This window comes from Nicotiana sylvestris, chromosome 6, assembly GCF_000393655.2.
Source record: "Nicotiana sylvestris chromosome 6, ASM39365v2, whole genome shotgun sequence".
Taxonomy (NCBI): domain Eukaryota; kingdom Viridiplantae; phylum Streptophyta; class Magnoliopsida; order Solanales; family Solanaceae; genus Nicotiana; species Nicotiana sylvestris.
The window spans coordinates 205,962,836-206,034,924 of NC_091062.1; the positions used below are offsets into that span (position 1 = coordinate 205,962,836).

The 72,089-nt window shown below is 37.6% G+C and overlaps 1 protein-coding gene and 1 long non-coding RNA gene across 3 annotated transcripts; both read right to left on the minus strand.

Annotated features, from left to right (window-relative positions):
- Positions 1-29,658: 29,658 nt before the first annotated feature.
- On the minus strand, positions 29,659-32,491 carry LOC104222870 (vacuolar protein sorting-associated protein IST1-like). Of its 2 annotated transcripts, none has more exons than XM_070150238.1 (6): positions 32,477-32,491; positions 31,948-32,095; positions 31,698-31,830; positions 31,395-31,498; positions 30,495-30,639; positions 29,659-30,411 (listed from the first exon to the last, which is right to left on the minus strand). In XM_070150238.1, the coding sequence occupies exons 2-6, from the start codon at positions 31,986-31,988 to the stop codon at positions 29,779-29,781; spliced, it is 1,056 nt and encodes a 351-aa protein (XP_070006339.1). In that variant the 5' UTR covers positions 31,989-32,095; positions 32,477-32,491; the 3' UTR covers positions 29,659-29,778. The 2 variants fall into 2 exon arrangements, with proteins under 2 accessions (XP_070006339.1, XP_009772496.1); XM_009774194.2 differs by lacking the exon at positions 32,477-32,491 and adding an exon at positions 32,208-32,390.
- A 7,037-nt stretch (positions 32,492-39,528) lies between these two features.
- Positions 39,529-40,750, minus strand: LOC104222871 (uncharacterized). The gene is made up of 2 exons (XR_710012.2): positions 40,486-40,750; positions 39,529-39,947 (listed from the first exon to the last, which is right to left on the minus strand). It is a non-coding gene; the product is annotated as an uncharacterized lncRNA (long non-coding RNA).
- Positions 40,751-72,089: the final 31,339 nt, after the last annotated feature.

Genomic DNA, 72,089 nt, shown 5'->3' on the forward strand with positions numbered 1-72,089 from the left:
TTACCCTATCTGATATGATAACTATTTATTATCCCAACTAGCAATGAACCCTGAACCCTATTTTTAAATTATATTTTTGTAGTTTCTTCCAAAGAGCATCTGCGAATATCTTCCTCCTATTTCGGTTAAAATAATTTTTCTATGTAAATGGAAGGAGTGGACTTCATCTCTCACAGTTGGTGTTCAGAGAAGTCTCATTAAGGGGTGAAAACAATTTGTTGTCGACAATAATTTGAAGAAAAGAGAGTGTTCTTCTCTTTGAACTAGTGGAGGTTACATCAGGGACTGTGATCTTCTTTATTGAAGTGCAAGGAACACCTAATACTTAACTCATCAGATGTGCTTTTAGTTATATGTAGTGACTGTGTTCTACCCTTTCATTCAAATGGATCAAAGTATTATTGTAAGAACATATTTCTGGATTAATATAATTGTTTCTTATAATATTGTCTGTGTTTTGTCCTTGGATTATTTTTGTATTTATTTATTTTAAGAAGACTACTCGATAAAAAAAAAGCTATTTAAGCTGGAAATCATTTTATAGATTTAGTGCAAAAAATACTAAACTGAAACTAAATAGTTTTTTTAATAGTTTTAGGCCAAGTCCCCCTCTTCTTTTTTGTCCTTTTACAGCCAAAAACAAAACTGAAAATATTATCTTTAAAAAAAATTGAAAATCAACATTAATTGCTTATAGATAAGTGAAAAAATCAACACGAAAAATCACAAATTATATTTACCAATACAAAATTTTGGAGACCGATATGTTATTAATTAGAATTCAACCACCAAAACCTAAACCTAAACCTAAACGAACCTAAACCTAAACCTAAACAAGAGTCAAATAAGTATCCTTTACATGACTTACTCAAATCTGATAAATCTAAGATTAAGATTATGAGATAAAATCTATGAAGGACACTGTCACTATACAGCGGAAGATAATTTTTTTTTATCCAAAATTTGTATAGACGGATGGATAAATACATGCTTTGATAATTAATTGTAATCATGGAGGAAAGAGATGGTTGCATGGAGGAGTGGAACTGACTATTGGGAAGTGTAATGTTTCATGGAGGAGTGAAAGGGGCTATTCTAAAGTGTAATGGATGCATGAGAGAGTGGAAGTGGCTACTGGAAAGTGTAATGTTCGCATGGAGGAGTGGAAGTGGCTACCGGTGTAACGACCCGACCGGTCATTTTAAGCTTTAACGCGTTCTTTGGCGGTTTGAGGCCATGAGCAGCTTCACTTCAGGCATTATGACTTGTACGCATGGTCGAAATTGAATTTCGGGAAGTTCGGATTTGATTTGGAAAGAAAATTCTCAATTCGGAAGCTTTAAGGTGAAAGAATGGAGTAAGATTAGATTTTTGAGTAAACGACCCCAGAATCGGGATTCGAAGGTTCCAACAGGTTCGTATGATGATTTTGGACTTGGGCGTATGTCCGAATCGGGTTTGGAAGACCCGAGAACGTTTCGGCGCTCATTGTGGAAGTTGGCATTTCTGAAAGAATTTCATAAGTTTGGGTTGAAGTGCATTTCAGTGTTATCGATGTCCGTTTGGGATTCCGAGTCTGGGAATAGCTCGGTATGGTAATTCTGGTATTGGGAGCACGATCGGAAGTGAATTCGGAGGTCCGTAGGTCATTTTGGAGTCATTTGGCTAAAGATAGAAATTTGAAGGTTTTTGAGGAGTTTGACCGGAAGTGGACTTTTTGATATCGGGGTCAGATTCCGATTCCGGAAGTTGGAGTAGGTTTGTAATGTCGAATAACTTGTGTACAAAATTTGAGGTCAATCGGACGTGATTTGATAGGTTTCGGCATCAAATATAGAAGTTTGAAATTCTAAAGTTCATTATGCTTGGATTGGAGTGCGATTCATGGTTTTAGCGTTGTTTGATATGATTTGAGGCCTCAACTAAGTCCGTGATACGTTTTGAGACTTGTTGGTATGTTCGGACGGGGTCTTGAGGGGCTCGACTGAGTTTCGGGGTGGTTTCGGACCATTTCTAGACCATTTTTAGCTACTGGTTTTTGGCTACAGCAGTGTGCTACGCGATCGTGGGGAACTGGTCGCGATCGCGATGAGTAAAATGGGAGAAAATGGCCAGTGATTCGTGATTGCGGAAGGGCTTTCGCGATCGCGTAGAGGAATGTTTCTGCTGCACTAACCCGACTTTGGAAGCTTGTATCGCGCAATCTATAAGGAATTTGAAGATGATCCAAAAACTAAAGTTTTAGCTCTTTGTGTCTAGTTTTAAGAAAATTAAACCATTTGGAATTTGGAGTTGTGTACAAAATGTTATGAGTGGTACACTATAGCCTATCCGGGAAGAGTTTGGAAATCACGAAGAAGAAATTTGTGTTGCACATGGCTGACATTGGAAGCTTATATATTGTAATATATAAGGAACTGGTAGATGACAAAGCCTTGAAGACTTTAGTAATTGGAGTCTAGTTTTCAAAAAGTTAAACCATTTGTAATTTGGAATTTTGTACAAAAAGTTATGGCCATTATACTAGAGACTGTCTGGAAGAGATGGGCATTTGTTCTTCGCGATCGTGAAGCATTTTCCGCGATCGCGAAAGGAAAATTCTGGGCTGAGAAATGTTGTGCTTCGCGATTGCAAAGCATTTTCCACGATCGCGAAGAGTAAATACCTGGGCAAAAGCTATATTTCGAGGTTTTGACTATTTTTATCATATCTGGAGCAAAGGACCTCGGATTGAAGCGATTTTTGAGGCGATTTTCATTGGGATAAGTGTTCTATATCCGAAAGTAATTATACTTCATGATTCTATGGTTATATTCATCATTTATTTTGGATTTAAATGGAAGAAATCAAGATTTTTGTAAAACTTTTCAGGAACAAAAATTCAAGATTTGGAGGTCAAGTTGTTATCGGAATTTGATAAAATTGGTATGGTTGAACTCGTATCAGAATGGGTTGTCAGATTTTGTGATTTTTTTTGAAATCCAGGCATGTGGGCCCGAGGGCAATTTTGTCAACTTTTCGAAAGGAGTTAGGAATTTATCTAAATTGAATTATTGTGAGTATTAGAGCATATATTTATGGATTTGCATAATTATTGGCTAGTTTTGGAGCATTGTGCATCGATTCGAGTCTTCAGAAGGGCGTGGAAAGCCGGTTATGGATCTTCGAAGCGAGGTGAGTCTCCTTTCTAACCTTGTAAGAGGGAATTGTCCCCATAGGTGAATTAATTGAATATGTGCTCCTAATTGTGGGGGCTACGTATGCACGAGGTTACTAGAGCCCGTGCGTAGCTACTATTATGCTTATGTCCGGGTAGTTTATGACCCAAAAAACATGCTTTACTTGTAATAATGGTAACCTTATTGACAGTTTAAATTGATTTACTTGCATCAAAGTGGTAAATGATTTTCTAAAAGAGTTAAACTTCGTTTTCTCGGCTTGTAAAAGAGAAAGTGACACTTCCTTGAATAATTGTCTCCCTGATGAAGTTTTGATTGACTGTTTGAATGTGTATTTCTACGTGTACCTGCGTCGCATGTATGATTCGCGAGCGGGGTGATTGTTTATTTATATTTGACCGCGTCGCATGTATGATTTGCAAGCAGGGTAATAGATGCATCTATGGTTCGCGTTGTTCGACCCTCGGTAATGCACATTTTACATTTATGTTGGATCGGGCCGTACGACATCAGCATGATATACGTATGCTTATATTGCTTACCTGAGAATTATAAATGTTGATACTTGCCTTTCCTGGCTAGAGACAAAAAGATAAAGATAATGAAAAGTAAATCTTTGGAAATCCTTTATTATTTGAGAAGTTGTTTACCTGTTTTCCGGCTTTATGAGTTTATTCTTGCTTTATGAAATCCATGATTATCTCACATTTTTACTATATATTATTGGACCACTAGCAAGTATCGAAGTCGACCTCTCGTCTCTACTTCTTCAAGATTAGACGAGATACTCCTGGGTACGCGTTGTTTTCGTACTCATACTACACTTGTGTGCATTTTTGTTGCACAGGTTCACATGTGGCTAGTGGCTTAGTGGCATAGCGGTATGGTTGATACGGAGACTTAGGTGAGGTGCATTATTCGAGACGACCCACAACCAGCAGATTCTCCTTCAGAGTATTGTACTGTATTTATATTTCTGTCCACTTTGTATTTCGGACAGTTACTATATTTTATTTCATTCCCTAGTAAATGATCATGCACTCGTGATACCGGGTTCTGGGATGATTATGGGATATCTTGTATTTACTTCTTAACATTATATTTAATTTGAAATGACTACCTTTTACTAGTAAAATTGAACGAAAAATCATAGTTTTCAAATTATTAAAATGAGAATTTAATTAAGTATTTATGGTTGGCTTGCCTAACAGCGGTGCCCGATGCCATCACGACTCTTAGTGGATTTCGGTTGTGACAACTGGGAAGTGTAATGTCTGCATAGGGTCTCTAAAAAGAAACTTTAAGTCCTACTAGGAAGTGCAATAGCTATTATAGCTCTCCCTATATATTTTTCTCATATGCTAACCCTACATAAAACAAACAAACTGAAACTACTACTGCATCTAAGCATACGATCGATAGGAGTCCGATCAAGAAAGTTGTTGAATAAGAAAGCAGGAAGTGATTCCGAGCTACTAAGATAATTTGGAACAAATTTGAACAGAGATTTAAAGTCTGAGTAAAAGCTCAAGAAATTAAGTCAGGGTCACGTTTGGAAGTTGAGGACCAAGTCGGAATATCAAAAAGTGAGCAAAAAAATATTACTCTGAGAAAATGCACTACCCTACTGCAGGGCCCAATGCGTTAGTGAAAAATTCCTGCAAAGTGAAGAAAATCAACTCTTTGAAGATCCTCACTAATGTGGTGCATGGGGTTCTGCATAGGGCGCGGCGCTAGGGTATTTTTGCGGTTCAATTGTCCCACTTCGGTTTGAAAAGGGTAGTTTCATTCAGGACCATTCCTACATGGTATAAATACACCAAAATATAATTTTTAGAGTACTTTTGACCTAGGAAGCTTTGAGAGAGCATTGAAGGCTACAAGACACATGATTTCATCATCTTTCAACCAATTCAATACAGGAGTTTGCAGCGTAAAGTTAGATTGATGCTTTCTTACTCTTTAATTATAATTGTAATGACTTCCTCCATGATTATGAAGTAGTTTACCTTAAGGTTTGACGAATATAGTATTTTGATAAATATTTGTGGATTTTAACTCTAGTTCTTGCTTAAATTCATTTCTTGGAGTTTTGAATTGTTGCAATTTTATTTACCGGTTTATTTAATCGAAAGAGGAATATTTTGGTGATTATCTTTGCATTATTTTATTTGATTTAATTCAGTAATTCTCTTAAGTGATCGGAAGATCTTGTTGAGTTGTTGATTAAATCAAGTTAGAAGAATATTCGAGAGACGTTTTCCTAAAGACTAATCCATTAATGCATGCTTGCATATTTTCGCAGTGCTTATATTTTTCACCTCATAGAGTTAAGATTTAACCGAGAGAGAATCTTGACTACATATTTGAACTAATCATCGAGTGAATTCGTGAGAATCATTAGAACATTAGAGTGAATTAAACTAGAGTTAAATCCCAAATAGCTATTTTGCACCAATCATGTCATGACCCTTATTTATCACATTGATAAGAAATCGACTATGCTAATCTCTAGTTTGTTGTAGTCAATAGTCAATTGCTTTACTTTAGTTATTAATCGTAGTTTATAGTCATTCCAAATCAAGTTTTGATCCTCCTGAATAACAGTTAAACCAGGAATTACTAGAGCATTGTTTCAATCCAATCCCTGTGGAGAAGATAATCATACTATACTATCTTTGGCTAGTGAGCATTAATTTTGTGTTGTGTTTTACGCTCGTCAGTGCAACTGTTCGCTTGATGCCTAATGCAATGAAAGAACTACGAGTAGCATTTGTACAGATTAATTAAGTCCTCTAAATGTGGTCAATTTTTTGTCAAGTTAAGAAAGTATATTGAACTTTTGACACCAACCTTGTACAATAGGAAAATTTATTGTCAAGAAATATGTAAAAATTTGAAGATAGTTGAGAAGAGAAGAAGTACTTATGAAGAAAACTTCCCAAGTTCTTGTCAAAAGAAGGAATTTTTGAGAGATGGATCAAATAATGTCCAAAATCTGATATTACTATATTTTTTTAGAATCAAACAAATGTAGAAAGTTCATCTAACATTCGAGACAGTGTCCAAAATCTGATGAATATCACAGATCAATGTAGTAAGATTTAAAACAGGTGCAAAATGAATCTAACGCTTATAACTACTTAAATTTAGTTAGTAGATTATAACACTTTGACACTTAGAACTAAACTTTTCAATTAAGATCCAAGAATATAGACAAAATATTTAGTTCATAGGAAAAAAATAGTTTTATTAATAATCAAACTGAAGAATTTTTGATATCTTCATCCCTAGAAACATTCCAGCTAACAACACATATGAAATAACACTTGCTCCATTGTCACCTTCAACCCGTATACTATTTTCATCTACAAATGAACTTGAAGATGATTCTTTACTGTCAGCATTTTCTACTTGGAATTCATTGAACACTGCTATGGCTTCATCGTAAGATTTGAAAGATTGGAAGATGTTTCCTTCCAAACCTATAACCATAGAAGCATACTTACACCAAGAGTTGTATAATCCAGGACTTTTATTACAAAATACCACATACACCTTCGATGCCGATATATTCTCAACTTGACAACTTTTTCTGAACTCATTGAACGCTACTATGGCTTCATCATATGATTTGAAAGCCTGAAAGATGCAACCCTTGACACCAGAAATCATAGGAGCACGCTGACGCCAAGAGTTGTATAATCCTCTTACCACGAAATAATATATAGACTTTCGAACATTATTCCTCTTCCCGTCCTACATTCCTTAATCTAACAATTAACACTAAAAGAAAGATAAGAGATGAAGAAGGAGAAAATAAAGATAGGAACAAAATGGGGGCTGGAAAAGCTTCTTAGGTAAAACACTATATATTTAAGAGTTTAGGGTTAGAAAGTGACCAATGCAAGATGAGTATAATAGTTTAAATGTATACGTATTTCCTCTGGTATATTATGTGTATATTTTAATGTATTTCGTTTGGTATAGTATATATGTATATGTGCATTGAGTACAACAACAACAACAACAACAACCCAGTATAATCCCACTTAGTGTGGTCTGGGGAGGGTAGTGCGTACGCAGACCTTACCCCTACCATAGGGTAGAGAGACTGTTTCCAAATAGACCCCCGACATCCTTCCCTCCAAGAACTTCCCACCTTGCTCTTGGGGAGACTCGAACTCACAACCTCTCGGTTGGAAGTGGGGATTGCTTACCATCAGAGCAACCCCTCTTGTCTCATTGAGTGCATTGAGTGTTTTATGGAAAATGATGTAATTATGCATGTGTATATATGAAAAAGGAAGGGAAGGTAATACAATTAAAATAATAAGAGAGAGTTGTTTGAAAAAATTGAATTGAAATAAAAATCTGCTAAAGAGTAGAGATGGAAAACGAAAATGTCAAATTATTCATTATACCATCAAAAGCCATGCTAAGTTACCTCAATGCCCCATTCTGGACATTTGGGCCATTATTAATGTGATCAAATATATTTTTCGTTAATTAATTACGTTTGAGTTAATGATTAAGGCGTCAACGTTGCTGTTGAAAGGTAAATTAAGTTGGATGATCATATAACTAAATGACTGCCTTGACTCTACATATTTACAAGCGAATTGGATTACTAGCTGGGAAGCTGAGATACAGTGACACCCCTTAGTCCGGAAAATTACACTTTGTAATTCAGTAATTTTTGTTTCTTTATATTTTGACACTCCTTAGTGAAAATTCTGGCTTCGCCACTACTGAGATGGGATAGAGGCGAATTTTAAATGTGTTCAATTAAAACTGTTATTTTTAACCGAACTATGAATACTCATGCAAAAAGAAGAAAGCAGTACATATCATAAGATCATTTCCATTCTAAACCTAACCACCGAGTCCATATTACAAATTCGTCTTTGAATTTGTGGCATGATATGAATTGTTAACTTCATCTGCCAAGGGGCTGAAATATCTAAATATGGTAAAATTTGATCACATATAGTGCTTATCGCAGTATGAATTTAGCACTCGTGTTATTGACCTTTACTAAAATTATATTTTTACTTATAAAGTCGGCTCGTTCGTTATTTATACGTATCTGACCATAATAGGCTCTCCTTCTGTACCTTGAATTTAGCCGTTAATCTTCACCCTTTTGCAATACCAAGGGTACATCTCATTTAATGGCCTTTCTGATTAAGCAAAGATTGATGTTCATTAAATTAAATTAAGGTGCCGTTTGGCCATACAAAATCTTTTAATTTTTTTTTTTTAAAAAGATCACTTTTTCAAGAAATTAGTGTTTGACTACAAAATTTTTAATTTTCATTTGAAAATATATTTCAGAATTTTTCGATAATTTGAAAACTCCAAAAGGTTAATTTTCAAAATTTTCACTTCAAATCACTCACAAAAATTTTAAAAACAACATAAAATTATATTCATGTCCAAACACAATTCTAACTTTCAATTACCATTTTCACTTAGAAAAAAATTCATTTTTTCCCAAAATTTTACATTTTTTTTTTGTCCAAACGCCCACTAAAATTCCCAAAAGTGCCATTTATGAAATGCACGCATATCGAAATACTGTTAAGTCAAAATCTTATCCTTGTCAACTCTATACCTTGTAGATAGATAAACAATTATAAACAATTAAAGAAATTAAAGTTTTCGACATCAAACAGCAATAATCGTGCCCAAATAGTAAATACCTAATGAATTATAGGAAACTCCAAGTTCACTGAACGTGGATGCACAGGCGAATACAATCTTTCAGCTACAGGTTCAATTAAACCTATAATCTCTTAAAATTTATTTAAATTTTAATAAATATTAAATTTAAACTCATATTTTAAAAATTTTAAAAACTAAACCCATTAAATTTAAATAATGACGAGATGTTGGGTCAATACCAAAATCTTATCCCTTCATGAATTAATATAGTTTTTCTTTTGAGAAATGTGCCATTTTCGAAAATTTCTTAATGTTAACTATCTTTGGATTTTGACATCTCAACTTAAAGAAACCAAACTAATGGAGTGGTTGCAGAAGGCAGGAGCACGCCACAAAATGAGTCTATTTTGTAACGTTTGTACATATTCGCATCTTTTGGGTGAAAATCAACGAACTTCTTTACTTATAAAAATTAATATATAAACACATAAGTATATTTTAAAATATATCTTTTTTCATTTTAAATTCATTGACTTTATTAGTTCTTCTAGGTTATATTAGTCACTTCATCGGGACGAATCTTCATATATAGTTGAAAGCAAGTGCTATTAAATACCAATTTTTATGGTACTAGCAGTTCATTGTCAACGATGATTGCACAATTCATTCTGCCTCACCTAATTCCTACAAATTTATTAATTTGAGCTCCAAGTTCTGAAATAGTACAACCCCCCCCCCCCCGAAAGAATTTAAAGAAAAATATTAATAATTGATCGCTCTGGAATGGAATATGAATTTAATGGCATTGACTCTTGGACGAATGATTGAGTCACCTAATTAATCTCGTTGATTTCTTGATTTAGGCAAGAAACCATCGTTAATTTGCAGTGGATTGCTAATAATTTGTTTTTGTTAGACTTGAGTTAAGCAATTGAAAAGTAAAAAAGAAGATTCTCATTGCCGTTACTATTTAGTACAGTCAAACCTGTTTGTTTTGATATATTTTGGCCGTTACTGTTGTTATAGATGACATATATTATAACGTAACATAAAAATTAATTTCGAGAAAAACTTGGCCTTTTATAATGAATAGATTTTATATAGAGATGATGTTATATATCATAGCTAATTTTTTTTAAAAAAAAAACTTGACAAAGATTTATTTTTAAAGCAGTGGCGGAGCCCCATTCAACTAAGGGGGCCCTTCACTGGAAAATTATATTATATTGCTAGATAAATTTTTATTATGTATATTTACTATAGGTTTGACTACCCTAAACTTTTCGAGGTATATATAATTTTATATTTTAATATTTCTTAATGAAAATTCTGGTTCCACTGCTACCTTAAATTAAAGCATCTACCTTTGCTTGTGAATGAAAAAGTTAATACAGGATAAACAAGATTCAGAGCGTCAAGCCGTCAACGCATATCTAAATTTTATCATTAATAGCAGATAAAAGAAGAATTACAATTAAAATTGTATCATGATAATTGTAATAGTGACACCAATACTGGGTTCGAATTCGCTTTAGCGGGAAGCATTTGTATGAACTTTATCCTCCACGTGGAACTTTCCGGCACGAATCCTAATTAGTTAGCTCCAAAGCCATGACCGGACACGGGCTGGTAATTTAAAAAAGAAAAGACACCAACATGAATCTTTTTTTTCCCTCCATTAGATCATTAATTCATTCTGAGTGAAGATTCTGGAAGGAACAGCAAAACGAGCTGAGAAAGATCTTGAGAGGTCATCAGCATCGGACAAAAATGAACCTTGATCAAAATTCTGTGAATAAGAATGAGGATCATATGAAAACCGCATTGATGAGTTGGAGCAATCGAAAATATATTTCTTCTGTTTCTTTATCTTCCTCCATAGCAGTCTCCAGATTGGTGTTTTGCTTGATGATCTGCTCACCGGCAAATTATAGGATACGAAACGGTCGTACTCTAAACCGGAGTAACACCGCCGCGAGCAGACGTAGCCGTCGTCTGAATCACACCATGCTCCGGCGTCCATTGTGGTTGACAAAATAGTGTGTGCTAGATTGTGATCTGAAAGTGTTTGACTTTTGTGACTCAGTTTTGTAGCATAGAGAGTGGAAACGCATGAAACAAAGTGGTGCTACTGCGTACTTATATTGTAAAATTGAATGAATAGCCCGTTTGGCCGAGATGCAAAAATCAGCTTATTTTGAGAAGTGTTTTTTTTCAAAAGTTTTTTTCTCAAAAGTACTTTTGGTGAGAAGCAGTTTGTGTTTGGCTAATTAGTTTGAAAAACACTTCTGAGTAGCAATTAGTGTTTAGCCAAGCTTTAAATAACTGCTTCTAATGTATTTTTCTCAAAAGTGCTTCTCAAAAAAGTGTTTTTGGAGAGAAGCTATTTTTTTCTGCTTCTCCAAAACTGCTTCTGCTTCTCCTCAAAAACATTTTTTTTCCTCCCAGAAGCTTGGCCAAACACCTCAAATTGAGACCAAAAATATTTTTAGAAAAAAAAAAAAACGCTTTTGGCCAAAAATAAGCTAGAAGTCTAATGTACGTACTGTTTGGTCTGGTGTAAAATGGTTCAACAGGTGAAACGGCACGTGACATGTTCAAGGATAAATTAGTCATTTACAGTAGGGTTGTATTGCTTCTTTGTATTTTTTCATTTCTTTTTACATTAATAACTGAGAAATAGAGAACCCAAAGATCTAATAATCATTCAAAGTAAATTTAAATTTGTGACATTACATTGGAATTTTAGAATTATAATTAGCAAGCTTTAAATCCGTGACACTTGAAAAAAGAAGATTAAAAAGATAAATTCAAGCAGCACTCATGGCTGAATTAACCTGAGCATATATATATCGACAACCAGGACTATCTTTACCTTGATATCCGTTCAATGCTTGAGTTTGAGACCACCATTTAACATATTTACTTAGTTTGTTTGGAGGCCATAATCATGGAGTTCGAAACTAATGGCAAGTTTTTAGTCTTTTTAAACTATTGAGTTCCAAATTAATAATTTATATGTATTAAATGATTTTTATAGATAAATATGTAGTTGGGACGAAAGTTATAAGGTTCTATCGAAAGCGGGGGCACACGTAAGAATTTTTGTAAGCAGTGTTGAAATTGGTAGAAGAAAGGAAATATTAATTTTAATTATTATACTAATAAACAAAAAATAGACTTGGTATGTTGGGTTTGTCGAGTCATAAGTTAGAAAAGATCGAGTTCAATTCTACTTCATCACAATTTTAGGCTCTCTCAATTTTTTGCAAAAACAAAAGTGCTAGTTGAGGTTTGAACCTCTACACTTTTAGAGCAAAATTCAACCACATAACCAAGATATTAAGAGATAATTTATGTCAAGTTATTTTATTTTTTCTACTTATCCCGTTTCTCGTAGTATTAATACATATATAATAAATTTTCCGACAAAGCGATATGGCGTGACACCGCTTCGATAAATGGTCATCCGCCCTGATAACCGGCATGTTAGCTCCGCCTCTGTATAGAGGTAGAGCTGAAATGGTCGTTGCCTTTTACCTAGAGTGCTCGTCCCTTTATTTTTTAATTTTGAAAAAATTCAAAAAAAGCTAAATAAATATAGAAGATTTGTAAAGCAAATCCTACTAGTTAATTTTGAGATTTGATTCAAAGAGAATGTGGTTATAGTATTATTTACACAAGATGTTGGACACCCAAAACGGTACTCTATCATCCTTCAATTGTCTCGATATTCATGCTATAGAGGAACTATCTAACTTGAAGAAAGTTGTGGAAAAAACTTATTGTTGTTATGAAATATTACTCAAAATAACAATATGAAACAAGGAAAGAAAAGCAATTTAGTAAAATATGAACAAGAAATGGAGATAGAGAGAAGGAAGAGATTTTCTTCTTCAATTGTGTGTATTTTCCTATCTATTACAAGGCCTTTATATAGGCATGAAAAGTGAAAAAAATATGTCATGGAATATGTCATTGAACATAGAAAATATGTCATTGAATATGTCATTAAGCATTTGACATGAAAATCATGGAGGAAGACATCCACCATAATATGATATTTATCATAACACTCCCCCTTGGATGTCCATAAATAATGTGCCTCATTAAAATCTTATTAGGAAAAAACCCTATGGGAAAAAAAATCCTAATGAAGGAAAAAGAGTACATATATTTAGAAATACGCCTTTTGGTTGCCTCGTTAAAAACTTTGCAAGGAAAACCCAGTGGGACAAAACCTTGTAAGGAAAAAAGAGTACAATGCGTATTAACTCCCCCTGATGAGAGCATCAATTCACATTCCAATCTTGCACACTAGTTTTGAAGGTTGACGTCGGTAGAGATTTGGTGAACAAATCAGCCATATTATCACTTGAAAGAATCTGTTGCACATTGATATCACCATTCTTTTGAAGATCATGTATGGAAAATAGCTTTGGTGAAATGCGATTTGTCCTAACTCCTTTTATGAATCCTCCCTTCAATTGGGCTATTCATGATGTATTGTCTTCATACAAAATTGTGGGTAGTTTGTAACACTTCAAATTATTTTTGGCTCGAATAAGATGTATTATAGACCTCAACCATACACATTCTCGACTTTCTTCATGAATAGCAATTATCTTAGCATGATTAGATGAAGTAGTCACGATTGATTTCTTAGTCGATCGCCAAGATATGACAATACCTCCACATGTAAACACATAGCATGTTTGAGATCAAGTCTTGTGTGTGTCAGATAAATACTCTACATCGGCATAACCAACAAGATCGGGATTGCAATCATTGCCATAAAATAAGCCCACATTGGTAGTCCTTTTTAGATAACACAATATGTGTTTGATTTCACTCCAATGTCTCCTTGTAGGAGCAGAGCTATATCTTGTTAAGATATTAACTGAAAATGTTATGTCACGCCTTTTAGTGTTAGCAAGATACATTAGTGCATCAATTGCACTAAGATATAGTACTTCAGGACCAACAAGTTCTTCATTATTTTCATGAGGTCGGAATGGATCTTTATTTATATCCAGTGATCTCACAACGGGGTACTAAATGGATGTACTTTATCCATATAAAATCGCTTTAAAATCTTTTTAGTGTATGTTGATTGATTGATAAAAATTTCATCTTTCATATACTCAATTTGTAGACCAAGACAAAATTTTGTCTTTCCAAGATCTTTCATTTCAAATTCTTTCTTTAAACAGTTTTACTGCTTTAGGAAGTTGCCTGGGAGTTGTAATGATATTTGAATCAACATACACAAAGATTATAACAAATTCAAATTCAGATCTTTTTATAAAGATACAAGGACAAATTGAATCATTCTTGTACCCTTCTTTCAATAGGTACTCACACAGGCGATTATACCACATGCGCCTTGATTGTTTCAATCCGTATAAGGATTTTTGAAGCTTTATTTAATAGATTTCTTGGAAACATTAATATGCTTCAGAACAATTTTAATCCTTCAATGATTTTCATTATACGCATATCAAGTTTTCATGTATTGCCAGATTAAAACTTGAAATAATTATATCCACCATAAGAGAACATGTATCCATATAATCAATGTGAAGATATTTACTAATTTTCTTGTGTCACAAGTCGTATTTATGTCTATCTGACATGAAATTTTTGCACAAGAACATATTTATACCTCCATTGGCTTTATACTTGCAGGTGTTGGGACTATCCACCCAACTTCACATTTTTTCAAGTGAAGTCAATTTTCATTGCGCATTTTTCATTTGGCCAATCATTTATCTGTCCAAATTTCATGACAGATTTGAGTTCAAGATCCTCGTCAATATTAATAATATTGAGCGCTACATTATGTTAACAATATTGTCGACGATCATTTTATATCGGTTCAATTATTACACAATAAAGACATAACTTATTGAGATCTCTTTATCTCATTATTTTCAGGTACCTGAGCCTCTCACATGAGGTCTTACGAAGTGTTATGTCGTGGTGCTCTTCTAGAGCACTTGCCTCCTTATTATGACCATTTTGCCCCTCTTCTTCTTCAAGGAGTTTTATCTTTGGAACCGATTGGTCTGTTATGCTTCATGCGTGCCATAGACTCTGTCCCTCATGGACTTTACTCTATTTGGAGCATTAACAGCTGAAATATGACATTTAGCTTTGGGTCAGCAAATGCGTCTGGCAGTAATTTATAAATTAATTATCACTTGAACTTCAAGTTCATATTTTCTTGTACGATGATCTATATGTATTCATAATAATTCATTTCACGTATCACTTTCTCAGCTATCCATTTTTCCCTCTAATGTTGGGATCACCAACACATTTCCCAACCTTCTTTGGGAACCCATCTTTGTGCATTGTAGTGGCATAATTAAATCATATAGCACATTCATATTTCTATATAGAAATTCTTTGGTTCCTGACCCTGAACCGATTGTGATAGGGAGAAATTTTAATAACTTGGCTAGATGCGTACAAGTGCTGGTGTATATTAAAAAATACATCTCATACCAAATTATATTTTTGGGAGTTTTGTTCTCATAACCAATAATTTAGCTATAATTGGAGGCATACAATTTTCGCTAAACCAACTTGAATTTAAACCAGTATTATCAAGATAAATCATCATAATTTACATTCTGGAATTGTGCTCTAATAATTTGAGCAAGCAATCTTGCAAAAACCAAACTGCAAGTTGATAACAAATGCACATGTGACCATAAAATAGATGCATCTATTAAAATCATATAATAGTAAACGATCCACATGGCAGGTGACTGAGCCTATATATATATATATATAATCAAGGGATTCAATCCCAACCTTTAACTGGTATATCATGAGAATAAGCAACACAAGAGAATTCTTGAAGAATCTTCTATTCTTCAATATATTTCAATGTAATTCTTAATTAATTTTTCGCATCATAATTGAACCGAGATGGTCAACTGGTCATGCCAATTAATATTTGTTTTAGTAAACCTCTAGTTTACTTGTGGCATATGATTCCAGCATCATGCTTATATTTGTGTAGTACAAATAGAAAGAAGATCGGGTAACCTTTTATATTTACCCGGTATGATTATAGAAATATGAAGATATTCAATCTTCCTTTCATTTATAGTCTCAATATGCCAATCACTTTGACTTATATATTTGAAACTCAAAAAGTTTCTTTTGAGACTTTACAATATCAATGTCATGAATAAGTTTATTCATCCGGGTAGTAACAAATTAGTTTTTCCGGAGTTCTTAACAACTTTTGTACTACAAGATCTTTTATCGTACCATTCATATGGTAAATGTCTCCTTCATGGATAAAATTATATCATAATAAATTGTCATGGTCAAAATCATCATAAGCAAAATCATTTCTTGCTTTAACTTTGCCTTTAATAACTTTTATAAGGCATGACAAAATAATATTTGGCGTACCACATGTACGCAACCAATGACATATTCATGTAACCACACAATAATATTTATTCTCTTTATTTTACTCAAACCTCCCTTAGAGGTGAGTTGTGTGGTGTTCATATAATCATGAATTGCATGTCTTTATTCATTGTTTTTATCACATATTATCACATTCAACTTTAGGAATGAGTTTGCATTCTCAATGCTTATCACAAGTCACATTCTCTTCAAGGAATGGATCATAATCAGTGATGTGCTTTATTATTTTCATACCAATTTGATGGTAAGCATTGTCTTCACATTTTGAAGGACTATTTTGAGAACCCTTATTGTTCTCCTTTTATAATCATAGTGATGATTATTATTATTTTGATATTTGGAACACTCACGTTCATTGTTCAACCACTTGTCTTCATTGAAACTTATTATGCACTGCTATCACATTCACTTCAAGAATGGAGCAAATCAAGTGGGACAATTTTCATGCCTTTTCATGATAAATATATTATTTTTCTTTAGTCATCATTATATCATCAATATGGTACAGTGAGACTCAAATCCAATGTCTTACTAAAATAAAAGCATGTTAGGCCATGACAAATTGGGACTCAAACCCAACTCTTATCATTATGGAGCATCAGGACTTGATCCCGATGTCTTAATCAATAGCATAATAGGCTAAACAATATTGAGATTCATTCTCAAGCCTTAATTTCAATCACATGCCAAGAAAGTTGTACACAACTAATTTGTAACTTAGCAAATCAAATTTGTTTTCTTAAATAAGTGTACAAATTTCAAATCAGTGTAAAACTTTATCAATTATTTGTAGCATCTATATGAAATACAACTTTTTGTAATCAGAATATTTCTTCTAATTTGTATTAGAATTTAAATGGATCATAAAATAATTGTCATAATATTTATTGGGTCTCTCTAAAAAATATTGTTGTTTTCGGGATATACCCTAACAATTGGATTTGATTTAATGTCATGACTTTCCTTCACTCAATTTAACCAAGCAATTAGTGAATAAATTTATCAAAAGTACAACATATAGGTAACAACACATATATAGTACTAATACATAAATTCAGCATTTATATTACCTGAAAAGTGTTATTATAGGTAACAACTTACCAGTTGTAGCTTATGCGTCATTCATATAAAATACTTGAAAATGGTAAGCCAATAGCAAACATCAAGTAGATCATGGATACTCGAAAATACCTCCTCTAGTAGTCATACTAATCGTTGTTTCTTTCAAATGATACGATCATAAATTATGAAGTATACTTTCTCAATAGCTGGTTTGTTTTCCAAATTTCAAAGAAGTAATTAATCAACCTAGATAAAGATGTGAAGTATTTCTTGTTTTCTTCAAGATGATTTATGCTTCTAATCAGTATGACCTAATTTTTTATTATTCTTTTTTTTTAACTATATGCAAGTGTAAAAATCCAAAATAGAAAATATTCATCAAAGTAAAAGAAAATGTTAAAAGCGACAAGACATATTGAAGATAGTTAACACACAAATATATATAAGACAGCTTATGTAACATATCCTTGGTTACCATGACATGCATCATATTAACAATTAACTAGTACTATGATTTTCACTTATAAAACTTCAAAAATTTTGATTCCATTCATATGATATAAAAAATGTAATATTAATATGTGCTTATGCAATACAGGTGTTAGTACGAAGTTGTGTGCATATGAGATATTAAAGAAATAACAAGTAAAAGATAATTATACCTTTGTACGTTTCATTACTTACCATATGTAGTTTCTTTTTACATCTAACCATGAGATGATATGTATGACTTCTAATTGCAATCTTTTCGGATGTAGGCAAAATTTTGTAGATATATATAAAATTGGTGAGAGACTCGTGCTGATAACGTGTTATGAAATATTACTCAAAATAACAATATGGAACAAGGAAATAAAAGCAATTTAGTAAAACATGAACAAGAAATGGAGATAGAGAGAAGGAAGAGATTTTCTTCTTCAATTGTGTGTATTTTCCTATCTATTACAAGGCCTTTATATAGGCATGAAAAGTGAAGAAAATATGTCATAGAATATGTCATTGAACATAGAAAATATGTCATTGAATATGTCATTAAGCATTTGACATGAAGATCATGGAGGAAGAGTAGACATCCACCATAATATGATATTTATCATAACAATTGTCAAGTTTTCGATGCGCTTTTATTTTCCATTACAGTGCGTACAAACTCTTTTACAGTAATTTCAGCAAGTACAATCCACAGAAACTTGTGGCCAGGGCCAATGAAACTGAAAGGCAAAGAACAAGTTAAATGTCATGACCCATTTTTTGAACAAGCCGGGACCGGCACTCGATTACTAAACATGACCGAGCAAACCATCACTGCTTATCAAATCTATTATAACTCCAACCTTTATATGCAACACGACAATACTCTAACCAAATACTTTTGATTAATTTAAACATTTACATAAATCAACTCCAAAACTTTATTCATAGTAACCAATGAAATACTGCTAAGTTATTATCAAAAACATCTGAATCTTAACCCAACGATTATGTCTATGAAGTCTCTACTGATAAACTGACGCACTGCTCAGGACATGAGATTTCCTGGCCAGTTCTCTAAGTAAACAAAGAAATAGCTAAATAAAAATGACTCTAAGGAATACTCCACGAACAAAAGCGGAGCTCACCAATAGCACTGGAAGGGAAGGAAGTCCTACCTCGTAGCCTGCTCGCCTGCAAATCCGGTTCCTACGTTGTACCGCAGACCAACGTAGGTTCCCAAAAGAGAACGTCAGTACCATCCATTGTACTCACTGAGTCTCAACAACAGGGGGCGAAACTTTAAGAACATATACATTATGAGCAAAGGTTCTAAATGCATGTAAAACATAAAGCTTATAAGAATAATTCTAAATAATTGCATAATAGCAGTTTTTGAATATTCTAAAAGAAATTCTTTTCTTTTTCTTTCTTGAAAAATATACTTCACTTTATACTTTGGGAGTTCCAACTATCCTGACTTAATTCTATCTCAGTCACTGTGTGATCGGCATGGGTTCGATACCAACCTGATCGAATAGGCCCAATCCACGAGGTGCCACTCGCTTTATGGTTCTCAGCGCTCATGTCTCATACCTTAGCATGGCTAAGTAAATTCTCAGCAACGAGACCCTCGGCTCGTATGCTCCCTACTTTGGCACAAGTAGTTTCAGGAAGTCAACGCCTTGGTCAGGACCCTAGGCCTGGACGATGACCCCTTCTCAGAATAAAGGATACTCCCAAAAATCTTTTCTTTCTAAAACTTCTTCTTGTGACTTTGCAAGTCTAAATCTTTTATACATACTCACATTGGTATCCTTAAATGTAAGGCATGACATAAGAATGGAATAAACATTCAAAAGTATTTATAAAGATTCTTGCTCCTTCATGAATTTTCAATATGAAGATGGCATATAAGAATAACATAAAAATCTAAAATTTATGCACATAAATCCAAATAATCATCTAAACTTTAACTAGAAAATAATTCTAAGCTGATAGGCACTTACTACTCCAATTAAGTATATATTAACTCTTTTATGCAATTCATCAAACACCTTGTGTGCGTGCTTTTTGTGAGTTAAACCACTTCAGTAAAGGGTTATATCAACTCACCTCAAAACTCTTTGAGCCAATACGTAGACCCCAATCCAATTTATACCCATCAAAAAAGTGATTCTACAACAGCCAGTGCATTTTAATCAATTTTAAAGTTTCACACCTAAACATGAAATTTACTATTGATATAGAGGAAGAAGGAAATTAACTATTTAATTTTTACTTGTTACTACTTTAGGATAATTGACAATAGAAAATTTTATATACCTAAGTTCAAGAATAAGTGAGTTATAATGAACCGTAGATTTTTTCCGTACGTGAGCAATTCCTGGCTGCCTCTGTTCGTAAGGCTTTAAACGTTTTCTATGCCTGGCGTGAATAAACAGAACATTAGTTCTGTATTGCTTTAAGGCTTTAAGCCTTTGCTTTTTGAGTGACACACGTTTCTTACCCTTTCCAAGGCTTTAAGCCCTTTTTTTGTTTTATTATTTTTGTCTTTTTGTTTTGTTTCACCTTAACTAATAATTAATGATATCCACTTTTAAATATTATTGATATTTAAATTATTAATATTCCCCTAATTGTATATCCAATTATTTAAGTGTACACACACACACACACACACACATATATATATATATATATTACTATATGCAAGATAAAATAATAGTAATAATAATAATTCAGTTCTATAATAAGCGTATCTTGAAACATTTATAAATTTGAGGAGTGTTACAATCTTCCCTCCTTAAAAACATTCGTCCTCGAATGTTGCTAGGGCCTTATTCTTAAGCTAACAATCATTCCTTAGGTCCTTGAACCTCTTAAGTTTTCCTAGCACTACTCATTTTTCCAAGGGACTCAAAATTTTGGCTAACTCCCTAAATTTTTAAAAATTTCGGCAGAGTTTCCCTTGTAAATTGGACTATCCAAAAAATATCCTTGTCACAAATACCACAACTACACCACCAACAACCAAATATACCATAACAGGGCATTCATAGGCACCATACACAACTCATAAATTAATTACTCACACTTCGGCAAGGAGGTACCACAATAACCAACAAGAATCTAAAGCACAACACTTTCGCAAAAGTAAATCACTTTAATGAATTAAATATACTCTGGCATAAACTAAATCATTACAACAACTAAATATAATCTAGGAAGGACATAAACGCTTGCTAACTTGTATTTAATAAATGAAATATAAATGTCAAGCCAAACCTAGGTTTACATACCTTGTTACTCAAATAAATAAGGATATTTCTTCCTCATATCTTCCTCGACCTCCTACGTAGCTTCTTTTGAATCATGATTACACCACAAAATTTTTACCGATGCTATATCTTTTGTTCTCAACTTCCTTACTTGTCTATCGAGAATTTCTATTGGTACCTCTTCATAAGTCAAACCTTCTTTAATTTTTATGGTATCGGCAGGTATTATATGCGACTTATCATGAATGTACTTTCTAAGCATAGACACATGAAAGACAACATGAACAGAGGACAACTCAACGGGTAGCGCTAGCTTATAAGCCACGTTTCCTTTCCTTTCTAGAATTTCATAAGGTCCGATAAATCTAGGGCTAAGTTTCCCTTTCTTACCAAATCTCATAACTCCTTTCATTGGTGAAACTTTCAAAAACACACCTTATCACCAACCATGAACTCTAACTCACGATGCCTCTTGTCAGAATAAGACTTTTGACGACTCTGAGCCGCTTTAAGTCTTTCTCTAATTAGCTGAACTTTCTCCAAGGCCTCACAAACTAACTCTGGACTAATCAACGGCACCTTTGCTGGTTCAAACCAACCCACTGGAGACCTACATCTCTGCCCATACAACGCTTCATAAGGAGCCATACCAATGCTGGCCTGATAGCTGTTATTGTAAGCAAATTCTATAAGTGGCAAGTGATCATCCCAATTACCTCCAAAATCTATAACACACGTACGCAGCATATCTTCGAGAGTCTAAATGGTCCTTTCTGCCTGGCCATCGGTCTGTGGATGAAAAGCGGCGCTTAAATTGACCTTGGTACCTAATCTTTTCTGAAATGCCTGCCAAAAATACGCCATGAACTGAGGGCCTCTGTCAGATATGATTGAAACTGGAGTACCATGCAATCGGACTATTTCTTTGACGTACAACTGCGCATACTACCCTGCGGAGTCTGTCGTCTTTACTAGTAGGAAATGCACGGACTTTGTTAGTCGGTCTACAATAACCCAAATTGAATCATGTTTACGGTATGTGCGAGGTAGACTTACTACAAAATCCATATTAATCATCTCCCACTTCCACTGTGGTATCTCTATATCTTGAGCTAAGCCACCAGGCCTCTGATGCTCGGCTTTGACTTGTTGGCAATTTAAACATTTAGCCACATGATCTGCTACTTGTTTCTTCATGCCTTTCCACCAGTACAACTCTTTCAAATCTAGATACATTTTGGTAGCACCTGGGTGGATAGAGTACCTCGAACTGTGAGCTTCCTCCATTATGGCCTTCCTAAGACCATCTACATCAGGCACACATAACCGATCATTCAACTTCAAAACTCTGTCACTTCCTAGAGTGAAAGCAGTGATTTCTTTGGTTCTGACTCCTTCTTTTAATTTCACTAAGTACAGATCTTCGTCTTGTTTAGCCTTAACATGCGCAACAAGGGAGGATTGTGCTAAGGCATAGGCAGTTATATCTCCTTCTTCGGTCTCATCCAATATAATTCCATCATTGGCTAGTTTTTGAATTTCTCGACCCAAAAATCGCCTTTGTACACCAAGATGGGCCAAGACACCCATTAACTTCCTACTAAGTGCATCTGCTAGTACATTAGCTTTGCCCGGGTGATAGAGGATATTGATGTCATAATCTTTCAATAGCTCGAGCCACCTTCTTTGTCTCAAATTTAGTTCTTTTTGCTTGAAAATATACTAGAGGCTTTTGTGATCTGTAAACACTTCAGAATGCTCGCCATAAAGGTAGTGTCGCCATATTTTTAATGCAAACACCATTGCTTCAAGCTCCAAGTCGTGTGTGGGGTAGTTCTTTTCATGATTCTTTAACTGTCTGGAAGCATAAGCAATAACTTTTCCATTTTACATAAGAACACAACCAAGGCCCACTCTGGAGGCATCACAATACACTGTGAACCCACCCGAACCTGCCGGCAAGGTTAACACAAGTGTAGTGGTCAACCTCTTCTTTAACTCTTGAAAACTCTGCTCACAAGCGTCTGACCATTGGAACTTAACTGCTTTCTGAGTCAACTTAGTTAATGGAGCTGCAAGTGAGGAAAACCCCTCTACAAACCTTCTATAGTATCCAGCTAATCCCAAGAAACTCCTGATTTCGGTTGGCGTTGTCGACCTAGGCCAGTTCTTGACTGCTTCAGTCTTTTGAGGGTCTACTTTTATTCCTTCACTAGATACCATGTGGCCTAAGAATTCTACTGACTGCAACCAGAACTCACATTTTGAAACTTGGCATAAAGCTCATTCTCCTTCAAGGTGTGCAAGGCTATTCTAAGGTGTTCTGCATGTTCTTCCTTGCTCTTAGAGTATACCAAAATATCGTCTATAAACACGATAATAAAGGTATCCAGGAATGGCTTGAATACTCTGTTCATGAGGTCCATGAATGCAGCTGGAGCATTTGTCAACCCGAAGGACATTACTAGAAATTCATAGTGTCTGTAGCGAGTCCTAAAGGCTGTTTTAGATATATCTTCTTCTCTGATTCTCAACTGATGGTACCCCGACCTCAAGTCTATTTTTGAAAAGTACTTGGCACCTTGAAGTTGATCAAATAAATCATCAATTCTTGGCAGTGGGTACTTGTTCTTAATGGTAACTTTATTCAACTACCGATAGTCGACACACATTCTGAGAGACCCATCTTTCTTCTTGACAAACAGGACCGGGACACCCCACGGTGAAACACTCGGTCTGATGAAACCCTTTTCAAGAAGGTTTTTCAATTGTTCTCTCAACTTATTAAGTTCTGCTAGAGCCATCCTATAAGGAGGTATAGATATGGGTTGAGTGCTTGGAATGAGATCAATGTCGAAGTCTATGATTCTTTCGGGAGGAAGGCCCGGAAGGTCATCTGGGAAAACTTCTGGAAATTCTCCAACAACTAGCACAGACTGAAGATTTGGTTGTTCTGATTCTGGATTAATGATGTGAGCCAAATAGGCGAGACACCCCTTACCGATCATTCGTTGTGCCTTAAGATAAGAAATAAACTTACCTACAAGTAATGCTGAACTGCCCTTCCACTCTAAGACTTCTTCATTTCGAAATTGGAACCTGACTATCTTGGCATGACAATCTAACATGGCTTAGCAGGAAGAAAACTAGTCCATACCCATGATCACATCAAAATCCACCATTTCTAACTCTATGAGATCGGCTTTGGTGTTGCGACCTTGGACCGAAACTATACAACCTCTATAGAATCTGGTGACTTTCACTGACTCGCCAACTAGAGTAGATACGAGGAATGGCTCACTAAGTTATTCAGGTTCTAGTCCAAGGTTAATTGCAAAGTATGGAGTCACCTATGAAAACATTGAACCTGGATCCATTACGGCATAAGTATTATGTGAGCAGACTAAAAGTATACCTGTAATAACTTCTGCAGATACTTCTGCACTTTGACGATCAAGTGTAGCAAACAAACGGAGTTGTCCCCCTCCCTGAGTAACTCGGTCTGCACCTCTGCCTACTCCATGCCCGGTCTGATTATGAGAACCACGAGCCTGAGGGGGTGAAACTGCAGTAGCTGAGGAACTAGAAGGACGAGTTGATCCACCACTGAAATTACGTCGCAACTTTGGACAGTTGGCCTTTATATGACGAATGTCTCCACAATGGCAGCAACCATGAAACCCGAGCTTGCATTGACCTGAATGTTGCCACTTACATGTTCCACAAAGACTTTGCTGGTATGAATGTTGCTCAACATGACTCTGGCTATGTGAGGATGATGTCCAAAAATTCTGATTCTGGTGAGACTGATTTTCATAACTCTGAGTACGTCTGAATGAAGGACCACCACTTGACTGATGACTAGACTGAGCTGGTGCTAATGACTCCTTATTAGAGGAATCCCTTCCACCTCCGCTGGATGTACCATTAAACTTGCCCATTGTCCGGGCTTTCTTGTTATGCTCTTTTTCTTCTCTCCTTAGTTGCCTGTCTTTCTCTAAGTGCTTGGCAAATCCCACAACAGAGGAGAAGGCTTCCATCCCTACTGCTGCAGCTGATGTCGTATCCTTAATGTGGTAAGCTAAACCGCCAACAAACCTGCGGATCTTTGCTTTTTCAGTCTTCACCGTGTGAGGAGCATGCTTATCTAACCTTATGAATTCCATGTAGTACTCTTGCACACTTTTATTCCCTTGCTTGAGCTATTCGAACTCTGTAGCCTTAGCTTCCCTATCCTCTTATGGGATAAATTTAGCCATGAAGGCCTCTTCAAATTCTTCCCAAGTAGGCGGACCATCATCTTCATCTCTTTTCTTTTCCCACATCTCAAACCAAGCACCGGCCACATCTCTAAGCTGGTAAGCAGCTAGCTCCACAGCTTCATCATCAAATGCTTTCATCACTCGGAGGGCTCTCTTGATACCCTCCAGCCACAATATCAGATCTTCATCAACTATAGAACCATGGAACACTGGAGGACTCAACTTTAAAAATTCATTCACTCTTGAGGACTCAGAATTGCTCTGTCTATTTGATTGAAGTGGAATCTCATCTCTTCTCTCGTTCTGGTTGGCCATAAAGGCTTTAAACATCTCCATAGCACTGTTGACAACATTAAACATCTGACCCACCTCGGGAGATATAGTTGCCTGAGCCGGGGCTGTTGTTGGGGGCGGTACTGGATCCTGAGGTACTGGATCATCATGCTCCACCCCTTCTTCTCGTTCAACCTGGGGTATTTGGACTCCCTTTGTGAATTTTCCCCTCCTTTTCTGAATCGAAGCCTTCTTAGCTCTACCTTGAGCCACAATAGTAGCGATAGTTTCTTGAATAGCATCCTGAGTATCGGTGTCAGAGTTGCGAGTACAAGCCATTTCTGCGAGTTTTGGAGAAACGAATAAATTAGATAATTTCTTAGAAGTAGACTCTATTGCACGATCTAAAGTATGAAAAAAAGACTTTTCCTAAATGTTTGTAGCCCCATGTTTATAAGTATGGCGCGCTTCATATACATAAACAAGACTCTACTAACACGGCTTCATAGACCCCTAGGACTCCATAAACCTGGCTGATACCAAGTTTGTCATGACCCATTTTCTGAACAAGCCGGGACTGGCACTCGATTACTAAACATGACCGAGCGAACCATCTTTGCTTATCAAATCTATTATAACTCCAACCTTTATATGCAACAAGGCAATGCTCTAACCAAATACTTTTGATTAATTTAAACATTTACATAAATCAACTCCAAAACTTTATTCATAGTAACCAATGAAATACTGCTAAGTTATTATCAAAAACATCTGAATCTTAACCCAACGACTATGTCTATGAAGCCTCTACTGATAAACTGACGCACTGCTCAGGACATGAGATTTCCTGGCCAGTTCTCTAAGTAAACAAAGAAATAGCTAAATAAAAATGACTCTAAGGAATACTCCACGAACAAAAGCGGAGCTCACCAATAGCACTGGAAGGGAAGGAAGTCCTAACTCGTAGCCTGCTCGCCTGCAAATCCGGTTCCTACGTTGTACCGCAGACCAACGTAGGTTCCCAAAAGAGAACGTCAGTACCATCCATTGTACTCAGTGAGTCTCAACAACAGGGGACGAAACTTTAATAACATATACATTATGAGCAAAGGTTCTAAATGCATGTAAAACATAAAGCTTATAAGAATAATTCTAAATAATTGCATAATAGCAGTTTTTGAAAATTCTAAAAGAAATTCTTTTCTTTTTCTTTCTTGAAAAATATACTTCACTTTATACTTTGGGAGTTCCAACTATCCTGGCTTAATTCTGTCTCAGTCACCGTGTGATCGGCACGGGTTAGACCCCAACCTGATCGAATAGGCCCAATCCACGAGGTGTCACTCGCTTTATGGTTCTCAGCGCTCATGTCTCATACCTTAGCATGGCTAAGTAAATTCTCAGCAACGAGACCCTCGGCTCGTGTGCTCCCTACTTTGGCACAAGTAGCTTCAGGAAGTCAACTCCTTGGTCAGGACCCTAGGCCTGGACGATGACCCCTTCTCAGAATAAAGGATACTCCCAAAAATCTTTTCTTTCTAAAACTTCTTCTTGTGACTTTGCAAGTCTAAATCTTTTATACATACTCATATTGGTATCCTTAAATGTAAGGCATGGCATAAGAATGGAATAAATATTCAAAAGTATTTATAAAAATTCTTGCTCCTTCATGAATTTTCAACATGAAGATGGCATATAAGAATAACATAAAAATCTAAAATTTATGCACATAAATCCAAATAATCATTAAACTTTAGCTAGAAAATAATTCTAAGCTGATAGGCACTTACTACTCCAATTAAGTATATATTAACTCTGTTATGCAATTCATCAAACACCTTGTATGCGTGCTTTTTGTGAGTTAAACCACTTTAGTAAAGGGTTATATCAACTCACCTCAAAACTCCTTGAGCCAATACGTAGACCCCAGTCCAATTTATACCCGTCAAACAATCGATTCTATAACAACCAATGCATTTTGATCAATTTTAAAGTTTCACACCTAAATATGGAATCAATTTTAATCGATTCTATAACAACCAGTGCATTTTAATCAATTTTAAAGTTTCACACCTAAACATGGAATTTACTGTTGATATAGAGGAAGAAGGGAATTAACTATTCAATTCTTACCTGTTACTACTTTAGGATAATTGACAATAGAAAATTTTATATACCTGAGTTCAAGAATAAGTGAGTTATAATGAACCCTAGAATTTTTCCGTGCGGGAGCTATTCCTGGCTGCCTCTGTTCATAAGGCTTTAAACGTTTTCTATGCCTGGCGTGAATAAACAGAACATTAGTTCTGTATTGCTTTAAGGCTTTAAGCCTTTGCTTTTTGAATGACACACGTTTCTTATCCTTTCCAAGGCTTTAAGCCCTTTTTTTTGTTTTATTATTTTTGTCTTTTTGTTTTGTTTTGCCTTAACTAATAATTAATGATACCCACTTTTAAATATTACTGATATTAAAATTATTAATATTTTCTTAATTGTATATCCAATTATTTAAGTGTATACACACACATACACACATATATATATATTTCACTATAGGCAAGATAAAATAATAGTAATAATAATAATTCAGTTCTATAATTAGCGTATCCTAAAACTTTTATAAATTCGAGGAGTGTTACATTAAACAGCACTTGTACATCAAGTTTTTCGTCTGTATTTCACTTTGAAACTTAGCTGAACACAGCTAAACGAATACTGAACAAGTGGTTGGAATCTTATAGACTTTAAGAGGTCCAGATTAGCAGACAAGTCTCAAATTTCAAAAGCCACTGATTCCACGGCCTTTGTTTATCTTCAATTCTTCATCCATACTTCTCCAACGCCTAATATGCACAAAACCAAGACACTATCACTCATTAGCCACTAGAATACCTAAAGAGCAAAAGACAATCCTAGTCGTCACCAGTCCCTATCTGTTATAACTGTCAATCATTATGTACAATTTAAGTTTCTTTTTTAATAGATGCAGTTTTCCACTTTTATTCTCCTCCTTACCTTCCACTCAATATTCCCGTATATAAAATATACTGTAGGCTAGAGGTTGATACACAGTATTCTCCAGTATCCAATGTGTTACCCGAGCGGTGCTCATTGTGTTAGTGTTCATGACAAGCTGGGAGAACGCCGTGGACGATTTGTTCATCCTGATACAAGGGAAGATGTGCAGATACAAGTAAGCAGAGTATCAACTGAAAATGAAGCTGCAGTTGGAAAGATGAAGCAGTGTGTTTGTTCCCCAACACATCATCGGGGCTCGTTCAGGTGTAGGCACCATCATTCTGATTACAAATGGGTTGCTCAACATGGGAACCAAACCAGTCACTAGACACTGGTGTTGCTACTTTTGCTCCCAAGTCCTTGTAAGAAACTCAGCTGTAAAAATTCTTTACATCTGTCCAATATTATTTTGTGCTCTTTCAATAAGATGTGCATAGTTCTGTTGACACCATCTGAAGATCGTTTTTTTTTTTTGGCTGCCTGATTATATCAAGATTCGGAATTTCATCATGAACTGAGTCACTTTCAACAAATAGTCTGCAAATTTTGATAAGTCCATGAATGAATCCGACAGGGAGCAAGTTCTTGATTCACTAAAGGGACATTTACCTATTTGATGATTCCCAGGCCAATGGTTTGGTTGGTGACTATATTGATAGAAGTTGATACACAATTAGTGGGAAAAAAGGGAATTGAGAAATTTCCCAAGAGTTAAAGAACTATAGTAAGAAAAACGTCAGCCATAAAATAGATGTTTTAACTATCTTACAGTAACTACATTGATAATGGCAACAAAAATTTTATATGAAACTTTTCCCTGCAAAAAGACTAGTAAAATGTTAACAAAATCTTCTGTATACGACGTTGCTGCTAGAAACTTGTGATGGACTAAGATTATGACTCATGAATAGAGAGTCAAATACTCTGTCACTACTCAACATATAGGCTTTATCTAATGAGCCTATTTACAATGAAATGGTTTAATAACTGTTAAAGAGTAATATACACTGTATCAACTCTTAACATGTATACAAAGAGTAAGATAAAACCAAAATTTAATAAGATTGGCTGTGGAATGGAACAGTAATCCAGCTTGTCCTAACTAAAAGGTCATTCTTTTGATTTCCCACTGAGATCCGCCAGGCGAGCAACTACCTCATCGTAGTTTGGTACCTTAGGATGGAGCCCATTTGGACCAAACATATCAGGCTGACAAGAATTTGCTCGAGTGTGCCCTTTCATTAGCTCAGCTGGACTTATTTGTTCCAATTCAACTGGAAGGGATGCTGTTCTTCCTGAAGGACCATCTCGAGTTCTCTGCCTCGAGACTTCACCATTTGAAATTCTTGTGCCATGGTTTTCTTGTCCTGAATCTTTGTCACCAGATTGTGGCTCCAGATGTTTCCTTCTAACCGATTTTGGTTTTGGATTAGCCTTTTCAGCTGCATTGTCGTCGCCATTATATTCTACTTTGTCCACATGAGCGCAATCAAGACCAGAATCTGAACTTCTTTCTGTTGTGTTCACTCTTGATTTGGTATGATGATGCCTCACATTCTCATGATTGAATGTAGCAGCGTCAGATTCTTTATCATGACCTGATTCAGACATGTGTTCTTGTTCATATAGCTTCTGTTGTAAAGCTTTTGAATTCCATTCTGTACCAGATTCTGTTGCTATATCTTGCATCAACTGTAGCTTCATATCCTTTTTATGTGGTACTGGCTTTAATTTTTCAGTAAACTATCAAGAAAAAGGAGGAAATATAAATCATATGAGAAAGTTTATGGATGAATGTTATCTGCATGTGAAAAAATGAGTATTACCTGTTTACTAACATAAAATTCAAGGGAATTTCCATATCTCTCAGAAAATATCGTTCTGAGTTGACGTAATTCAGGCAAGTCCGCTAGTCTCGCTGCTGCAAACATCAAAGATGCCACAGCTTCCCTGCAATCCTCAGAGCATTCCCTAAAAATAAGAATTGCTCAGACATGAGGAGGCAGTTTGACTCATAGGAAATCAGGTTGAAAAACTACCAGGAACACTATTTTTACTAAGGGAAAAGGGCCAAAAATAGCTCTCTACTACGTGAAAAGGATCAGTTATGCCCTCCGTTATACTTTCGGTCAATTATTGGCCCCGATGTTACAAAACTGGTGCAGAAATACCCTTTCGCTGTTAGGCCACCATCCCATATGGTCCTTTATTTTACTGAGGTGGCCGCCACATGGCATGCTACTGCCACCTCATTGCCCCAACCCCATTTTACTGAGATGGGAGCATCCTCAGTAAGATAAAGGGCCATATGGGATGGTGGCCTAACGGCGGAGGGTATTTTTACACCAGTTTTATAACGTCGGGGGCAATAATATATCGAAAGTATAACAAAGGGTATGACTGATTCTTTTCAGGTAGGTAGCAGAGGGGTAATTTTGGCCCTTTTCCCTTTTACTAATAGTTGACACACATTAAACATCCAATCATCTGAGAACTGAGATGTTTTATGTTTATGATGATGCTACAGATCCACTAAACAACAAATTGTCAGAAGATGGATAAGCTGTCTACATCACACCCTCTTGGGTGCAGCCCTTCCCCAGACCCTGAACCCGGGATGCCTTGTGCGCCGAGCTACCCTTTTTTTTAGTGCACGCAATATTTTTACTAACAATTTACGTCTTCTATTCTTATGAAACACCAAATAAAATAATGTCAGAAGTTACCTCTGTTGAATCATGGTTTCAAGGTGACAAAAAATATGGTCACAATATTGCTCCAAGAAATCGTAACAGCTCAAGAGATTCAGTTCAACTAGAAGGCCTTCAGTCTGTTGCAGTAAACAAAATCAGTAGAGCTTTCCAGGGAGAAAGAAAGTAATATACAACTACGCCTCAGTCCCAAACGGATGAAACTAGTACTGAGATCTACAGTACATATTATCATGCAACAAGGAGTATTATTGACAAGTTTTTAAACAATTTCCAAATTCAGACCTATAGGAGTTTTATTGAATATTTGGGAATTACCCTGTCGTAGGCATTGACATCCAATCCAGATTTAAGAAGGTCAGCTATATCATTCTTCAAGTATTTCTGCATTGCATTTCTCTTCTTCCTCACCATTTCGATTCGAGTTTTCATCTGCTTGATTGTAGACTTGCTGTACCAGAGATCATCCCCATAAGAACATGAGAACAATTAATAAACAAAGAAAAAGTATCTTTTTTAAATTGAAAATCAAACAAAGAATTAAACCCTGCAAACTTGTCACTATTACCATTTTGAGCAAAACTTGTTTCTCTTCCATGAGTCCAACATTTTGATTTTCTTCTATCGGCTAAGTTCACGAGTTGGAGATAAGCAGAGTCGAACCACTGACATCCGCCGTAGGGTAAACCACCGCCTCTTAGGTCCCCAGTGCGCACCTAGGAAGTTACAATAGTATAATTAAAAAGATAAAATTATTACGATCCAAATGCATCTCAATCGCGCAAGAATCAACATGGAAACCTGATCATAAGGAAAGAAAAAAGAAACCTTTATATATGAAGGAGACAAGAACGTAATCTCGAGTTTAGGAGAAGCTCATATATTTAGGAATTACTATAATCTAGAATCTAAATCGCCATAAAAGAAGTTGAAGAAAGATATAAGTCCAGCTATATTCTGTCGGATAACGGACAATGCGATGGTTTTACTGTAATGCCCTTGTTATTCCACGTGTGTGTTATGGGTTGTGGGTGAAGGGGAAGGGTAGTATGGTAAGTACACACAGGCTCAATGAAATACGAAGTTGGCGGGTTTACATGGGATTTGATAGACTGGGAGTGCAAACCGCGGGAGATGAACCGTTGAGGATCACCTCCTCTTTCACCTTCTATCCTTAAATGTTCTTTTTTTAATTTATTTTTTCTATATTTTTCTTTTTTTTTCTTCTTCTTTTACACTGCAACTTTATGTCGATATTTAGAGACTCATCTAAGATTTTAATTTGATGGGTTCGATCTTTATATTTTACTACTGAATTTATTGCACGTTAAAAATTATAGGTTCACAATGTACTATTTTCTCTGGTCCATAATAAGTGACCAATTTACTTTAGGCACACGCATTAAGGAAATACTAAATTCTAGACAAAAATAATTAATGTGACTAAACTACCCTTCATTAAATGTTACACCACAGTTTAGTAACACTTACTTCTCTTCTCAAATGTGAGGAGTAAATGATTTTCTAGGGAAACGTATGTAAGGGTAATTTTGGAAAAACAAATTGAAATTTTTCTTGATTATATAAATGGACACTTATTTTGGACAAAAAAATAAATTGGTCACTTATTGTAGACCGGAGGGAGTAATTATATTTATTAAGATTTTGATGATCTTTTATATATATATATATATATATATATATATATATATATAAGCAACGTATGGATGGAATTATGGGTTGAACTCGTAGCCCTGAGCTATATCTGCCTCTGGCGATCTTATCATTCCAAAACCTCGAACAGTTACGTTGAGCCCTTAACTCATACTTTTAGCCTGTTGCGATCAAACGCACACGTAAGTATACGCGGTCGTCAAGTAATAAAGTGACTAAAAGTCGGATGTCGAACCCATGAGGACTTGTAATTAACTATTAACTAAATTAGACTATTCTAATTATCTAAACAAGAATTAAACCTAGAAATATTTGATTCTAAACTAACTAAAATAAAGAAAACAAATAATGAACTCTGAACAAAAGGATAACAGATTTTTATGTTATCAATGCGATGAAAACGATCTAGGGCCATGGGCTTCCTATTGTATTCTTCAATTGAATTGACTAACTAATTTGTCTAGTTTATTGGTTAACGGAGTTAATATTGCTCATAAGGATCTGTCGAGTTCTTACTCGTCTATTCAAGCTAACCTAACACCTATATATCTCTAGAGTTAGAATCAACAATAATGCATTTATAATTCCTGTAAATCAACCAAGCAAGATAATTAGGTATATGTCTATCCTAACCGCGAATCCATTCCCTGATGTTCAGGCTCAAGAACTTGCTCAACTCAATCCTATATGCAATCTAGAATTCCCACTTTCGAGTTCAACTCTAGATTTGTAGATACTAGATAGTATTCAATTGGTGATCAAGCAATCAAATAATTAAGCACAAGATTGAATAAATAAACCAATATGATAAATCAAGAAATCAAAATCAATATTCGAATAACAATAGTCATGAAAGAACCACAACCCTAGAACGTGAAGTTTAGCTCCACATAGACATGGTAGCAAAATGACAAATCATACGAAGAAACATAAAAATTACTAAGTTTGGTGGAAGAAAGATGGAACTTGATGAATTTCGGCCTCCATGGCGCTCTGTGCTTGTGTTTCCTCTCCAAAACGTTCTTCCCTCTCAAAATAGGTTTAGGTTGGCTTTTATATGAGTTGGGAGCGTCTTAGAGTCGAAATAACTGAGTCCTAGTCGAATTAGGACATGTTTGCGTTTTGAGCGTCCAAGGCAGCGTGGGGCGCTGGCCCTGGCCCTCAACTTTTCAACATTTTGTAAATAGCGCCACAACCAGCGCGCCACGCTGGCTGTGACCCTCAAATTTCACTTTTTGTTTTCTTTCCAATTTCGCTCCAATTCGCGCTATTTCGTCTCAAATTGCATCTGAATGATTCCTACACGTAGAAATACCACAATTTAGCACAAATCATCATATTAAACATCTCAAATCTATGAGACATAAATAAAATGTGAGGAAATATACATCAAAATATGCATACATTAAGCCAAACATCATAGCCCGTTTGGATTGACTTACAAAAAGTGGTTTTTCAGCAAAAATAGTTTTTAAGCGAAAAAAGCAATAAATTGAGTTTGCCTTACCAAACTTATTGCTTTTGGTTTGTTTTAAGTAGTTTTAAATTCATTTTAAACATTTTTTAACTTTGTCAAGTACTAAAAAGGTTAAAAAGAACTTAAAAGTTCATGATTTGACCAGCTTAAATGTCAATCCAAACACTATTAGTTTCATTATCGCTCTTTATCAATTTATCAGCAGAAAATAAACTGGGATATAGGGGTCAAAGGTGTTTGATATGACGAAAGCTTTTTTCGGGGAAATATTTCCTAGAAAATATTTTTCTGTGTTTGAATGGGAGGTGAAAATATTTTTTGGATAAATAATTAAAGATTAGTGAGATAATATTAACAAACTGTCCCTTCGATTTCAACTGAAAACTGGTTTCTTGGCTACAATAAAGGCCAGGCGATATGAGATTGAACTTATGTTGTTCAAAGGGATGATGGTCACTCTGAGAATAACACTTAACAAATGATTGGATATGTTGACATGGGTTTTTGACCCATTTAAACTCATTCATTTATATCTTCTGTCAGCTCTCATCAGATTCCCAAGAAAAAAATAAAAAATATTCAAGTAATCCATATATTGAGTATTACTACCTCTATTTTAAAAGGCAGAATTGGGACTCGCCTTGGGCTCGTCCTGGGGTGGAGCACTCGTAAAATGCTCCTGGACTTATGTGTGGGGCTTAGTTCCGTGAGACTTACGCCTCAACCATCGGAGCTTATGCCCCGGACACGCCCTGCGTACTAGACTCGCCTAATAAAACTTTATGCAATTGTGTGTAACTAACCTTGTAAATCCTCAATTTTCTTAATAAATTGTTGACTATTCAAAATTACTGTTTTCTCAATCATAAATCATTAAGTTGAGAGTATTTTATGTCATAATTAAAATAAAAATTATTACACGTTATCTACTAAAACTGCTATGATAGTAAATTTTAAATAAATCTTTAATCTAAAAGAATTTATTTATTAACTTTTGTTATGTCTTTATTATATAATAGTACATAAATTTTTTATAATTATTTTCCTAAATATTATTTTTACGTTTACAAAATACAATACTTATTAATGTAATAGGTCAGTATTAGCTAGTAACTATTTATAAATACTTAGTTATCATGGTATAGTATGGTGCACTATGTGTCACTTAATAACTTGTTAAAACTTAAAAATAAATGATTCTAGAGGATCGCATTTTAATTGTGAATTATGTTTTTATATAAATTCTCTTTCAAATAGAAAGCATACTAAATAAAAGGAGTATTTTAAAAAAATATTAAATTATAATATCGAAATTCTTTCAAGATTCATTACTCCTTAAAAGATACGTATAAGATTTCGCATCAAACACATTACTTTTGATGTTTGAGTTGTAATGATATTGCAGCTAATTTGATTATTTTGTTATATGTTATACTTTTCGTATTATTCATATTTGAATTATAATTTATAAATATTTTAAATAGATTATTTATTATAATGTTGTGATTTTAATGTAATTTTTATAGTTATATTTATTTTATACTATCTTAAAATTTTTGAAACTAGTAAAATTTAAAGATCCGTGGGACTTACGCCTCATGTCTCAGGACTTACGCCTTGCCTTGCCTCACGCCCCCGCCTTTTAAAACATTGATTACAACTCCATATGATAAGGTATTAGTTAAGTTATGAGATCTTTATACAAGTAGTATGCCGGTTTCACTATTTACTTTTTCTAACTATTATATATACATAGATTATATGCTGATTATACATACATTACATATATTATACTCCCTTTGTTTCAGTTGATATGAACCTATTTCTTTTTGGTCCGTTCCAGGAAGAATGATCGTTTTCTAAATTTGGTAACAATTTAACTTAAACTTACAATTCTACCCTTATTGAGAAGCTTTTATAACCACACAAATACTCTGGGCCACTTTTTAACTTGTTTTGGACCACAAATTCTAAAAGTCTTCATTTTTTCTTAAACTTCGTGCCCAATCAAACAGGTTCACATAAATTGGAATGGAGGTAGTACATATATTATGCTAGATATAGCTTGTATATGTGGGTGGTTCCCACATAGGTGGCTGAAAGCCACTTTTGAGGCCTTAAAAGGCTAAGCCCACTAAGTCATATTGAATGAGTATCTGACATGGGATTTTTACCTAGCTATACTCTATTAGAAACTTATTAACCACTTTTCTTTTGGTTCCTTAAGAATTACATTGTGTATCTATATTTACTATTTATGTAAAAAATATGATAAAAGAAGGATCCCTTAAATATAGGAATTAATTTGTAACGTATCTCTCATCCCCATCTATCAGCTTTAGCCTCCTACAATCACGATTTTCTTCCCAATTTAAAAAGCTTTTAAAGTCATTCTCTCTTTCATACAAATCCACCAATATCTCTCTCTCTTTCTCATACAAATCAAACTATTATCTCTCTAAAATTATAGTATCATATATTTTTCTGAATCAATTCTACTAACAACCATTAAAAAGGTTCAACTATTGACAAATCCATCGACATTATCTTAGAAATTGCAAGTAGAGAGGTCTGTCATTGACATACCATTAAAAAGATTCGAAACTTTGAATTAGATATTCAGATTTTATGAATTTGTGATTTCTTTGGATTGGGTGTTCTTGAAAATTATTGAAAATATCCTTTAGAGTTTATATCTCAATTTGAAGGGAGATTGGTTAAGTTTAAAGTTGGTTTTAGGTTGAATTTCATATTGAAACTCGAGGAAAAAGAAGTTTCGGAATTGTATTACGATTGTATGATAAATGTATCATAATTGTATCTGAGTTGTATTTGATTCATCAATACCTAAGACAATTCTGATACAATACTAATACTATTAAAATATAATATTTTATCATAATTTAAGTTTAAAGTTGGTTCTAGGTGGATGTTTAAATTGAAACTTGAAAAAATGAAGATCAAAAGTTGTATCATAATTTAGAATTGTATCACGATTGTATCAAAATTGTATCATAATTTGTACCCAAAGCAATACATGATACAAAACTAATACAAGTATAATACGATATTGTATCAATTTAAGTTTGGAGTCGGTTTTAAGTTGTATCAGAATTGCGTAAGAATTCTTTCAGGATTATATAAAATTTGTATCTTAGTTATGAGCAGTTGTGAGTTCACGACGAATTTCACAGTTTGTATCACAAATATATGATAATTATATACTCCCTCTGTTTCAATTTATGTGAACCCATTTGACTGGGCACGGAGTTTAAGAAAAGAGAGAAGACTTTTGAACTTGTGGTGTAAAATGAGGCACATATATTTTGTGTGGCTATAAATCATTGCATAAAAGTAAATTATTTCCAAATAAAGAAAGGGGTCATTCTTTTTGCCACAGACCAAAAAGGAAATAGGTTCATATAAATTGAAACAGGGTAGTATTAATTTATTAGTACTATATCAGGTATTATTTTGGATATTAATGTACCATCTACAAGTTAGATACAATTGTAATACAAGTATGATACAATTATGTTTTACGTATTGATGTATCTGATACAATTCAAATACAATTATGATATAATTATCATAAAATTGCTGAATATTTTTTTATTTTCAGTGTTGTCCGATCTCCCAGCAGAAGAACGATGCAATTGATGATTTAATAATATGAAGCTATCGGCAATGGTAGGAAGAGAAAAGGTGGAGCTTCTGAGTGTAGATTATGGGATTTGGTTGTAAAAAAAGAAGGAGAGGGGAAAAAGAGGAAAGGATATAATTAGATACCTTAATTGAAGGCACTAATAATGAGGTGAGAGCCTTTTAAGGAACAATCTACACAATTTGTAAGAAAAACCTAGATACTTATTAAAACTACAAAACATAGAGAATATTGGTAAATAAATTTCTAATAAAGTATAGCTAGGTAAAAATCCCGTTTGACATACTTCTAAATTTGAATTGCGTGTAATCCTCTAAAGAATATACGGGCAATATCTCGATGGTTATCTTTCACGCCTCAAAGCTATACTTCTCATTTTAGTCTTCTCCATTTTTTCTAACATATTATAACTCAGTCGTCTAGTTTTAATTTAAGCGTTTTAATCTTCTCCATTTTTTCTAACATATTATAACTCAGTCGGCTAGTTTTAATTTAAGCGGGTGAGTGGGCTATTTAAGTTAATTCTTCCATTATTTGCTAAAAATCATACTGTTGGAATGTGATTTCAAATAAAAAGCCCAACAATGCTCGAGTGATAAGGCTAGCAAAGTTGTGTTTTTTGGCTGGCCCGAAACCACAAATCCATTGGATACAAGTTACAATTGCGTACAGTCTTACCAATTACACCGGGAGAAATTCAGAAATAGCCAGATTTATAAGTGGTCATTCAAAAATAGTCACAGTTTCAAAAGTAATCGAAATTTAGCCACTTTTCATATAAAGATAAATCTGAACGAAAATACTGTTTAAAATCCGGAAAAAAGCTCCAACATAATATACTGGAGTTCCAGTATAATATACCGATCCAGCATAATATACTGGAGTTTGGAGCACCGGTGCTCCAGTCTCCAGTATATTATACTGGAGCCAGCAAAGTATATCGGTCCAGCATAATATGCTGGAAGTTCATACAGAGGTGCACTGAATTCCAGTATATTATGCTGGACCGGTCTCTATTACAGCAAAATAATGACTATTTTTCATTGACTTGGTAAACGCTGACTATTTTTGAATGAACAATCCGAAAACTAGCTATATCGTACTATTTTAACAATTACACCCGATAACCTTGAAAATTGATGATCTTAATTTTTAGAAACACGCTTGCCCTGTGGACAAACTTTTAAGGTCAAAATTCAAAAGTATTACACGTGAGGCAAGTGAGGAGCAATTCTTGTTAATTAAACTTAAAGTTCTGCCCATTTGGACAAGCAGAGTCAACAATTTAATAGATGTTTGTTTTTTAGTTATGTAAAAAAGAATTCCAAGAGGAGTCCTTCGAACCATGAAATTTCCATTAATACTATAGAGGAGGAGTACTCCACTATTGGAGAATTTCCATTCAAGAACAATATGTATAGAGTTCCGAGAGACGATATAATTTTATTTTCAATCATCTTACACCGAACTGAAGGTCTCAAAACAAAGAGAAAGACATACCAGAAAAAAGAAAAGGCTAGAAATGAAATTAGTTATATGAAAATGACTACCAAAAACATCTCAAAAAGTGGATGAGAAAATGAAAAATATAGTTTCCACCATCAACTAAGTCCCTACGAACCAACCGGTCCAAATTCAGGTTGCTGGGGAGGAGATCACTGTAGTACAACAATGTTGTTAAGGTGGAAGCTGGCTGAACCATCAATGCACTCATCGTTCTTGCTACTGACCCAAACATCATTGCCGTGACACACTGCAATACAACAATTTTCTAGTTAAAAATAAAAGCAAACAAACATATAAAGCTTTAAAAAAATGAAAATAAAAAAATTCACACTATCGATGTATTTTAATAATTTTAAATATCAATAATTAAGTAGCAAATAATTCTTTTTGTCTTATTGAGTCGAGGGTCTTTCGAAAACAGTCTTTCTTCTCCTTCGGGGTAAGGGTAAAGTCCGCGTACACACTACCCTTCACAGACCACACTAGTGGGATTTCACTGGGCCGTTGTTGTTGTTTCACTGTATAAGAGTTAACTCAAAACAAAAACCCCAACTCCAGACCGGTGCGAAGTTAGAAATTTCGCTAAGGGCATTTGTTCGAGATATAACATATATATATATATATATGAATAAAAGATATATTTAACGTAAATGCAACAAAAGGTGTTCAACTGATCATCTTTGAGCCTATGTGGCCGCAGTACTTCAGACAACGGTAACATCACATAGAATTAAGACTAATTAATCTTCAAGAAGAATAAGGATCGGAGAAGAAGAATAGCATACCATTATTGGCATATAAAAACTCATACAGGAAGCTCTCAGGGTAAAAAAAAAAAAAGAGTTGTTCAAAACTGATCGAAGGTAAATGCCTTGTGGGGCGAAATGGGGGTTTTGATTGGGTTTATAGTAAAAGACACAGCCAACTAATCTTGGTAAAAGTGAAACTTAAACGTAGTTTGTTGCATGTGACAAGTTGATTAACGTGAATCTGCCAAAAGGGAAGCAACTGATATCGAGAAAAACAAGTGAAACAAAGAGCTAGCTAGCTGAAGAGTGGTTTTTCTAGTCCAAGTAAATACTATGGTGAAAAAACTTAGGGCGTTTACTTTGGTGATATCGACAATAAGATCCCTTCCACGTGTCATGCATTAATAGCAGACTGGCCTAGAGCCTAATATGCAGAGAAAAATTTATGTCGGGCAATTGATTTTATTTGGCAAGAAATATACTTATTTTACAAGGCAGGCCACCTTAACAAAATTCTTGCCTTTGCCTTGCTGTTCAAGCGTCGATCAACTTGATCTGTACGTTTTCTTAACATTCTTTTTAAAAAAAAAAACAGAATATTGTGAGCATATAATATTCAATCATATGCTGATTACATGAAATTAGACCACTAATATAATTTGCTTTACTTGTTGAAGACAACTTATCAAAACTTCTCTTGTTGATCCAACGATATGCAATTTCTTTTTAAAAGAATTACATTTCTAAATTGGACAACTGTAGAATAACATTGGTAGTAATTAGAGGTGGCAAAATAGTTAAAAGAAAATAGTTATCCACCTATATTATCCACTTAGAAAATGGTTAACCAAATGTATAACCAATGGATAACTAATGTGTTTAATTTTTACATTTGTAAAGACTCAAATTGGAGTTACTCAAGTTTGGAAGACTAGGAATTCTCTAATAAGTGATCATATTTAAGAAGTCATGGATAATATGGATATCCATATTATTCGCCGGATAAACCCATTTTTCATCCGTCTCAAATATGGGTCGGGTCGGATTATTCATTTTTTAACTTACGTTTTGACCCCGCTCATATCCGACCCGCATGTTTGCCACCCCTAATAGTAATTATGTGAATACTAGAAGAGACATAACCAAACTAAAAGGAGTTTAACTTGTGTATTGTATACATTGATTGAATAACTCATTAAAGAAAATAAAATAAAATAACTAGCTATAACAAGTTAAAATGCCCTGGTAATTTTAAAATCAATTACTCTATTAGTGTATAAATTAAGAGATATACAAGAGTTACACAGTCATGCAGCTAATTCATGTCGTAGATGTTCGCACCGTAATAATGTATGTGTCTCTCAGACTAATAAATGTACTTTAAAATTCTTTATAGATTATATATTAACCCGCTTTTAGCACACCAAACCTCAATATTTAGAATAGCGCATGCACAGGCCACAGCCCGCAGAAATTATTAGATAATTCTACCAACCGTATTATTAATTATTGTCGATTTTTTTTATTAATAAAGAATATAATATATATATATATATACATATATATATATATATATATATATAATATGATAATCAGCACTATAACATTATGAAAATACGAATATTAGAGCAATCAGTAATGTGATCTTGGTGTATAACTCTACTCTAGATCTAGAGCGAAGCTCTAAATATATCACAGTTTTCCTCGCAGTACCATTATAATCAACTACCGCATTACGGCATTAGTAAGAAAAGAGAGACGACGACGACAACAACAACGACTCAGTATAATCCCACAAGTGGAGTCTGGGAAGGGTAATATGTACGCAGACCTTATCCCTATCCCGAAGGGTAGAGAGGAGTAAGAAAAGAGAGAAGATTATTTAATTTGATTTTGGTTGTTATCTTCGTTCTCTTACTCTTTTGTTTATCTTTTATATTAGTTCTCGGACACGTGCGTTGCACGTGTATTCTATGCTAATTAATATAAATATTTAAAAAAATTTATAATAACTGTGTGATAAATTGCATAAAAGGTGAAGAGAGAAAATACAAGCTCTCAAATTGATAAATAGTGAGCCTATTCCACCGATATTTATTATCATTGCAAGGCACATCATATTGAAAAATTGCTATCAAATGGACTTCAAAAGTAACATTCGAACGACTTCAATTATGCAATTCTTATAATGTATCAAAGTACTTAATTTGACCGTAATTTCTTCTATTTATATGGCAACAATATATTATTCAAGTGTTGGTTGTGGTTGCAAATATTTCACATTTTAATTTTTTTTGTTTTTTGAAAAAAAAAAAAACTGTAATCTCCATCATTATCGCATACATATCAAAAAGTTATTGTCGAATGAGAGAAATATTTTGTAAAAGTTATAAAACTTTGATCAATATATGTCTTCTTTAGGATGGGTAGTAGATTATAGTCAGCTTCGTGGTGTATACCTACACAGAAGTAGAAATTATTTGTGATAGAGATAGTTGATGAAATAATTAATTGATTATATAAATCATGATTACACGTACATATATCCTTTATCTCCTTTGTTTATTTGATTCTAAATTGTTAGTCCTTTCATCTATGAATTTAACACAAAATTGTATAAATATAATAGTGTTATAAAATACAACACAATCATTAGATGTTGGTTGTTTGATATTATTGTACTTCATGAAAAATATAACACTTGATTAGTAGTTCCAATATCGAATAAACCAGAGTATACAGTTTCATGAAACTCATAAAAACTAACAAAGAAAAATAAACTTATATGATATATATATATATATATATATATATATATATATATATATATATATATATATATGATTTCTCTATCCAAGTTGGGGTGAACAGACTGTTGCGGAAGCCAAATGTATATAGTGTGAATAAGTCACAACTACTATACCAAAAATTATGACAGCCACCAAATAATAAATAAGACAATAAAACAACAATAAAGGAAACACCAGAATTTACGAGGTTCGGCTAATTTTGCCTACTCCTCGGACACAACCAATATTTTATTCCACTCCAAAAATACAAGTGAAATAATACTAAAGAGAGAAGATACAAATGCCTTAAACAGATGAGAAGGCAAATGAGAGGTGTGTTTCAATCCTAAACATTAGGCCTTCTTTTATAGGGGAAAAATCCCCTCCAAACTTAACTCCCAACCAATGTGGGACTTTGGCATTTTGCCAAACTTCAACAAATCTCCACCTTGGCAAAATTCCACATTTTCAATTCTCTCTCAATAACAAATTTTGGTTGTGTCTTCATCTTCAATCTTCAGTGTTCAACAATGTTGATCAAATCCAAACAATGTTGAAACTTGACCGCAGTCACCACCTTTGTCAGCATATCAGCAGGATTCTCTGTAGTATGAATTTTCTTCACCGTGACTCCACCTTCTTCTATGATTTCTCGTACGAAATGATACCGAACATCAATGTGCTTCGTCCTTGCATGATAAACTTGGTTCTTCGCTAATTGAATAGCACTTTGACTATCACAAAAAATTGTGATACCCTTTTGTTCAACACCAAGCTCCTTTAGCAATCCTTGAAGCCAAATTGCCTCTTTCACAGCATCTGTAATAGCCATGTACTCTGCCTCTGTTGTAGACAAAGCAACTGTTGACTGCAAAGTAGACTTCCAACTAACTGGTGCCTTTGCAAAAGTAAACACATAACCAGTAGTTGATCTTCGTTTGTCCATATCACCCGCAAAATCTGAGTCACAATATCCAACTACAGACTGATTGTCTTCCTGCTCAAAAACTAACCCGACATCTACAGTATTATGAATATACCGTAGAATCCACTTCACAGCTTGCCAATGCTCCTTCCCTGGATTGTGCATATATCTGCTAATAACTCCAACAGCTTGTGAAATGTCAGGCCTTGTGCAAACCATTGCATACATCAAGCTACCAACAACATTTGCGTATGGTACCTTTGACATATACTCTCGTTCAGCTTCATCCATTGGCGACATAGTAGTACTTAGCTTAAAATGGGAAGCAAGTGGAGTACTAACTGGCTTAGTCTTGTCATCTATGCCAAAACGTTGAAGTACTCTCTTCAAATATTCCTTTTGAGATAAACAGAGTTTCTTTGAACGTCTATCTCTAATTATCTCCATGCCAAGAATTTTCTTTGCCTCACCCAAATCCTTCATCTCGAACTCCTTCTTCAGTTGAATCTTCAACTTATCAATTTCTTCCAAATTCTTGGAAGCTATCAACATATCATCAACATATAGGAGAAGATATACAAAGGAACCATCTTTAAGCTTGTGCAAATACACACAATGATCGTATTTGCTTCTCTTGTACCCTTGCCGCAACATAAACTCGTCAAATCGCTTGTACCATTGTCTAGAAGATTGTTTCAATCCGTACAACGATTTTTCAAGTTTGCACACCATATTTTCTTTTCCAGCAACTTTGAATCCTTCTGGCTGAGTCATGTAGATTTCCTCCTCCAAGTTTCCATGTAAAAACGCAGTTTTTACATCCATCTGAACTAGTTCCAAATCCAATTGTGCTACCAAAGACAACATAATTCTAATGGAGGAATGTTTTACAACTGGAGAAAACACTTCATTGTAATCAATTCCCTCCTTTTGAGCATATCCTTTGGCCACCAATCTTGCTTTGTAGCGAACATCTAATTGGTTAGGAAATCCTTCTTTCTTTGCAAATACCCATTTGCACCCAATTGCTTTCTTTCCCTTCGGGAGATTGGCCAATCTCCATGTATGATTCTGATGAAGGGACTGTATTTCATCATTCATGGCAATCCTCCACTTATCTTCTTCTGAACTTTGGACAGCGTCTTTATAAGTAGTAGGAACATCATCAGCTACAATTGAGGTTGCACAAGCAACCGTCTCTATGAGACGAACAGGTTTCGTTATTGTTCTTTTTGGCCTGCTGGTTGCTATTGATTCAAGTTGTTGTTGAGATTCCTGAGTTGGAATCTCCTCTACTGGCTCTCCTTCCAGAGGGTAATCTTCATTTGTTTCCTCCTCTGCTTCTTGTGTAGGAAAAATAAATTTTCCCTCAAACTCCACCTGCTTAGAAGCACCTTCATTTTGTTTGGTATCTTCTGTTACCTTATTTACCATAGCAAATTCATCAAAGGTAACATCTCTGCTGAATATTACTTTCTTTGTCATAGGACACCATAAGCGATATCCTTTGACTCCAGAAGTAATTCCCATAAAAATAGCCTTCTTTGCCCTTGGATCCAATTTTGACTCCGTCACATGATAATATGCAGTTGAGCCAAACACGTGCAAAGAGTTATAATCTACAGCAGGTTTTCCGTACCATTTTTCAAATGGTGTTTTGCCATCAATAGCAGCAGATGGTAGACGATTAATGAGGTGGCATGCATATGTAATTGCCTCAGCCCAAAATTCTTTGCCCAAGCCAGCATTGGACAACATACACCGTACCTTCTCCAGCAAGGTCCGGTTCATACGTTCTGCCACTCCATTCTGTTGTGGTGTATGTCTAACAGTGAAGTGTCGGACGATGCCATCATTTTCACAGACCTTATTGAAATGATCATTTTTGTATTCACCTCCATTGTCTGTGCGAATACACTTGATCCTCCTGCCTGTTTGATTCTCCACCATCGTCTTCCATTTGAGAAAAATTCCCAGCACTTCATCTTTGTTTTTCATTGTATACACCCACACTCTTCGAGAAAAATCATCAACAAAGGTTACAAAATAGTGCTTCCCACCCAATGAAGGTGTTTTGGAAGGACCCCAAACATCAGAGTGTACATAATCCAAAATGCCTTTAGTATTATGGATCGTTGTACCAAATTTAACCCTTGTCTGTTTCCCTTTGACACAATGCTCACAAAACTCCAAGTTGCAAGCCTTTACTCCTTTTAACAATCCTTGATCTGATAGAGTTTTCAAGGATTTTCCTCCAGCATGTCCCAAGCGCATGTGCCATAGCTTGGTTGCTTCTGCCTCTTTGTCGTCACTGGATGTTACTGTCGCTGTCCCAATAACTGTACTGCCACGATAGCGGTACATATTATTATTCTTCCGATTAGCCTTCATTACCACTAGTGCACCGGAGCATACTCTCATCACTCCATTTTCTGCAATGATTTTGAACCCTTTTGATTCTAGGGCTCCCACAGAGATGAGATTCTTCTTCAAATCCGGTACATATCGAACATCTATCAATGTTCTGATCATTCCATCATGGTTCCTTAATCGTATTGAACCAATGCCATATGAGGTAAGAGGGCTGTTATCCGCTGTGTGGATGACTCCATATTCTCCTTCTTGAAATTCCACGAACCAGTCCCTATTGGGACACATATGATAGCTACAAGCCGAGTCCATCAACCATATGTCTGATGATGTTGATGACTCTGTTGTAACTAATGAGAAGTCTGAATCATCACAATCAGCTACATTTGAATCCATAATGGCCTTTCCATTGTTATGTTTGGCCTTATTCTTCAACTTCGGACAGTCTTTCTTCCAGTGCCCTTTTTCTCGACAAAAGGCACATTCATCTTTGCTGGGTCTGGATCTTGACTTGGATCTTCCCTTCTTTGTCCTCGTTTGATTTTGAGGACGACCCCTCACAAACAGTGCTTCTCCTTCTCCGCCCTTCTGTTTTTCTCGCTTTCTTTGTTCATAGCTGTACAAAGCTGAACAAACTTCTCTGAGAGAAATTTCGTCATTTCCATGGAGTAGAGTAGTTTCAAGGTGCTCGTACTCATCAGGAAGTGACGCCAACAACATTAAGGCCAAGTCACCATCATCATAAGTTGTATCCATATTTTGCAAATCTGTGACCAACTTATTGAAACTGGTGATATGTTCATTCATCGTGGTACCAGGAACATAGGTGAAGTGAAACAGTCTCTTCTTCATGTACAATTTATTTTGACTGTTTTTCTTCAAAAATTTATCCTCCAGTGCTTTCCATAATTTACTTGCAGAAGTTTCCTTTGTGTATGGATATTTCTGCTCTCTAGCAAGGTAGGATCGAATGGTACCGCAAGCAACACGGTTGATAATTCTCCAATCTTCTTCTCCAATAACATCTGGTTTCTTTTCTTCAATGGCCAGATCTAGCCCTTGTTGAAAAAGGACATCTAGAACCTCGCCTTGCCACATCCCAAAATGTCCGGACCCGTCAAATATTTCGACCGCAAATTTCGCATTTGAAACAATTCTTGTCATAAGCGAAGATGCCAATGATGACGTATTGTTGACACTTGATGTAGATTCTTCTTGTTTATTGTCTCCCATCTTTGACACAAATATTATTTAATAGCTGACGACACAAATCAAGATTATTTCCTTTCTGGTGTGGAAGATCAGACTAAGCTGCAACCACAGAGCATACTCAGACAGAACCTTGACTCAGTTACCAAGATAAATCTTTTCTGATGTGGAAGATCAGACTATGCTGCAACCACAGAGCATACTTAGACAGTACCTTGGCTCTGATACCAATTGTTGCGGAAGCCAAATGTATATAGTGTGAATAAGTCACAACTACTATACCAAAAATTATGACAGCCACCAAATAATAAATAAGACAATAAAACAACAATAAAGGAAACACCAGAATTTACGAGGTTCGGCTAATTTTGCCTACTCCTCGGACACAACCAATATTTTATTCCACTCCAAAAATACAAGTGAAATAATACTAAAGAGAGAAGATACAAATGCCTTAAACAGATGAGAAGGCAAATGAGAGGTGTGTTTCAATCCTAAACATTAGGCCTTCTTTTATAGGGGAAAAATCCCTCCAAACTTAACTCCCAACCAATGTGGGACTTTGGCATTTTGCCAAACTTCAACACAGACATCATTAATTCATTAGAACATTGTTGCAAACAGGTTCTCATATGTTCAAGTTTGCGCTTTTCGCCTTCATTTATGGCAGCTGAAACTACTTAAATTAGGTGACTATAGCCAGATGCATAGATCATTAATTGCAATAAAAATTAGAAAAAGAAAGTCTCGAGGGTATAATTAATGAAATTACTCTAAATTCTCATTCTCGCTGTGGTTTTTTTTTATACAAAAAAAATCTATATGTTTTTTTTTTAAATAAACAAAGATAATGAAACTGTTGATGTTGGATGCCTTAAGCGCATATTGCGAAAGGCAAATCCAGGATAAGTTCTATGGATTGGTTACTGTATAGGATAAAATCTATACAAAATATGATATGGCACGTGGTCATCTAAAGGAAGGACACGTGAAACCTATGATGAGGATGGCCAAAGACCGAACGCAGATATTTTGTTTGTCGCCGGAAGGGATATTCATAAAAGTGTGTTAAATGCCTTGCGCCCGGTAGCATTTAATAAGGAATATTTTGCAGAATTAACAGCAACGGTCCGTTATAGAGAATTTGGCATTTTTGTCTACCGTTACATCTTCATCAATGACCCTCATAATTGATATTAAAGGAGGGCACGATCCTAGGACCTCCTTCCCTATACATATCTATAAATAGCGAGCTTGGTTATCATTGTAAAGGACACGAATTTCCTGGAAAACTTATATTATATTTTATACAAAGCTTAATATAATTTCAGTTTCTTATTTTTTGTTCCCCGGACTATCATCTCTATTGTTTCACCTTATTTTAAGGTTAAGTATTACATAATTTTTTATTTATTTTATTATTTTCAGGATCAAATTAGTTCATTTGTCTAGAAACCACGTATAAATTCAATTGTATCGTTTTACGGGTAAACAATTACTTCGGTTCGAATTATGTGTGTGTATATATATAAAATATATTGATATAATAAGACCGTACTCATTTTAAACCCACCAATTTTTAATCATGCATTTGGCTATGCCAATGATACAAGGACTAGCTGTGTAAGTTGTGGGAATGGTACAGAGTTTTATGACAAGAGAAAATAGTTTTATTAGAGAGGTTTTCTTTTGCAAAGAAAGGTTAGTTCGTTATAATTCTGAGATCCAAATTATGACCTTACTCATAATTCGTTAATTTAATTCAGCTCAAGATATATATAAGTTGTTTCCAAAGGAAACAATCGGGGCCATGTACATTCATTAATCTCTGGAAATACCCTGTAGCACTTGCTATTACAACAATATATCAAGTGTATTCTTACAAGTGAGGCTTGGGGAAGTTAGTATATACGCAGACTTTACTCTTATTTTATAAAAGTAGAGAGGTTATTTTCGGAAGACTCTTGACTCAATAAAGCAAAAAAAATACATAACAGTTATGACAAAAAAAATTACGGTAAATAAAAAAGTAACAACAGCCAGAAAAAAATTAAGAAAACAAAACAAACAGCAGGAACTTGCTGTATCACTGCTTTTCTTGCATCAAAACTCGAAAGCCACTAATTCTCTTCCAATCGTGATGCCGCAGAATTAATTTCATATATTCGCATCTTTAAAGTATAAATTTGTGCAACTGCAAGAGATCAGCCATAACACTACAAAACATTTCTTTGGTTTCTTGGCAAAATTCTTGATTCCCAAAGAGTACGTTGTGTGAAGCTTGCTTCACAGTTAGTAACAATGGCGGAAATTTCTAGAGAGAAAAGAAAAATATTTTTTGAGAAAGGTAATGATCACTATTATTATTGAGCATCTGTTTATTTATATACATGTGTCATCTTAACAAACTAACATGTGCACTAACAATACTAATAACCAACTAACTGTAAATTACAACTGACTCTTGTATAGCTGGATATGAGCTGGACTTCCATATATACACAGTCAACTTCACATATGACAATACTCTCCCTCAAGCTGGAGGGTGTAACACGTTGAACACTCCTAGCTTGACCATCAAATACACATGTTGAGGACTACTCAGAGCCTAAGTTAAGAGATCAGCCTGTTGATCCTTTGTACGCACGAATTGAGTTTTGATGATTACAACTTTAATCTTATCTCTAATAAAATGACAATCGATCTCTATATGTTTCGTGCATTCATGAAAAATAGTATCTGTTGCGATTTGTAGGGCAACCTTGTTATCACTGAGGACTGTCACAGGTTGTAAAATTGGCACTCCTAGCTCTTGAAATAGACCCAACAACCAAGTGATTTCTGCCACACTAGACGCCATGCTCCTGTATTCAGCTTTTGCAGAACTCCTCGAGACAGTCTGTTGTTTTTTAGATTTCCAATATATCAAGGAGTCTCCAAATTAATCACATATCCAGTTACCGACCTTCCAGTATTAGGGCACACTGCCCAGTGGGAGTCACACCAACAAGTCAGTTCTTGAGCTGGTCCTGATCTCAAAAGAATGCCTACCCTGGTGCTTGTCACACCTCCTTTTTCCGTACCCGCGAGGGGACAAGGGAGTTTTTTCCAATTAAAGGACAATCGAAAGGGGATTTATTTGTTTATTTCAGAGTCGCCACTTGGGAAATTTAGGGTGTCCCAAGTCACCAATTTTAATCCCGAATCGAGGAAAAGAATGACTCTATGTTAAAGTCTGCGTACCAGAAATCCAGATAAGGAATTCTGTTAACCCGGGAGAAGGTGTTAGGCATTCCCGAGTTCCGTGGTTCTAGCACGGTCGCTCAACTGTTATATTCGGCTTGATTATCTGATTTTGTACAAGTGTGAACTTATGTGCAAAAATTTAACTTTTAACCGCTTTTATCATTGACTGTGTTTATCAAGAATTGCAACGTTGTGAAAATGTATCTCGAACCGCGTTACAGTCAATGTACCCGTGGTCGTCGACACACTTTGATTCCGTTGAGATTTGGATTTGGGTCACATAAACGTGCACCCGAGTTTAAGGAAGTTAAATTATTAAGGGCACGCCTAAAGTGACTAGCGTATTTATTTTGGGTAGGACCGTGGAATTTTACTAAACGGTCCATCCTGAAATCTAAAACAATTTTTAAAGCAAATATTTACTGAGGGCCCCGCGATTTGTATTTTATTTGGTGAGGCTCATCTCATTCTTATTTCAAAATGAATTTGCAACGTCATGGACACGCACCTCGAACCACGCCACAATCAATGTACCCGTGATTAGAAACACATTTCGACTCCGTTGAGAATTGGATTTGGGTCACATAAATGTGCACCCGGGTTTAAGAAGGTAAGATTTATTAAGGCGCGTCCTAAAGAGTCTAACGTATTGTTATTTTAGGAGGGTTGTGAAATTTGCTAAACAACCCGTCCTGGAAACTAAATGCTTTGATAATATACGTTTAACGAGGGCCCCGCATCTTGTGCGTTTCTGTTTGTCGAAGCTCATCTCGTCTTTATTTTAACAGGATATCCTATAGCAACTACGTTTCTTGTCGCATTTGTCTCTACTAGTTGAGGTTAAAAATGACCCTATTCAATTACATGCTTGCAGGTTATTATAACGGAATTCCGAGTGCCTTTGCAGAATAAGAAAACATGACCGTGCCCATGGGCAGCTAATCGAGCACCGTGGGCCCAAACCCAGCCCACACGGTATTGGCTGGACCTGGGCCAATGCCTTTCTGATGAAAGGCTGCTGGGTTCGTTTGATTCGGGCTCGACCTTCGTGAGGTTGAGAAGTGCAGCCTTGCGCCGTTTATTTTAAAGCAATGGTTTGTCAATTGTAAGGAGACAATTTATCAAAAGGACATGAAATTAACTAACATGGATAGTTCTATGTTTTAAGGACATGCTAACCATAAAAAACCTAAGATACAACCTACTGCATTTGAGACCCTTTTATCTATCAACCTACATATACAAACTAGCATTCAATCACCACATATTGACATCTACTGGGCACACAGGCTACCTTCAGTATCTAAACAAGAATGCAAACTATTACATATTACATGAATATTTAATGTAACCATCTATGTATAAAGACATTCTTCACGACTTTCATTTATATTCATGCTCAAATTTCCCAATTACATTTGACAGTGCATTGGTTGTGTACCTGGTATAGAAGACAAAGAAGAAAGGAATGATCAGCTGGGTAGTATGCAGTAAACATAGCAACAGCAGATACACAGCAACAACACAGCAACAAATCAACTAAACCGAGTGTTTTCCACAGCCACAAATAACCAACAATGTCTCCCAGAATACAAGGACTAGCAGATAGTCGAATACCAAGCCAACAATCCCAGGAAAGAGTAGGGAAATAACAGCAGTAACTGAGGGTTCGAATGCAGTAAAACTACCAGTTCAACAACCATAAACAACTCAGCCAATGCAAGCAACAGAACTTGGCCAAGACAGCTTTGACCAATATGCACTCTTATACAACTTTCAGGCAGTGTTTGGTTACAATCTATTTGGAAACTAACTTATGTTTTTCAGCTTTCTTTAAACTCAGTAAACCTTTCTTTAAAGTTTCAGCTTTAAGACTAAAATTCCAGCCTTTTCTCTCTTTTTTTCTGAAGACTAAAAGTCCAGCCCCTTTAAGTTATCAAATGGCCTATTTATAAGCCAAAGACTTAATGCAGCTAGGCTGCCCTCATCTGCAACTTGCAGCCTGCCCATACTCTTTAAAGCCCATGTCTGAGCATCTTTGGTGCCAGCCCCTTTTGTTCCCCACGCCTGGTTTTGTTTAATCAGGAGTTATGGACATCATTTTATTATTCAATTTAAGCCCCATACCCTTGTGTCTTGTTCCCCATTGGTATTAGTTTAATCCTAAATTAGTACCCTACTTGTCAGCCCATTTATACTAATCTTTTCTGTCTTTTTCAACACCCCAGAATGCCCTTGTTAACCTTGATTAATACTGCCCCTGCCTATTGCAGTATCAGGGCATTTTTGAACTGATGAAAGTTCAAACTCAAGACTGCCTGGATTGAACCCTTTTCAGTCAGTTTTACAATGCAAACAGACCATTTCAAACAATGCTGGGGCATTCAGTCAGTGGCAAAGTTCAATTAGTCATGCGACATTATTAGCTCATTCGATTTATTAGTTATAGAAAACTAATCGGCGACATTTATTGAGTCGACTATACTAATTATAACAGGTAATAATCAGTCGTTCAAATAGACAACACATACAGGGACCTAAAGGGCTTCGGACAACTTGGTTAATTACTGGGCCTATATGAATTAATTCATTTGACGACTAAACTAATTGACGCACATGTATATCACAGAGTACATTTAGAATACACACATAGAAAATCGATCGACCAAATAAAAGGTCTTTGCTAGAGATGGAAGAAAACAGACAAAGTAACAGACCAAACAAACAATCACACAACAAATCATGCTGACAACTCAATTAGGACTAAACAAAAGAAAAGAAAACTTACCGAAATGTTTGAAATCAAAACGGACCCAAATCAGACTCAACTTCGAACTCTTGAGGCCGAACAAACTTTAATCAGGGTGTTCTCACATGAGAACACCTTGATTAAGGTCTATTAGACCTCAAACCCTTGTCAAGGCCGGCCAGATTCCCCAGGTGCATGTGTTCTAAGGTCTGGATTTCCAGATCTGATTTTTAGGGAGTTGTGGGTAGATTCGGACCAAACCAAGCTTGGTTTGGTCACGAGGAAGGTCAGGGGAGTGTCTGATACAAAGATGGTGAGGTTTGGTGTAGATCGAGTTTTGTCTCGAATCTTCAAATCCAGATTCGAGACGATAGGAGGTGATTCGAGGTTCGTGGTTAGTGGATTCGTGTTCAGGGTGGTTGGATGCTTTAGGGGTGTGAAGGGGGTGGTCACCGGCGTTCGTGCCGCCGGCTTCTGGTGAAAGGGGAACTAGGGCGGCGTTAGGGTTTGGGGTTTCAGAGCTTAGGGAAGGGGACGAGTGAAGGGTGGGGTTGGTATAGGGGGCGTGGGGTGTAAGGGAAGGTTTATATACGGAGTAGGGGATTGGATCTGAGCCGTTAGATCAAATGATCTCAACGGCTTGGATCTAATGGTGAAAAATGAGACGGGGTCGTTTGGTATTTAAACGGGGTCGTTTGGTTTAAGTGAGGGGTTGGATCGGATTGGTTCCTGGGTCGGGTTTTGAACCGGGTTACTGATAGAGGTCCTGAGCCGTTGGATCGAGAGCTTGAACGGCCCAGATCAGACGCATGATGCGGCGTCGTTTCGGAAGAGGCCTGGGCAGCCGGACTTGGACTGGGTCTGAGTGCTGGTTGGGCCTATTATTTTGTTTAATTTCTTTTGGCCCAAACCAATTTCTTTCACCTTTTGTTTTCTAATTTCACTTTTCTTTTAAAACAAAAATAAAAATAACAAATAATAAAATAACGAAATTAAAACTAAGCAACAATGCAACATTTTAACACAATTATCACAAAAAATATTTAAGTAAGTTAGCTAAAAGCCTAGGACGAACGATGCACACATATATATATTTTTTTTGAATTTTCTTTTACCGACACATAGTTTTTGTATTTTTGTTTGATAGTGACTGGATGCAAAATGGACAGACACACAAATGACCAACAACACATGTTACGGAAAGATCGAAAAATTGTGCAGCGAAGCCATTTGTCACTATTTTTTATTTTCTTTTGGAGTGATCATCCGTGAAGCAAAAATCACGTGCTTACAGCTGCCCCTCTTTGCACGAAGACACGAAGGGTTTTCGCGCAAAGATAAAGCAAGCGATTTTTGCCCGTCCGAATACTCCGTGTGAAGCATTTTTTGAAAAAGATTTGACCGAACCTTTGCTTCAGAGGTTCCCTACATATCCTGGGCTGAACAGGAATCAGGTCAATGTAGTTCGGGAAATTTTGGTAGCTGGGACTTCCGTGTGACTGTAGTGTTTGCTGTTGTTGTGCGCTGTTGTATGCTGCTGTAGGATGCCACTGCTCAAACGATCTCCCTATTACATTGCTCTAAAAGGAAAACAAGAAGCTAAGCTAAACTGAGGATCCTGAAATCTTATCCATCTTCCACTTGTTCTTGTTGCCTTGCTTTCTTGTCGGCTAACGCTTTCCTCTGATGCCTTTATCTTGTGACTTTGGGAGATGATTCTGGCCCACCGCCTTTCTGAATGCCAGTTTTCATCACTTTGTTTGATTTGCTGGGAACATGGCTTTCTTCTTTAAATCTTCCACTGGTTTCTTCAGGTATGTCTCTTCATCAGTATCGTCATACTGTGCATGCTACAATGTTTCCGAACTGCTTCTTCTGAGACGCGTTCTTTCTTGCTTTTGAATGTGACCTTGCTTTGGCAGACTTCTGCTTCTTGGCGCTGGGGATTTTATTGTTTTTCCTGCTTGGGGCTCTCTGTTGTAACCTTCCGTCTTCAGGTGGGGCTACTGTCACACCTCCTCATTCCGCGCCCGGGGGCGCAGGGGGAGTTTTTTCCAATTAAAGGACAATCGAAACGGGATTGGTTTATTTATTTCAGAGTCGCCACTTGGAAGATTTAGGGTGTCCCAAGTCACCAATTTTAATCCCGAATCGAGGAAAGAGTGACTCTATATTACAGTCTGCGCACCAGAAATCCGGATAAGGAATTCTGTTAACCCGGGAGAAGGTGTTAGGCATTCCCGAGTTCCGTGGTTCTAGCACGGTCGCTCAACTGTCATATTTGGCTTATTTGTCTGATTTTAAATACAATATGAACTTATGTGCAAATTTTATCTTTCAACCGCTTTTATCATTTGCTGTTACTTTTATCAAGAATTGCAACGTTGTGAAAATGTATCTCGAACCGCGCTACAATCAATGTACCCGTGGTCGTCGACACACTTTGACTCCGTTGAGATTTTGATTTGGGTCGCATCAATGTGCGCCCGAGTTTAAGGAAATTATATTATTAAAGGCGCGCCTAAAGCGACTAGCGTGTTTATTTTTGGGTAGGACCGTGGAATTTTACTAAACGGTCCATCCCGAAGTCTAAACAATTTTTTAAAGCAAATATTTACTGAGGGCCCCGCAATTTGTATTTTATTTGGCGAGGCTCATCTCATTCTTATTTTAAAAGGTTATCCTATAGCAACTACGTTTCTTATCGCGTTTGTCCTTATCAATTAAAAACAGTATATAGTCCCAATTAATGAAATGCTTGCAAGCTATTTGTAATGACATTCAGAAAAGCTAAAAAAAATTCAGAAATGGGGCTGTATATGCAATCAGCCGAACAAACAATTCTGGGCCCAAATCCAGCCCATGCGCGATGGGCCAGACCTGGGCCTTCGCCTGTTCTACGCGGGCCTACTTAGTTTGCTTCGATTTGGGCTCGACCTTCATGAGGTTGAGGCCCTGGACTGATTCTTTATTTTGTGAAAATGAGTTTATCAGTTTATGGGACAATATGGCAGAAGGAGAAAGAACTTTAACTAAAATGGATAGCTTTCCTATTTGGCCTACATTAGAGAATATACTATACCATCAGACTAAGTTTGAAATATAACTTGTTACACTGGGCGTATTCTCACTTAGCAGTGTACATACAAGGCTAGCATTCGTTAACCTACATTGATATACTTAGTATGTAGGCTGTTTCTATTGTCCAAACAAAAATGAAAATCATTATACAGTACATGATGTCTAATGTAACAATTTATGTATAAAAGTCACTCTTCAGGTCTTTTCTTTTGTATTCATGCTCAACTTTCCAATTACATTTGACAGAGTATTAGTCATGTACCTGGTATAGAGAGACAAAAGAAGAAGGAATGATCAGTTGGGCAGTATGCCACAAACACAGCAGCAGCAGATACACAGCAACAGCACAGCAACAAACCAAACCAAATGTTTTCCACAAACCTCAGACGACCAACAATATTTCCCAGAACAAAGAGGACCAACAAATAGTCGAGTACCAAACCAATGAACCCAGAAAAGAAGGATGAAACAACAGCAACAACAGAGTATTCAATGCAGCAACACTACCAATTCAATAACCAGAAACAGCTCAACCAATGCAAACCAAGAACTTGGCCAAGACAGCTTGACCAATATGCACTCTTATACAACTTTCAGGCAGTGTTTGGTTGCAGTGTTTATTGGAAACTAACTTATGTTTTTCAGTTTTCTTTGAACTCACCAGACCTCTCTTTAGACTACAAATTTTCCAGCCCTTTGTTTTTCCCTCTCTGAAAGCTAAAAGTCCAGCCTAAGACCCTTAAACTTCAGCCCCTGTTTTAGTTATCAAATGGCCTATTTATAGGCCAAATGCACCATTACAGCTGAGCTGCCCTGCCTGCCAATTGGCAGAATGCCCATACTCTTTAAGCCCATGCTCAGCATGCTTGGTGTCAGCCCCCTTTATTTCCCACGCCTGATTTTTGTTTAATCCAGAATTATGGGCTCATTTGTTTATTCATTTTAAGCCCCATACCCTTGTGTCTTGTTCCCCATTGGTATTAGTTTAATCCCAAATTAGTACCCTACTTGTCAGCTCATTTAAACTAATTATTTCTGTTCTTTTTAACACCCCAGAATACCCCTGTCAACCTTGATTATTACTGCCCCTGCCTATTGCAGCATTAGGGCATTTTTTGCACTGATGAAAGCTCGAGCTCAGGACTGCCTAGACTGAACCCTTTTAGTCATTTTTAATGCCAACAGACTATTTCAAACATTACTAGGTCATCCAGCCAGTGTCCGAGTTTAATTAGTTATGTGAAAATCCTAGCTCCTTCGATTCATTAGTTATAGAAAACTAATCGACGACATTTATCGAGTCGACTATACTAATTATAGCAGGTAATAATCGATCGCTCACATAAATAATACGTTTTAGGGACCTAAAGGGCATCAGACAATTCTGTGTTAAATAACTGGGAACCTATATAAGTTTATTCATTTGACGAACAATCTAATCGAACAGGTTCATCACAGAGCACATTCAGAATACAAACAGAAGACTAACGACCAAATAAAAGGTCTTTACAGAGATGAAAGAAATCTGGATGAAAAATAACAAAAATAACAAACAAACACAAAGAGATATGCTGACAACTTATTTGGAAATAAAAACAAAAGAACGGAAAACTTACCAAAACGTTTAAACCAAACAGACCCAAATCAAACTCGACTTCGAACTTTTGAGGCCGAACAAACCTTAATCAGGGTGTTCTCACATGAGAACACCTTGGTTAAGGTCTATTAGACCTCAAACCTTATGTCAAAACTGGCCGGGTTCCCCAGGTGCATGTGTTTCAAAAGTCTGGATTTCCAGATCTGGATTTTTGGGAGTTGTGGGTAGATTCGGACCAAACCAAGTTTGGTTTGGTCACGAGGAAGGTCAGGAGAGTGTCTAGCATGAAGATGGGGTGGTTTGGCATAGGTCCAGGTTCGACTCAAATCTTCAAACGAAGATTCGAGACGAACGGAAGTGATTCGAGGCTTGTGGTTAGTGGATTCGTGTTCAGGATGGTCGGGTGCATCGGGGGTGTTATTTTGGTGGTCATCGGAACTGTGGTTGCCAGGCTTATGGTGGGAAACCTAGGCTGCTAGGGTTTGAGAGGAAAGGGAGCCTGGGGAAGATGGTGAATAGTGGCCGAGGGGGGGGTGTGGCTTGGGGCGTGGGGTAAGGGGGTTAGGTTTATATATGTATTGAGGGTTTAGATCCTGGCCATTGGATCAATTGAGATCAAGGGCCAGGATCTAACCATTGAGGAGGGACGACGTCGTTCGGGAGATGATAGTGGGTTATGACCGGGTAGGGGATTGGATCGGGTCATGTTGACGGGTTTAGAGGAAGGCCTGGATCCGTTGGATCAATGGGAATGAACGGCCCAGATTAACTTGCCTGAAACGACGTCGTTTCGACTTAGCAGGGGCTGTATTGGACCGTTTGATTGCCATGAATCAACGGCTCAGATTGAGGCGCTGATACGACGTCGTTTGGGACGTGTCCGGGCAGCCTGTGTTTGGACTGGATCTGTGTCCTGGTCTTGGGCCTATTTTTGTTTCATTTCTTGGCCCAAACCGATTTTCCCTACTCTTTTGCTTTTGTTTTCTTTCTTATTATTTTTTCTTTTCTTTTAAACAAAATAAAAATAAAAATAACAAATAATAAGGTAACGGAATTAAACAACAATGCAACATTTTAACACAATTATCACAAAAATATTTACGTAGGTTAGCTAAAAGCCTAGGGCGAACGGTGCACATATATATTTTTTTGAATTTTCTTTTACTGACCGAATTATGGTTTAACCATCCTAATACATATATTTTGTATTTTGTTTGTTAATGATTAAATGCAAAAATGGACAGATCCACAAATGACTAACAACACATGAAAACTCGAACAATTTGTACAATGAAACCATTTGTCACTATTTTTATTTTCTTTTGGAGCGATTGTCCGTAAAGCAAAAATCACGTGCTTACAGCTGCCCCTCTTTGCACGGAGAACACGAAGGGTTTTCGCGCAAAGATAAAGCGAGCGATTTTTGCCCGTCCGAATACTCCGTGTGAAGCATTTTTGAAAAAGATTTGACCGAACCTTTGCTTCGGAGGTTTCCTACATATCCTGGGCTGAAACAGGAATCAGGTCAATGTAGTTCGGGAAATTTTGGTAGCTGGGACTACCATGTGACTGTATTGCTTGCTGTTGTTGTGCGCTGTTGTACGCTGCTGTAGGATGCTATTGCTCAACCGATCTCCCTATTACATTGCTCTAAAAGGAAAAACAAGAAGCTAAGCTAAACTAAGGATCCTGAAGTCTCATCCATCTTCGATTTGTTCTTGTTGCCTCGCTTTCTTGTCGGCTATCGCTTTCCTCCGATGCCTTTATCTTGTGCCTTTGGGAGATGATGTTGGTCCTTTGCTGACGTTTGAATGCCAGTTTTCGTCACTTTGCTTGATCCGCTGGGGATACGACTTTCTTCTTTAAATCTTTCAATGGTTTCCTCAGTGGTATGGCTTTTCATCAGAATTGTTATGTTGGGCATGCCATAGCGTTCTCAAACTGCTCTTTTGAGACGCGTTCCTTTTTCCTTTTGAATTGCGCGCTTGCCTCTGCAGTTGTCTGCTTCTTGATGCTGGGGGTTTCATTATTTCCCGTTTGGGGATCTCTGTTGTACCCTTCCGTCTTCAGGTGGGGTGACTGATTCCAAAATCTAGAGCTGAATGTATTCCCGCATTATACTGGTGAGCGACCTAGAACTTAAATGTATTCCCGCATTATACTGGTGGGCGACCTAGAACTTAAATGTATTCCCGCATTATACTGGTGGGCGACCTAGAACTTAAATGTATTCCCGCATTATACTGGTGGGCGACCTAGAACTTAAATGTATTCCCGCATTATACTGGTGGGCGACCTAGAACTTAAAAGTATTCCCGCATTATACTGGTGGGCGACCTAGAACTTAAATATATTCCCGCATTATACTAGTGGGCGACCTAGAACTTAAATGTATTCCCGCATTATACTGGTGGGCGACCTAGAACTTAAAAGTATTCCCGCATTATACTGGTGGGCGACCTAGAACTTAAAAGTATTCCCGCATTATACTGGTGGGCGACCTAGAACTTAAAAGTATTCCCGCATTATACTGGTGGGCGACCTAGAACTTAAAAGTATTCCCGCATTATACTGGTGGGCGACCTAGAACTTAAAAGTATTCCCGCATTATACTGGTGGGCGACCTAGAACTTAAAAGTATTCCCGCATTATACTGGTGGGCGACCTAGAACTTAAAAGTATTCCCGCATTATACTGGTGGGCGACCTAGAACTTAAAATGTATTCCCGCATTATACTGGTGGGCGACCTAGAACTTAAAAATATTCCCGCATTATACTGGTGGGCGACCTAGAACTTAAAAGTATTCCCGCATTATACTGGTGGGCGACCTAGAACTTAAATGTATTCCCGCATTATACTGGTGGGCGACCTAGAACTTAAATGTATTCCCGCATTATACTGGTGGGCGACCTAGAACTTAAATGTATTCCCGCATTATACTGGTGGGCGACCTAGAACTTAAATGTATTCCCGCATTATACTGGTGGGCGACCTAGAACTTAAATGTATTGAAATTGTTTCCCCGTTCTTCCGAGAAAATTTTCGACAATCGGCAGAAAATTTTCTGCCCCGGTTTTTGGTAACTTCCATGGCATTGCATCTTGTTGCCGTCATCAATTCTTTGCTCTCCTGCAAAAGACAAAAGGATTTAGTCAGTTTTAATCGTGGTGGTAGAGGGTGCCTTTCTGGCGAGCAATTTTTCTCTCTTCCCCTTTTCTTGCTCTTTGTCCCCATAATTGGTTGGCAGGTAAAGTTGCCTGTTGGGGGTCTCTAGCCTGCTGGGGATTGGTTTTCAATTTATCCCCTTTTCTGCTTTCTCTTTAAACACATGATGTGGGAGTCTGCTTCTAACTCCCGAAAACACTCCCTTTTGGAGCTTACTTCTTCCAAAATTTCCGGGCACAATCCCTGCATTGCCTGGGACCGGCCTTTAAGACTGTTTGTATCATCCTGCATTGGATGAATTCTCCTTTGGTTTCTGGTAGTAAGCTTTGAAAAATCCTTTCAAGACACAGTTTAGGAAAAGAAATAAAGACATGGAAAAAGAAGAACTTTCTGAACCAATATTTTGTGGGAGGAGACAATCCAAAGAACTTATCTGGAGGACACAACTGGTCCCCGTGATCACGACGTGCACCATAGATTCCCGACCCAGTCTATTTGTATCAATCGATTTGTCCGATGGTCTGACTTGCTGGGGATGATAGATGGATGTTCATCTTGTTGCGAATGTGGTGGCTTTGCTGATCTGTCTTGCCGCCCCATAGTGCCCTTCGAGGGGTTTTCACTAATGAGACTCTCTCTTTTCTCTCATCTCCCGGCGCCTTATGGTGCCTGTGAAGGTTTTCACCAATAAGACTCTCTCATTTCATATCCCTCATCTTACATCGCCTCTCGGTGCCTGCGAAGGTTTTCACCGATGAGACTCTCTCATTTTATTTCTTTCGAGGAATCGGGGTGTTGTAGATACGACCCTCTTTTCTGGAGATCCCTTTGACTATCAATTCGTTCCCAATCTTACGATCCTCTTCTTTGCTGGGGCTTGGTGTATTATTCTCGGTCTTATTCGCCTGACTCGACATCTCTTGAACATTGATCGGGAGGTCTTTTGGACGTTGATATTGGTTTTGGTGTGGGGTTAAAGAAAGGCTATGAAAGAAATGAAAATAATTTGATGGGTGATGTGCTACAACTTTTGGAATCGAACCTTTGTTGGAATTTTAAAACATAACTTCTGCCCCAGTTTTCTTGCTTGGGGAATTTATTATTTATACTTATGTTGCGCTATGTGCGTTACGCACGTTGTGCCTATTACGCACACTATGTACATTATGCATCCTATATTTATTATGATGCATACTATGACCGAGCCGTGAGGCGCCTACGTATCCTCTTTGAGGAATCAGGTCAAACGTAGTTCCCACGGTTTTGTATTTCTTATGATTTTATCTTCTTTTTTTTTTTTTTTTTTTTCATGTCCTTTCCATTAGTGATTCCAAAAGAGGGGTATGAAAGAATTACTTAAGGCTCAAAGGGGGAAGCAAGGGTTAAACAGTGTTTGGATAGAAGAAAGAATTGCCTCCGTCATCTCATTATCCATCAAATGCCAAATACAAACAAATAAACCAAAAATTGCCATAATTAAAGAAATTACGCATAATATCTCTTGACTGCATCTGAATTGATAGCCATGTCGACACATCTACCTTCGACATCTGTTAAACACAAAGCACCGTTGGACAATATTCTGGTCACGACATAAGGCCCTTGCCAATTTGGGGCGAATTTGCCTTTTGCCTCGACCTGATGTGGGAGGATCTTCTTTAATACCTGCTGCCCTACTTCAAACTTCCTGGGGCGCACCTTTTTATTATACGATCTTGCCATTCTCTTCTGGTACAGCTGACCATGGCACACTGCTGCCAATCTTTTCTCATCTATCAGGCTCAACTGTTCCAATCGAGCTTTGACCCATTCATCATCACCAATCCCGGCTTCAGCGACAATTCGGAGGGACGGAATTTCGACCTCCGCTGGTATCACGGCCTCAGTCCCATATACCAACAAATAAGGAGTTGTGCCTATGGAAGTCCGGACGGTAGTGCGGTAACCCAACAAAGCAAAGGGCAATTTCTCGTGCCACTGTCTGGACCCTTCTACCATTTTTCGCAGTATCTTCTTGATATTCTTATTGGCTGCTTCGACTGCTCCATTTGCCTTAGGACGATATGGGGTGGAATTGCGGTGTGTAATCTTGAATTGTTGGCATACCTCTTTCATCAGGCTGCTATTAAGATTCGCACCGTTATCCGTGATGATCACTTTTGGGATCCCAAATCTGCAGATGATATGGGAGTGAACAAAGTCCACCACCGCCTTCTTGGTTACCGACTTGAAGGTTTTAGCCTCAACCCATTTGGTGAAGTAATCAATGGTCACTAGAATGAACCTATGACCGTTGGACGCTGCTGGCTCGATGGGCCCAATGACATCCATGCCCCATGCTACAAACGGCCAGGGTGCTGACATCGTATGTAACTCTGTTGGCGGAGAATGAATCAAATCTCCATGTATCTGGCACTGATGGCATTTCCTTACGAAAGTGATACAGTCGTGTTCCATGGTTAGCCAATAACACCCTGTTCGAAGGATCTTTCTTGCCAATATATATCCGCTCATGTGTGGCCCACAAACTCCCGCATGTACCTCTTCCATGACCGTCATTGCTTGACTGGCATCTACGCATCTCAACAATCCCAAATCCGGGGTTCTTTTGTACAATACTCCTCCACTGAGGAAGAAACCATTCGACAAACGCCGAAGGGCTCTTTTTTGGTCTCCCGAGGCATGTTCTGGATATATCCCCATCCTGAGGTATTCTTTGATATCATGAAACCAGGGTTCGCCATCCGCTTCTTCTTCTATGGCATTGCAGTAGGCGTGCTGATCACGGACCTGGATGTGTAGAGGATCAACATACATTTTGTCAGGGTGGTGCAACATTGATGCTAAGGTGGCTAAGGCATCTGCAACCTCATTGTGAACTCTCGGGATGTGTTTGAACTTCACCGATCGAAATTGCTTGCTCAGATCATGCAAGCATTGTCGGTATGGTATGAGCTTTAGATCTCGTGTTTCCCATTCACCCTGAATTTGATGTACCAAGAGGTCCGAGTCTCCCAAGACCAAGACGTCTTGGACATCCATGTCAGCAGCCAAGCGCAGACCCAAAATGCAAGCCTCATATTCGGCCATATTGTTGGTGCAATAGAAGCGCAGTTGAGCCGTAACAGGATAATGCCGTCCTGTTTCAGAAATGAGTACTGCTCCTATTCCAACTCCTTTTGCGTTTGCAGCTCCATCGAAGAAAAGCTTCCAACCCGGTTCCTCAGGTAATTCCAAATCAGTCGTGTGCATCACCTCTTCGTCAGGAAAATACGTTCTTAAGGGCTCGTATTTTTCGTCAACGGGATTCTCTGCCAAATGGTCTGCCAGTGCCTGGGCTTTCATGGCCGTCCTCGTTACGTAGATGATATCAAACTCTGTGAGCAGAATTTGCCACTTTGCCAACCTTCCCGTGGGCATAGGTTTCTGAAAGATATACTTCAATGGGTCCAAGCGGGATATGAGATAAGTAGTATATGAAGACAGGTAGTGCTTCAACTTCTGAGCTACCCAAGTTAGGGCGCAGCATGTTTTCTCGAGTTGAGTGTACTTGACCTCATGCACTGTGAATTTCTTGCTAAGATAGTAGATGGCCTGCTCCTTCCTTCCTGTGTCATCATGTTGCCCCAGTACACAACCAAATGAATTTTCCAAGACTGTCAGGTAAAGGATTAGGGGTTTCCCGGGCTTAGGTGGGACCAACACGGGTGGATTAGACAGATACCCTTTGATTTGGTCGAAAGCCTCTTGACACTCTGTCGTCCAACCTTCTGCAGCATCCTTTCTCAGTAGCCGAAATATGGGCTCACAAGTTGCTGTGAGTTGAGCGATGAACCTGCTGATGTAATTGAGTCTACCCAGCAAACTCATTACCTCTGTTTTGTTCCTTGGCGGTGGCAAGTCTCGGATGGATTCAATTTTGGATGGGTCTAACTCAATCCCCCGTCGACTGACGATGAATCCTAGCAACTTTCCTGATGGAACCCCGAATGCGCATTTGGCCGGGTTAAGCTTGATATCATACCTCCGGAGTCTTTGGAAAAATCTCCTTAGGTCTGCCACATGGTCCTCCTGACGCCAAGATTTGATGATCACATCATCGACGTACACCTCTATTTCTTTGTGTATCATGTCATGAAACACAGCAGTCATTGCTCGCATGTACGTTGCCCCAGCGTTCTTTAAACCGAACGGCATTACCCGATAGCAGTAGGTTCCCCATGGCGTAATAAACGCTGTCTTCTCAGCATCCTCTTCGTCCATTAGGATCTGATGATATCCCGCATAGCAATCCACAAAGGATCCGATCTCGCGCCCAGCGCAGTTATCGATCAAGATATGAATGTTGGGTAACGGGAAATTGTCCTTGGGACTCGCTTTGTTGAGGTTGCGGTAGTCGACGCACACCCTGATTTTTCCGTCCTTCTTTGGGACTGGTACCACATTGGCCAGCCACTCGGGATACCGAGTGACCCGAATGACCTTCGATTGCAACTGCTTAATCACTTCTTCTTTGATCTTTACACTCATTTCTGTTTTAAATTTCCTTAGTTTTTGCTTGACCGGATGGTATGCCGGGTCAGTGGGCAATTTGTGAACCACTAAGTTGGTGCTCAATCCAGGCATATCATCATATGACCATGCAAAAACATCTTTGAATTCCCTGAGAGTTTCGATCAATTCTGCTTTGACATTTGGCTCAATGTGGATGCTAATTTTGGTCTCTTGGATGATATCAGCGTCTCCTAGGTTCACAGCCTCAGTGTCATTTAGGTTAGGCTTGGGTTTCTCTTCAAATTGGCACAGTTCTCGATTTATTTCTTCGAAGGCTTCTCCTTCGTCACATTCGGATTCATTATCACAAACGACCTCTTGCATTGTTGAGTCAGATTCAGATTGATTTATTAGACTAGGTCGAAGATCCGCTGTGCATGCCATGTCATTAGGACCAGTAAAAAGAGAACTGTTCAGAAAGAAAAAGAACAAAACCAGAAATTAAAATGGGACAAAAGAAAAGAACTTTATTAAATTTGCAGGATAAAAAGGGTTCACACTTTTACAAAACGAAAGTAAAATTGGGATTACACCCTTGAATAATCCGATCAAACAAACAAACAAACAAAACATTAATCAAAGCCTACTACCAAGACTCCCCTCGGACAGGAAGAGGAGTAACCGTCCAATTGTTGGTCTTGGCCTCAGGCCCCACGAATTGTATCTCTGCTCTGCTGGAACCCTCTCCAGCTTCCACCATACTGACATCCGCAAATAACCTTTCAAAACTCTGATTGAGGTCTTCATTTATTCCGATCAAAGGTCCTCGAATCTTTGGGATTGCTGACCCCTTGGCACTAGCTTTAACAAAAGACCTTGAGAGGCGTGGCACTGGTTTAGGCAGAAACCAGACTCTCTTCTTCATTTTTCGTGCTTGCTTCCTGTCTGCTGCGGTTGGTTTGAACCCCAACCCGAAAGTTTCCAGATTCTTAGGAAGGGAGACAGGTTGGACTATCCCTTGAAGTTCAACTCCCAGGCCTTTTCCCGGCACAAATCCGTTACCCAGCATCTCTGATACCATCATGACTGTTGCGGCAGCTACCCTAGGGTGCGGGATGATTTCTCCTTCAGAGATTTTGTTGGCCGACCCTGTATCGAGAATCTGGTAGACCCAAGGACCCTTGTCATCAGTGGTCTCTATGAAAGGCACAATGGTTCCGCCCATGGTGCATGTTGTATCCTCACCGTGCAACACGACCTCTTGTCTTTCCCACTCGAACTTCACTGTCTGATGTAGGGTGGAAGGCACCGCTTTAGCTGCGTGAATCCAGGGTCGTCCTAACAGCAAGTTGTAAGATACTGTGGCGTCCAATACCTGGAATTCCATGGTAAACAGGACCGGTCCAATGGTTAGTTCAAGTACAACATCCCCCACAGTGGCTGTTCCGTTTCCGTCAAACCCTCGGACACAGATGCTATTCTCCCGGATTCTTCCACGGTCAATTTTTAACTGGTCCAAGGTGGACAATGGACAAATATTGGCGCTTGAGCCGTTATCCACCAATACTCGGGTTACCACCGAGTCTTCACATTTGACAGCTAGGTATAGAGCTTTGTTGTGCTCCGTACCTTCCACCGGCAGGTCATCATCTGAGAATGTCACTCTGTTCACCTCGAAAATCTTGCTAGCAATGGTTTCCAGGTGGTTTACAGAAATCTCACTGGGTACATGAGCCTCGTTCAATATCTTTAACAGGGCCCGACGATGTTCCTCGGAATGGAGGAGTAATGACAATAGTGAGATCTGGGCAGGTGTTTTTCTCAGCTGCTCAACCACAGAATAGTCTTGTACTTTCATCTTCCTCAGGAAGTCTTCAGCTTCTTCTTCTGACACTGGCTTCTTGGTTGCCACTGGGTTTATTTTTCTTAACTCCACCGGAGCAAAGCATCGACCTGATCGAGTCAGCCCTTGCGCTTCACAACTGACTTCTTCCACCTGTTTTCCTTGGTATGTCACCACTGCTTTTTCATATTTCCAGGGCACAGCCCTGCTGTCAAGCATTGGCAGTTGGACCACCGGCTTTATGGTCACCCGTTCTCTACATACCCCTTTCAACATGACTGCCGGTGTGGGCAGGATCCCTGGTATTACCAACTTGCTTGGCTCGGGTTTGCTTGCTATGGCGGACGGGTTCTTCCCCCATATTACTACCGGCTTGACGCCTTCTCCCTGCGACTGTACATTTGTTCCTCCACTGGTTAAGACTTCTTTTGGGGCAGCTTGGATCATCATCACTGTTTGTGAGGGTTTTCTTAATTCACCTCCCTCACACACCAACTCAATCATGTGAGCTTCGTGGTGCGCTGGCAGCGGGTTTTGGTTGATGTTAGGAGCCTCCGGTGTCTGGACCTCGATCTTATTGGTGTCAATAAGATCCTGTATGGCATGCCTTAACTTCCAACACTTCTCGGTATCGTGCCCAAGCATCCCTGAACAGTATTCACAACTGATTGAACGATCCAAATTCTGAGGCGGGGGATTTGGTTCCCGAGTATGGACGGGACTAACCAAACCTAATTGCCGCAGCTTGTGGAACACAGCGGTGTAGGTTTCTCCCAGTTCGGTGAAGGTTCTTTGCTTCCGCAACCTGTCATTTCTGGCATCTGGATTTCCCCGGAAACCTGCCCCTGAAGGATTTCTATATGCCCTTGGTGGAGGGTAAGTGTTTTGTGGTGGTGCATATATGTTCTGGGGAGCCGGTGCGCGCCATTGTGGGCGAACCGGAGGCTGAGTGTATACCTGGGCTTGGTGTACGGAACAATGTGGTTCTCGAGGTGGATAGAAATTTTGTGGTGGGTTGTATGGGTAGTTTGACCTGTGAGGCCTGGGTTGGTTGTAGTGTGGCCTGCCAGCCCTGGACCAACTGCCTGCCTCGATCGTGGCAACCTCTTCTTTCTTTCTTCTTAGCGCACCTCCCGTGCCGCTTTGAATAGCCTGGGTTGTGGCCTTAAGTGCCGAATAGTTTAAGATCTTGTCCGACCTCAAACCTTCTTCTATCATGACCCCTATTTTGACCACCTCGTTGAAAGATTTTCCAACCGTTGTCACCAAGTGACCAAAGTAGGTTGGATCCAATGTCTGCAAAAAGTAGTCTACCATTTCTCCCTCTCTCATGGGAGGATCGACTCTAGCTGCTTGTTCTCTCCAGCGGAATCCGAACTCGCGAAAACTTTCCCCGGGTTTCTTCCCAGTTCTCAATAATGTGAGACGGTCGGGGACTATCTCTAGATTGTACTGGAAATGACCTGCAAAAGCCTGTGCCAGATCATCCCACGTGTACCACCTGCTGAAATCCTGCCTGGTATACCATTCCAGTGCAGATCCGCTCAGACTTTGGCCGAAGTAAGCTATCAAAAGCTCATCCTTGCCTCCTGCCCCTCTCATTTTGCTACAGAATCCCCGCAAATGTGCCATGGGATCACCGTGCCCTTCATATAAATCAAACTTGGGCATCTTGAACCCAGCCGGGAGTTGGACATCTGGGAAAGGGCACAGATCTTTGTATGCCACGCTGACTTGATTGCCCAGCCCGTGCAAGTTTCTGAAGGATTGCTCCAGGCTTTTGAACTTTCTTAACACTTCATCCTGTTCAGGGGCCTTAACCGGCTTCTCAACCTCTGCCGGTACTTCCAAATGGGGATTGTAAACCTGTGGTTCCGGTGCGTGGAAGGTAGGCTCAGGGGGATAGTATTGTGTATCGTGAGCCTGGAACAATGGCTCACTGGTCGTTCGCTGCAAAGGGGCTGATGCAGGTCCCACAAAAATGGGAATATTGGATGTTGGGAGAGGTTGATGGGGTGGTGGAGCTTGGGAATCATGAGGGCTTCTTTCTTGTTGATATAGGGGGTTTGGGCGGCTTGAGGAAGGGCCAGAGTGAGGGTACTCCGGTACCTTCCCCAGTGTCTCAGGGCTTTTTTGCGTTTTGGCCAGGGCTAGCTGCATTGCATGCATCTCTAGTCCCATCCTTTCAATCTTTTCCATTGCCTCTTTTAGCAACTGGCTCATTGGCCTTTCTTCCTCATTGCTATTCTCAGAAGTGGTCATGCTTGTTGCTACCGGTCCTTTAGATCTGGTTTGGTATGAATGTGTTGCCAGAATTCTTTAACAATTAACTGTCTGGATATCAGACAACAACAAACTTTGTTAGTGTTAGAGCTTAACAGATCTGATCATAAAACATAGAGGATGCAATGCACCTAGGCAGTTAACCGTTTCTACATGCTTTGCTTCAAACCACATGCGTCATCCCGGTTTGTTCATTCGTCTCTTTTTAGAGTATTCTGTGAAACCCCGCGTTTTATTTTATTTACATTTTCTTTATTTATTAAAAGCGGTCGAATCTTATGGGGATTGCCTACGTATCACGTCCCCGCGTGAATCAGACCAGGCGTAGTTCTGCCATAAAGTAAAGACACATAGAAATTCTTCCGGAGTCACTTAATTTCATTATCAAAATTTGCTATTACACATTACTTCAAACAAAATAGCAATAGTACAGACTCCAGGGTTTTAAACTTGGTTTGAGGAAAAGAAAACAACATTGGGGAAACAACAAACAAAATAACCAGGACTCGATCAACAACTAATTTTCCAACTTAGGGACCCACGAGGCATCTTTCGGCCCTTTCGCGGCCCTAGGTGTAAGGTCTCTTTGCAAGCCCTTCAACTCGTTCATAATCCGATGGACGCAGCCCATGATGGAAGCAATGAGGTTTTCCCGAGGTGTCTGCTCGCATGCCAAACATTTTAGGTAGATGTAATGCCCGACTTTGTCAATTCTTGCCCGAATGTTGTCCCTTTCTGCGAACAATTGCCTTATCTGTCGGCTCTTCAACATTAGCGTTTGTGCGTTGGCGGCGAGCTGATCCTGGAATATCTCCATTTGCCTTTCCATCCTTGTCATTGCATTGCAATAGCGTCTCCGGTCGGCCTGGGCATCTTGCGTTTGCTTGAAGATCCGCTCCTGCAAAGCGGAATTTGTTTCCTTCGCTGCTTTGACGCTCAGTTCACAATTCCTCATGACTTGCTGTAGGCGCTTTCTCCGGGCCATTGTACCTTCTGCCCATTTGGCTCTCATCCTTGCTATGCAGGCCTCTGATAGGTCTAATTCCACCTGGCTCTGGATGACCTGATTTCTCAAACTGGCTATCAATCTTTCATCGGAGCAACGCCTCTGTCGGTCGATGTTATTCTTACTGGCTTGGCGAAGCCGGGCCTTCAGGTTTTGGTTTTCTTGGGCTAACTTGTCTTTTTCAGCCTGCTCTTGGGCGATTTGTACGTTGTTTTCGAATACCATCCTTTCCATTTGTCGCTTCAGCTTCCTAATTTCAACCAGGTAACCTTCCTCTTTTGCAAGCCAGTCCCATTGTTCTTGCGATGACTCAACAAAATTTCGGAGGTGAGGCCGTTTGGTTGGCCGTTTTAAGATGTTCTTCTTGTTCTGCCAAGTGATATAGGCCGGCGAGACTTCACCCCTAGACAAATCATTTACTCGGGTATTCGCCGTTAAGTACTGGCATTCACTCCATATGCAACGAACTGTCTTTTCAGGAAATTGGCCGTCACTGCTGACCTCGACTGCATAAGTGCTGAGATCTTCGTCCGGGTGTAGTACTTGACATCTTCCCAACTGCCTCATTACCCTGTAAGGGGCATAAGGTTGAATACCCCTGAGTCCCATCAAGAGGAAGTGAGGACCAGTGGCGGGCATGTATATGATTTCTTCCACGGAAAGCCAACCCAAAGTCCAGTTTATTTGGTCTGCGGTGATGATCCGGAGATAGGATATCCATTCTTCAAGCCCTCCCGGTGATCGGAAACCTGAAACCCTTAGGCTATAACCCTCGATGCAGCCCACATTTGTAGACATGTAGTGCATATACTGAGGGTGGTGACACAAGTGTTCGATCATCCACATCTGTAACAACAAGTTGCACCCTTCGAAGAAGTCTG

Coding starts and splice junctions, on each gene's coding strand:
- LOC104222870 (XM_070150238.1), bottom strand. CDS start 31,988: ATGTTGGACTCATGGAAGAGAAACAAGTTTTGCTCAAAATG. Junction 31,831..31,947: donor AACAAGTTTTGCTCAAAATG/GTAATAGTGACA, acceptor TCTCTGGTACAG/CAAGTCTACAATCAAGCAGA. Junction 30,412..30,494: donor AATTTTATGTTAGTAAACAG/GTAATACTCATT, acceptor TTTTCTTGATAG/TTTACTGAAAAATTAAAGCC.